The following is a 72,089-nucleotide window of genomic DNA, read 5'->3' on the forward strand; positions in this document are numbered from 1 at the left end:
ATTAATAACTATCTGCACATTCAATTCATCCACCTTGTTACGAATGCTCCTTGCATTGACACACAAAGCCTTCAGGCTTGCTTTTACAACACTCATAGCCCTTATACAATTATGTTGAAAAGTGGCCCTTTTTGATTTTTGCCCTGGATTTGTCTGCCTGCCACTTTTACTTTTCACCTTACTACTTTTTGCTTCTACCGTCATTTTACACCCCTCTGTCTCACTGCACTTGTTCCCACCCCCCTGCCACATTAATTTAAATCCTCCTGAACAACAGTAGCAAAACACTCCCCCAGGACATGGGTTCCAGCCCAGTCCAGGTGCAGACCGTCCTGTTTGTACCGGTCCCACCTCCCCCAGAGCTGGTTCCAATGCCCCAGAAATTTGAATCCCTCCCCCTTGCACCATTTTCAAGCCACGTATTCATCTGATATATCCTCCTATTTCTACTCTGACTAGCACGTGGCACTGGTAGTAATCCAGAGATTATTACCTTTGTGGTCCCACTTTTTAGTTTATCTCCTGACTCCCTAAATTCACCTTGTAGGACCCCAGCGGAGCAGGCGACGTTGTAGCGGGCAACGGAGTAGAGGGAGACAGAGTAGGAAGGCTTTGTCTCGAGAGGCTTCAACGAGCAGAGGCTGAGGATGAGCTTCACTCCAAGTGAGGTAAGCCCAGGTAAGTTCCTTTAAAGGGAGAACGGTCTGCAGCAGTATTTTATTTGAAGTAAGGAAGGTGGTGAGGCTATAGCTCATTGGTGAGCCTAGCTAAGTGAGCTAGGGCAGTAGCAATAGTTGTTTTAAGAACTCCAAGGGAAAGAGTGGCACCACTGCGCAGACACGTGATGTCAGCCGGGTGAGCGCCGAGCGTTTTGAAAAAGAGGGCCTCCCTATCCTCCTCTACTGGAAAGATAAAGCCACACTCAGGTTGGAGGAACAACACCTTATATTCCATCTGGGTAGCCTCCAATCTGAGGGCATGAAGATTGACTTCTCAAACTTCCACTAATGCCCCACCTCCCCCTCGTACCCCATCTGTTATTTATTTATATACACACATTCTTTCTCTCTCTCTCCTTTTTGTTCCTTTGCCTATACCCCTTGCCCATCCTCTGGGTTTTTTCCCTCTCCCCCTTTTCCATCTCCCCGGGCCCCCTGTCCCATGATCCTCTCATATCCCTTTTGCCAATCAACTGTCCCGCTAACACTCACAACACGCTGGAGGAACTCAGCAGGTCGGGCAGCATCCGTGGAAAAGATCAGTTCACGTTTCAGGCCGGAACTCTTCGTCAGGACTGTTTGGGGAAGGGGCAGAGGCCCTATAAAGAAGGTGGGGGGAGGGTGGGAAGGAGAAGGCTGGTAGGTTCCAGGTGAAAAACCAGTAAGGGGAAAGATAAAGGGGTGGGGGAAGGGAGGCAGGAAGGTGATAGGCAGGAAAGGTGAAGAAAGAATAGGGGAAAACACAATAGGTAGTAGAAGGAAGTGGAACCATGAGGGAGGTGGTAGGCAGCTGGGGGAGGGGGCAGAGTGACATAGGGATAGGGGAAGGGAGGGGGAGGGAACTACCGGAAGTTGGCGAATTCTATGTTCATACCAAGGGGCTGGAGACTACCTAAACAGTATATAAGGTGTTGCTCCTCCAACCTGAGTTTAGCCTCATCATGGCAGTAGAGAAGGCCATGTATGGACATATCTGAATGGGAGTGGGAAGCAGAGTTGCAGTTGGTGGCTGTTGGGAGATCCTGTCTGTTTTGTGGGAAGGAGCAGAGGTGCTCGACGAAGCGGTCCCCAAATCTGCGTTGGGTTTCACTGATGTAGAGGAGGCCGCACCGGGAGAAGCAGATGCAATAGATGACCCCAACATACTCATAAGTGAAGTGTTGTCTCACTTGGAAGTACTGTTTGGGGCCCTGAATGGTGGCAAGTGAGGAGGTGTAGGGACAGGTGTAGCACTTGCACTTACAGGTCCAGCTCTTGGCTCCACCCCTCACCCTCCTGTCTTCTCCTATCATTTTGGATCTCCCCCTCCCCCTGCCACTTTCAAATCTCCTACTAGCTCTTCCTTCAGTTAGTCCTGACAAAGGGTCTCGGCCTGAAACGTCGACTGTATCTCTTCCTAGAGATGCTGCCTGGCCTGCTGCGTTCAGCAGCAACTCTGATGTGTGTTGCTTGAATTCCAGCATCTGCAGGATTCCTCGTGTTTGCGACCTCCCTATCCAGCGGGCAGCGGAGTGAGTGATATCAGAGTGAAAGGGATTTGGCTGATGTGAGCAGACGCTGAGGAGGAGCTTGCTCCCAGTGAGGCCCATACCACTCCCGAGGCAGTCGGCAATGTTCCACGTCCACATTTCAAAAGTTGAGGCAACGTAATGGGTAGGTCATGGCAGCTGTGATCGGCCCCGTGGTTGTTAATCCTGCAGCATGTGGGAAATCAGGGATACCTCCAGTGTCCCTGATGACTATGTGTGCAGGAAATGTGTCCAGCTGCAGCTTCTGGCAAACCGCATTGAGCGGCTGGAGCTGTGATTGGATTCATACCGGAGCATCCGCGATGCTGAGACAGTCGTGAATAGCACGTTCAGTGAGCTGGCCACACCGCAGGTAAAGGCTACACAGGCAGAAAGGGAATGGGTGGCCACTAGACAGCGTAGCAGTAGGCAGGTAGTGCAGAAGTCCCCTTGGGTCATCTCCCTCCTAAACAGAAACAGTATACTGTTTTGGATATTGTTGGGGGAGATGTCTCATGACCTTCATTTCCCTTCACATCTGCTGCCTGGCCCGCCCAGTTCTTCCAGAAGTTTTGTTTTACCCAGTGACTGGAGAAGGTTGTTCTGAGCAGCTTCCCACGGGCTATTGGGAGGTTCCTGAAATTTACACTCGCCGAATTTGATGCAACACGACTGGAAGTGGTTTGGCTCCGCTCCCTCCCGCGATCTGCTGACACTCCACTCCCCCCGCAGTCCATTTCTGTCGAAGGATTTTCAGTTACTGGCTGCACCTGCACCGACTGGCCGCGTCTGTGAATCTAACTCCACCCTCAGCACTTCACTGACTAACGATCAGGGTTCAGTCGATGCGAGGAGTTGTCGCAATGGAGAGCTGGACCGGACCGGTATCGCTCCTTGTCACCGCGTTATCTCTCTGCTCTGTCGCGGGAGGCCAGGCAGGTGAGGCGAGGGTATGTGACGGCGATGGTCGGGGTTTGTGTCGGGAAATTCACCTTTAAATCTTTTGGACTTTCTGGCTGTCGCTCCATTAGACGGGAAGACGACCTCACCGCACTCCTGTGTTCTCATTTCACTCCTGTGAAATTTCTGGAGTCGATAAACTCGGGGCAAAATGATACTTGAATAGGTTTCACAGGTGGATAGGAATTGTCGCCAATTCCCAGAGGAAAGTCCCACAATCTTAACAGAGGCATCACATTAAAGCAATTAATCTGAGTTTAACTATCCTGTAACTGCCACGTTACGTCAGTCTGTTTCACAATACCAGAGAAATACTCCTGTTCTACCCATTCCTCTAGGGTCTGCACACACATAGCGGTCCGAGTGGCCTCTTTCTGTGCCTTATGTGTGAATGACTTCTCTGCTACCAAAAACTAACTTGATTTCTCTCATTCCAAGTTCTGACTCAGGCTCCCGAATCTGAAACATTCATTCTTTGTCTCTCGGCAGATGCTACCCGAACTGTTCCAAGATTTCCATCTTGGTCATTAAACATTAGCCCTGTTTCTCTGTCCTTGCATGCTATCGGAACTTTCCGTCTTTAACTTGAGACATTAACAGTTCCTCTTTTCTCCAGATACTGCCTGGCCTGTTGACTATTGTCAGAACTTTTTCTTTCTATTTTCAAAGTGCATCAAGAGTTGGCTCTAAGTTTTGGTGATTAATGTGGTAATAGACTGGCAGAACATTGATGCATGTTATGTACAAGGACTTCTGGGAGGTTTTGTAAAATCGCCAGGTTAACACCGCTCATGCCAAATGATGCAGCGGGAAGTGGAAGCAGTTGCCAGTGGACATGAGTGGCGAGTTCATCAAAGCTCTAGTGTTGGGGTGGTTGGTCAGTATGTTTACACATGGCAGACTATGGAAGAGTCTGCACTGGCTGCTTACAGAAAATACAATGAAAAAGGAAGCAGAAGAAATAGAAGCAATAAATCACAAAGAGCAATATTGCTCAGTTTCAGTTAATTTTGGTAGCCGGGAATTTAGGACGCTCAGGGAGATTTTAGGTACGTTCAGTCCAATTCATCGTTACATGCATAAGAATGTTTTTTTTTCTCTCAGTGCGATACTCTGCCAGAGCCTCGGCGACCACTTTTTCAAGTGGTTGTCTTTGGAGGAAAGATTCTATGAGTGGTCCCCCAAGTCCTTCTCACAGCGCAGTGTTTTTTTACGAGGCCGAGTTGCGTACGCGACACTCAACCCGGCACGGATGGAAAGATCGAATGGCTCCGGAGTCCGGCGCCGATGTCACTGCGCCACCAGCCGGCCGATAAGAATGGTTAGATACAGATAAAATGAAAATCTCGCTTGCAGCAGCATTACAAGCAGGCATTTTCAGGGAACACACAGAATGACAGTTACGCAAAGCTTATGCAAGTCAATGAACAAAAACAGCGGCCGATTGAGACATCAGAGCTAAAAAAAAACACACAATCAGAGATGGCCGGCTGCAAAAGTACACGGGGAAGCAACAGCGGTTGTGCCTCTGGCACTGAGTCTGGCCCTGTGGCTCAGAAGGGTAGGCAACTTAAGAGGATGGCCCCAGTAATAGGAGATTCTGTAGGCAGGGGGACAGATGGGTGATTCTGTAGAAGCAGAAAGGAAACACACGTAGGGTTCTCAGCAATACTAGATGGACTATTAATTATTAATTGCTTATTACCAAAATGGCTTCTCGTACTGTTAACTGCTGAGGCAGGGGTTCTCTGTAACCACATGTTTTGCTTAGTGAAAATGGAAATTGTATTCATTTGCTAGCCAATGGAAGTCATGTTATGTTATTTTGTATGTGTGTGCTGAGTTGAGGAGCGCGGGCTTTTTCGGGAGGCGAGCAGAGAGGACGGACGTGCGGGGAACGGACAGCGGTTCCAGGGCAGCAGATACCGGACCTTGGGGGTTCGGATGGTGGCCGGAGTCTCGGAAGGAAGTTGTGGATGGAATCGGAGGCGTGAGCTCCAACGTATTAAAATATGTGCACAAGACTGACGAGTTACTTATGTGGCGCCTTTTCTTTTAGTTGTTGCTACTAACCCACCACCAAAACTTGCTATAAAGTATAATTCGTTCCTCGCACTCGGTATATTGTTTGATATTTGTGTCGTGGCTGATCATTGGGTGCCTCACACCGCATCCGCACCAAAGCATTTGCACTGTTTGGCGGGGTCGACGCCTACTGACCCTAGGCGACGGGACTCAGTTGGGGCAAAGGCCGTTACATTGTGGGGGCTCGAGCCGCGGATTTCAATTCTGTCGGATACGGTGTAAATCGCCAGAGTTAAATAGAAGAGATGGATGCGTATAAGATTGAACCTTGGTGTGAGATCTTGGATGTCCCGGTTAATCATGCCTGGGTATTAAGTGGGGTGGATATACATTTCCCGGACGATGCGTTAATTCGATGTTTGAATACGGTCAGAGCTATCGGTAAGGTTGAGATTGTAAGCAGAAAGATTGGTAAAACGGGAGACTCCGCCTTTGTGCTGATACAGACTGGTGTTGACGTCAAGGAACTGGGACTGCCCCAGTCTATCGGTGAGGTGGGTGAGGCGGGACCGTGGGCGTGCACACTGTCACGGAGGAAGGGTTTGAAGAGACACCAGAGAAGTTGCCCGAGGCTACAGGCGGAGATTTTAGAGAGCGGGTCCATTCGTTTCTGAAGGATGAAGAAAGGGGGTGGTCGGATTTGGAGAATGTAATTAGTTCTCATCCCTCAGGGAAGGCGGAGGGCTCTGAGTTGGCCTCAGCCATTAACTCTTCGGTGAACCGGGTGGTGGGTCCGCGACCGAAGTTAAGAATTTTCTCAGGGAAGACCCCCATCCCCGACGGGGAAGAGGATTATGAATCCTGGGTAGAACATACCTCTCAGCTGCTGGGTGAGTGGCAGTGTTCTGAGGAGGAGAAGCGACAAAGATTGGGGGACAGTTTGAGAGGGGCGGCAGCTGAGGTGGTAAAAGGGGTGAGAGTTAACCAGCCCCTGGCTTCTTGGAAAGAGTGTCCAGCCGCCCTAGAGGAGGCGTTTGGGCTGACGGGAAGCACGGTGGAGCTTTTCGGGGGGGGGGGCGGAATTCAGAATTTGCTTCAGGAGAAAGGGGAAAAGCTTTCTGAGCATCTTCTCCGACTAGAGCGTAGGCTAAATTGCTTGAGGCGCCGGGGGGTCATTTGGGGAATGAGGTGGATCGGATAAGTACCGATCAGGTAGCCAAAGGCGCGCAGAGATATGATGCGATGGCTACGAGTCTCCGGCAGTCCCGTAGAGCGCGTCCCCACCTCCCCACGCCCCCCGCCCCCCGCCCCCCGCCCCGCTTTGGTTCAGTTGCTCAGAGAGGTAAGGGAGGAGGAGGACGAATTGGAAGCGGAACTGGGATCCGTTAACAAGGTACAAACCTCGGTAGCAGCTCCTTGTGGTGAAATGGCCGGGGCCAGCTCTACGCGGGAGATACAAAAGGGGGTGGCGGCAGGTGGGGTTCCTCCGCAGGAGGGGACTAGCGGAGAAGGCCCCTCCCTGAAGGGACGCACGGCGCTGAGGCCAGGCGAAGGCCGGGGTCCCGCGAGGCGAGGCGTGTGCTATAACTGCGCGGAAGAGGGGCACTTCAGGCGGGAATGTGAACGGCAGGGAGCCCCAAGGAAGGAGAGCCCCCGGGTGTCCTAGCAGGAAGAGGGGTCGGGAAACTTAGAAGAGACTCAGTGAGGGAACGGACTGGAGTCTCTGGAAAAATACGTTCCCAACAATGTGCAGCGGGACCATCGCAAGGAAAAGACCTTATCCCATAGAACATAGAATAGTACAGCACAGTACAGGCCCTTCGGCCCACAATGTTGTGCCGACCCTCAAACCCTGCCTCCCATATAAGCCCCTATCTTCAACTCCTCCATATACCTGTCTGGTAGTCTCTTAAACTTCACTAGTGTATCTGCCTCCACCACTGACTCAGGCAGTGCATTCCACGCACCAACCACTCTCTGAGTAAAAAACCTTCCTCTAATATCACCCTTGAACTTCCCACCCCTTACCTTAAAGCCATGTCCTCTTGTATTGAGCAGTGGTGCCCTAGGGAAGAGGCGCTGGCTATCCACTCTATCTATTCCTCTTATTATCTTGTACACCTCTATCATGTCTCCTCTCATCCTCCTTCTCTCCAAAGAGTAAAGCCCTAACTCCCTTAATCTCTGATCATAATGCATACTCTCTAAACCAGGCAGCATCCTGGTAAATCTCTTCTGTACCATCTCCAATGCTCCCACATCCTTCCTATAGTGAGGCAACCAGAACTGGACACAGTACTCCAAGTGTGGCCTAACTAGAGTTTTATAGAGCTGCATCATTACATTGCGACTCTTAAACTCTATCCCTCGACTTATGAAAGCTAACACCCCATAAGCTTTCTTAACTAACCTATCCACCTGTGAGGCAACTTTCAGGGATTAGTGAAACAATTAGTGAAATTTATGATGTTGTAGCAATTAGTGAAACTTGGCTACAGGAGGGGCAGGACTGGCAGCTTAATATTCCAGGGTTCCGATGTTTCAGATGTGATCGAGGCAGAGGAATGAAAGGTGGGGGAGTAGCATTGCTTGTTAGGGAAAATATTACAGCAGTGCTCAGGCAGGACAGATTAGAGGGCTTGTCTACTGATTCCTTATGGGTGGAGCTGAGAAACAGGAAAGGTACGGCCACATTAATGGGATTGTATTACAGACCACCCAATAGTCAATGAGACTTGGAAGAGCAAATCTGCAGAGAGATAGCAGGCAACTGCAGGAAACATAAAGTTGTGGTGGTAGGAGATTTTAATTTTCCATACATTGATTGGGACTCCCATACTGTTAGGGGTCTAGATGGTTTAGAGTTTGTAAAATGTGTTCAGGAAAGTTTTCTATATAGAGGGACCAACTAGAGGGGATGCAATATTGGATCTCCTGTTAGGTAACGAATTAGGGCAAGTGACGGAAGTCTGGGTAGGGGAGCACTTTGGTTCCAGTGATCATAACACCACTAGTTTCAATTTGATCATGGACAAGGATAGATCTGGTCCTAGGGTTGAGGTTCTGAACTGGAAGAAGGCCAAATTTGAAGAAATGAGAAAGGATCTAAAAAGCGTGGATTGGGACAGGTTGTTCTCTGGCAAAGATGTGATTGGTAGGTGGGAAGCCTTCAAAGGGGAAAATTTGAGAGTGCAGAGTTTGTATGTTCCTGTCAGGATTAAAGGCAAATTGAATAGGAATAAGGAACCCTGGTTCTCAAGGGATATTGCAACTCTGATAAAGAAGAAGAGGGAGTTGTATGAAATGTATAGGAAACAGGGGGTAAATCAGGTGCTTGAGGAGTATAAGAAGTGCAAGAAAATACTTTAGAAAGAAATCAGGAGGGCTAAAAGAAGACATGAGGTTGCCTTGGCAGTCAAAGTGAAGGATAATCCAAAGAGCTTTTACAAGTATATTAAGAGCAAAAGGATTGTAAGGGATAAAATTGGTCCTCTCGAAGATCAGAGTGGTCGGCTTTGTGCAGAACCAAAGGAAATGGGGGAGATCTTAAATAGGTTTTTGCATCTGTATTTACTAAGGAAGCCGGATTGAAATCTATGGAATTGAGGGAATCAAGTAGTGAGACCATGGAAAGTGTACAGATTAAAAAGGAGGAGGTGCTTGCTGTCTTGAGGAAAATTAAAGTGGATAAATCCCCAGCACCTGACAAAGTGTTCCCTCGGACCTTGAAGGAGACTAGTGTTGAAATTGCGGGGGCCCTGGCAGAAATATTTAAAATGTCGCTGTCTACGGGTGAAGTGCCGGAGGATTGGAGAGTGGCTCATGTTGTTCCGTTGTTTAAAAAAGGATCGAAAAGTAATCGGGGAAATTATAGGCCGGTGAGTTTAACGTCAGTAGTAGGTAAGTTATTGGAGGGAGTACTAAGAGACAGAATCTACAAGCATTTGGATAGACAGGGGCTTATTAGGGAGAGTCAACATGGCTTTGTGCGTGGTAGGTCATGTTTGACCAATCTGTTGGAGTTTTTCGAGGAGGTTACCAGGAAAGTGGATGAAGGGAAGGCAGTGGATATTGTCTACGTGGATTTCAGTAAGGCCTTTGACAAGGTCCCACATGGGACGTTAGCTCAGAAAATTTAGTCGCTAGGTATACATGGAGAGGTGGTAAATTGGATTTGACATTGGCTCAATGGAAGAAGCCAGAGAGTGGTGGTAGAGAACTGCTTCTCTGAGTGGAGGCCTGTGACTAGTGGTGTCACAGGGATCACAGGGATCAGTGCTGGGTCCATTGTTATTTGTCATCTATATCAATGATCTGGATGATAATGTGGTAAATTGGATCAGCAAGTTTGCTGATGATACAAAAATTGGAGGTGTAGTAGACAGTGAGGAAGGTTTTCAGAGCCTGCAGAGGGACTTGGACCAGTTGGAAAAATGGGCTGATAAATGGCAGATGGAGTTTAATACTGACAAGTGAGAGGTATTGCACGTTGGAAGGACAAACCAGCGTAGAACATATAGGGTTAATGGTAAGGCACTGAGGAGTGCAGTGGAACAGAGGGATCTGGGAATACAGATACAAAATTCCCTAAAAGTGTCATCACAGGTAGATAGGGTTGTAAAGAGAGCTTTTGGTACATTGGCCTTTATTAATCGAAGTATTGAGTATAAGAGCTGGAATGTTATGATGAGTTTGTATAAGGCATTGGTGAGGCCGAATCTGGAGTATTGTGTTCAGTTTTGGTCACCAAATTACAGGAAGGATATAAATAAGGTTGAAAGAGTGCAGAGAAGGTTTACAAGGATGTTGCCGGGACTTGAGAAACTCAGTTACAGAGAAAGGTTGAATAGGTTAGGACTGTATTCCCTGGAGCATAGAAGAATGAGGGGAGATTTGATAGAGGTATATAAAATTATGATGGGTATAGATAGAGTGAATGCAAGCAGGCTTTTTCCACTGAGGCAAGGGGAGAAAAAAACCAGAGGACATGGGTTAAGGGTGAGGGGGGAAAAGTTTAAAGGGAACATTAGTGGGGGCTTCTTCACACAGAGAGTGGTGGGAGTATGGAATGAGCTGCCAGACGAGGTGGTAAGTGCGGGTTCCTTTTTAACATTTAAGAATAAATTGGACAGATACATGGATGGGAGGTGTATGGAGGGATATGGTCCGTGTGCAGGTCAGTGGGACTAGGCAGAAAATGGATCGGCACAGCCAAGAAGGGCCAAAAGGCCTGTTTCTGTGCTGTAGTTTCTATGGTTTCTATGGATCTGTGTACATGTACCCCCAGATCCCTCTGCTCCTCCATACTACCAAGTATCCTGCCATTTACTTTGTACTTTGCCTTGGAGTTTGTCCTCCTAAATTGTACCACCTTACACTTCTCTGGGTTGAACTCCATCAGCCACTTCTCAGCCCACTTCTGTATCCTATCAATGTCTCTCTGCAATCTTTGACAATCCTCTACACTATCTACAACACCACCAACCTTAGTGTCATCTGCAAACTTGCCAACCCACCCTTCTACTTCCATATCCAGGTCGTTAATAAAAATCATGAAAAGTAGAGGCCCAGAACAGATCCTTGTGGGATACCACAAGTCACAATCCTCAAATCTGAATGTACTCCCTCCACCATGACCCTCTGCCTTCTGCAGGCAAGCCAATTCTGAATCCACCTGGCCAAACTTCCCTGGATCCCATGCCTTCTGACTTTCTGTATAAGCCTACCCTGTGGAACCTTGTCAAATGCCTTACAAAAATCGACATAGATCACATCCACTGCACTACCCTCACCTATATGCCTGGTCACCTCCTCAAAGAACTCTATCAGGCTTGTTAGACATGATCTACCCTTCACAAAGCCATGCTGACTGTCCCTGATCAGACCATGATTCTCGAAATGCCCAGAGATCCTATCTCTAAGAATCTTTTCCAACAGCTTTCCTACCACAAACATAAGGCTCACTGGTCTATAATTACCCGGACTATCCCTACTACCTTTTCTGAACAAGGGGACAACATTCGCCTCCCTCCAATCCTCCGGTACCATTCCCGTGGACAATGAGAACATAAAAATCTTAGCCAGAGGCTCAGTGATCTATTCCCTCGCCTCCTGAAGCAGCCTGGGGAATATTCCGTCAGGCCCCGGGGACTTATCCGTCCTAATGTATTTTAACAACTCCAACACCTCCTCTCCCTTAATATCAACATGCTCCAGAACATCAACCCCACTCATATTGTCCTCACCATCAAGTTCCTTCTCATTGGTGAATACCGAAGAGAAGTATTCATTGAGGACCTCGCTCAGTTCCACAGCCTCCAGGCACATCTTCCCACCTTTATCTCTAATCAGTCCTACCTTCACTCCTGTCATCCTTTTTTTCTTCACATAATTGAAGAATGCCTTGGGGTCTTTCTTTACCCTACTTGCCAAGGCCTCCTCATGCCCCCTTCTTGCTCTTCTCAACCCCTTCTTAAGCTCCTTTCTTGCTTCCCGAGATTCCTCAATAGACCCATCTGATCCCTGCTTCCTAACCCTCATGTATGCTGCCTTCTTCCACCTGACTAGATTTTCCACCTCGCCTGACACCCATGGTTCCTTCACCCTACCATTCTTTATCTTCCTCACTGAGACAAATTTATCCCTAACATCCTGCAAGAGATCTCTAAACATCGACCACATGTCCATAGTATATTTCCCTGCAAAAACATCATCCCAATTCACACCCGCAAGTTCTAGCCTTATAGCCTCATAATTTGCCCTTCCCCAATTGAAAATTTTCCTGTCCTCTCTGATTCTATCCTTTTCCATCATAATGCTAAAGGCCATGGAGTGGTGGTCACTGTCCCCCAGATGCTCACCCACTGAGAGATTTGTGAGCTGCCCCGTTTCATCACCTAGTACTAGATCTAGTGTGGCATTCCCCCTAGTCGGCTTGTCCACATACTGTGACAGGAATCTGTCCTGGACACTTTTGACAATCACTGCCCCATCTAAACCCTTGGAACTAATCAAGTGTCAATCAATATTAGGGAAGTTAAAGTCACCCACGATAACAACCCTGTTATTTTTGCATCTTTCCAAAATCTTCCTCCCAATCTGCTCCTCTGTATCTCTGCTGCTACCAGGGGGCCTATAGAATACCCCCAATAGAGTAACTGCTCCCTTCCTGTTCCTGACTTCCACCCAAACTGACTCAAAAGAGGATCCTGCTACATTACCCACCCTTTCTGTAGCTGTAATAGTATCCCGGACCAGTAATGCCACCCCTCCTCCCCTTTTTCCACACTCTCTATCCCTTTTAAAGCACTGAAATCCAGGAATATTGAGAATCCATTCCTTCCCGGAAGGTTTGGTGGGACCCCGATCCAGTGTGTCGATCCGGATAGAAGGGATAGGTGCAAAAGCCATACTCGACACCAGGTCACAGGTCACATTACTGTACCGTCGTTCTACAATCAGTATCTGGCGCATTTACCCCTGACACCTTTCAGTGCACTGGAAATTTGGGGTATCCGTAATGGTGATTACCCGTACGATGGCTATTTGTGTGTGAAATTGGAGTTCCTGGAAGCTGAGCTGGGGTGTCTGAGGCTCATGAGGCCCTGGTACTGGTTTGCCCAAACCCCAGTGAGATGCTGGGGGGGTGAGGGGGGGCTGTCAATTCTGGTGGGGACCAACAGCCCTATTGTGCGGAGACTCCTGGGAGCCTAGAAGGAGAAGGTGGGTGAAGACTTTTTGGAGACCCTGTCGATGCACCCAGTGTTCTGAGCTGCTTTTGAGGAAGTGTGGGGTCACCCTGGGTGGGACACAGCGTGTGAATGAGGCACTGTGTGGTGTGCCCAGTCGAAGACCAGGGTGGTACAGCCGGGTGAAGTAGCAAGAGTGATGGGGATCCCTCGATTCCTGGGAGTGCTTGAGGGTGAAGCCCTTTTAGTGGACACCCTGGAAGATCTCAAGGGGGAGTCGAGATTCCCTGCTGGGGTTCTGTTGAGACACGAGTTGCAGAAGCTCTCGGTGGTACAGACTAGTGTGATCATCAGGAACACTACGGCATGGGAGGTCACCTTCAAGCGAGGAATGCCTCTGGCGCATTTGTTCCAGGTTACGGTGATGCACAACGCCCCCGTGAGGCCAGTTGGGGGAGAGCTGTCGGGAAAAAGGCGCAAGTTGACCGCTGAAGCTTTGAACTTTGGGGCATCACCTGTGCTGGAGGCTTGGAAGCGGAGGCTGTTGGAGAAGATGTTGACGATGGCAGATGTTATTTCCCTTGAAGAGTTTGATGTGGGTTGATCCAGGAGCACTCGCCACACCATACGGGTGACTGAGGATAGTCCGTTTAGGGAACGATCACGGCGCCTGGCCCCTGCAGACGTGGAAGATGTGCGGCAGTATTTGGGTAAATTGAAGGAGGCTGGGATCATCACGGATTCCTGAAGCCCTTATGCATCTCCTATCGTAGTGGCCCGAAAGAAGAATGGGAAGGTTCGTGTGTGTGTGGACTATGGAACACTGAACAGGCACACGGTCCCTGATCAGTACACGGTCAATAGACAATAGACAATAGGTGCAGGTGTAGGCCATTCAGCCCTTTGAGCCAGCACCACCATTCACTGTGATCATGGCTGATCATCCAGAATCAGTACCCTTTTCCTGCCTTCTCCCCATATCCCTTCACTCCGTTATCTTTGAGAGCTCTATCTAACTCTTTTTTGAAAAAATCCAGAGAATTGGCCTCCACTGACTTCTGAGGCAAAGCATTCCACAGAACCACAACCCTCTGTGTGAAAAAGTTTTTCCTCTATTCCGTTCTAAATTGTCTGCCCCTTATTCTTAAACTGTGGCCTCTGGTTCTGGACTCCCCCAACATTGGGAACATGTTTCCTGCCTCTAACTTACAAATCTTATATGTTTCAATCAGATCCCCTCTCATCCTTCTAAATTCCAGTGTATACAACCCCATTCGCTCCAATCTTTGGTCCCACGGGCTGAAGATGCACTGGCCTGTCTGAGTGGGGCGAAGTGGTTTAGCATGTTGGACTTGAGGAGTGGGTATTTCCAGATCCTGATGAGTGAGGCCGATAAGGAGAAGACAGCCTTTATATGCCCTCTGGGATTTTACCAGTTTGAAAGGATACCCCAGGGCATATTGGGGGCCCCTGCCACTTTCCAGAAGGGTTACGGAGAAGACAGTTGGGGATATGCACTAACTCAAAGTGCTGGTATATTTGGATGACCTCATAGTATTTGGATCCACCTTGGAAGAACACGAAGCGAGACTGATGAAGGTGCTCAACTGGCTGAAGCAGGAAGGGTTAAAACTTTCCCTGGACAAGTACCAGTTCTGCCAGACATCTGTTGGCTATGTTGGACACATCGTCTCGCAGATTTGGAGTAGCTGCAGACCCGGCTAAGAGAAAAGCGGTGACCTCCTGGTCGAGGCCCCAGACCATGAGTGCTCTGTGCTCGTTCCTGAGGTTCTGTGGGTACTATCGGAGGTTCGTGAAGGGCTATGCCAAGGTAAGTTATGTCTTGAATCAACTTCTGCGTGGCTACCCGCCCCCCCCCCACCCGGGATAGAGGGGGAAAGGGAGGAAAGGACGGGAGTTTGGAGAATATTTCAACCAGTCAGATTCCTTCAGACAGAGGTGGAATGGCCAATGTGAAGCGGCTTTCCAGTCACTGAAGGAGATGCTGACTCAGGCGCCGGTACTGCCTTCTGCAGACCCACGACTGCCCTACGTGCTACACACTGACACCAGCCATGAGGGGTTAGGGGCCGTTTTATACCAGGATCAGGGAGCTGGCCTGAGGTCTGTGGCTTTTGTCGGCCGGAGTTTGTCACCCTGGGAGAGAAACTATCCCACTCATAACTTGGAGTTCCTGGCGTTGAAATGGGCCGTGGTGGATAAGCTGAGTGACTATCTCTACGCGGCCAAGTTTGAGATGAGGATAGACAACAACCCACTCACCTGCATCCTGACCTTGGCGAAACAGGATGCCACAGGCCGCCACAGGCCATCGGTGGCCGGCTGCTTTGTCTGTGGATGGTTTCAGCCTGAAGTACCGGCCGGGGAGCCGGAATGTCGCCGCAGATGCGCTGTCCCGACGGGGCCATGAGGAGCCGGGGAGGGACGAGGAGTGGGAGAGTGTCGCTGCATCCGGGGTGAAGGCAATGTACCAGTTTGCTATCACTGTGCAGGCTGAGGAGAAGGAGAGGCCGGATCGAGCAGTGGACTCATTGGGGGCATCTGATGACACCCTGCCCCAAGATTACTGTGACCTGACTGCTCTGAAGACCACGCAGCTGCCGGGGTTGAGCCCTGGGGGAGTGGCTGCTGCTCAGCGAGATGACCCGGACATTGGCCCTGTCTGGCATGCCGTGGAAGAGGGGGATGTGACACGGGCGGAGAAGGCTAAGCACGTCTCAGGGTCTCTGTTACTGAGAGAATGGCTTCCGCTGAGGTTGAAGAACCAAATGTTATACTGTACCGGGTAACGTCACCCCCAGATCGACCTCGTTGTTGGCAGCTGGTCCTGCCGGAGAAGTATCGGAAGGTTGTGTTGAAGTCATTCCATTATGACTCTGGACGTTGGGGGTGGAAAAAACCTATGGTTTGCTCAAGGATCGGTTTTACTGGCCCCAGATGAGGACGGAGGTTGAAGAGTACTGCAAGTCCTGCATTCGTTGCAAACGGCGGGAAGACGCTGCCCGGGCAGCTGCCCCTTTGTCCCACTTGCAGAGTGTGGGGCCTTTGGACCTGGTGTGTATGGATTTCCTGGCCATAGAACCCGATGCCAGCAACACGGAGAATGTCTTGGTCATCACGGGCCACTACAGCAGGTATGCTCAAGCTTTTCCTACCAAGGATCAGAGGGCGATCACAGTGGCGAAAGTGCTCTGGGAGAAGTATTTTGTGCATTATGGCCTTCCTCGGCAGATACATAGTGATCAGGGACGAGACTTTCAGAGTAAGCTCATCTATGAGTTACTGGGCATGCTGGGGGTTGAGAAATCGAGGACACGACCTATCATCTGCAGGGCGATCCCCAGCCGGAAAGATTCAATTGGCGGCTGCTAGACATGCTCGGGACTCTGGAGATCAGCAAAAAGAATCGTTGGAGTCGACATATTGGGCATCTAGTTCACTGTTACAACTGTACACGCAATGAAGCTACTGGTTACTCTCCCTATTGTCTTATGTTTGGGCGTGAGGCAAGGTTGCCCATTGACCTTTGTTTCGGGACTGATGCGGATGAGGTATCGCCGAAGCCTTACCTGAAGTTTGAGTCTGATATGAGGAAAGAGCGGGAAAGAGTTTACGAGTTGGCCAGGGAGGCGGCCGCCCGGCAGAATCGGGGAAATAAGAGGAGGTATGACCAGAAAGTAAAATTCTTTCAACTTCTACCGGGAGACCGAGTCCTCATCAGGAATCTGGGATTACCGGGAAAACACAAACTGTCTGATCACTGGGCAGCCACGCCCTATGTGGTGCAGAGTCAGATGCCAAACCTGCCGGTTGTTCGGGTGCGGCCCAAGGATGGAAAAGGGCCTGTCAGGATCCTTCATGGGAATCACCTGTTGCCCTTGGGGCAAATTTACAGGTAGAGCGAGAGCCTGACGGGGCGGCTGCACCCAATACCAGGACTCTGCATCCCCTCAGGTTGGAGGACGTGCCTACCCCGGGAGAGACGGGCCTGAGCCCAGCCCCTTTGAGGGATACCGATTCGGAGGATGATGACTGGGATGGTTGGTACATTCTGCCGTTCGCTGATGCTCCTGTGATGGAGGCAGAGACTCCTGACCTTTCCCCCACTGGGTTAGACGGGGCTAATGTGGGGCAGTCCGTGGTACCGCAGGGCGCTGAAGCAGAGACAGAGGGTTCCGAGGTGCAGAGGGGCCTGGGTGACCGCGCGGGGGAGGATTCGCCTCGTAGTTTTAAAGGGTCCCCTGTAGTGCCCGAAGCGGAAGGGTTAGAAGATGGGGTACGTAGGTCTCAGAGAAGTCGGAAACCCCCAGAGAGGTTGGCCTAGGTAGCACCCAGGGAACAAGGTGTGATCTCTACCATTTTGGGGAGTCAGATCACTGCTTTCTGCACGTGGATTGGATTGTGTGTTCTGCAGGAAGGGATGGCGAATTATCTGAGCGTCATGGGGCATGAAATAATTCGGTGGGGGGGAGAAAGTAGGGTTCTCAGTAATACTAGACGGACAGTTAACTGTTAATTGCTTACTACCAAAGTGGCTTCTCTGAAGTGTTATACTAAAATGGCTTCTCGTACTGCTAACTGCTGAGCCGGGGGTTCTGTGTAACCGCATGTTTAGGTTATACTTAGTGATAATGGAAATGGTATTCATTTGTTAGCCAATGGAAGTCATGTTATGTTATCTTGTATGTGTGTGCTGAGTTGAGGAGCGCGGGCTTTTTCGGAAGGCGAGCAGAGAGGACAGACGTGCGGGGAACGGACAGCGGTTCCAGGACGGCAGATACCGGACCTCGTGGGTTCGGATGGTGGCCGGAGTCTCGTAAGGAAGTTGTGGATGGAACCGGAGGCGTGAGCTCCAACGTATTAAAACATTATATGCACTAGACATAGAAGCATAGAAACATAGAAAATAGCTGCAGGAGTAGGCCATTCGGCCCTTCGAGCCTGCACCGCCATTTAATATGATCATGGCTGATCATCCAACTCAGAACCCTGCCCCAGCCTTCCCTCCATACCCCCTGATCCCCGTAGCCACAAGGGCCATATCTAAATCCCTCTTAAGTATAGCCAATGAACTGGCCTCAACTGTTTCCTGTGGCAGAGAATTCCACAGATTCACCACTCTGTGTGAAGAAGTTTTTCCTAATCTTGGTGCTAAAAGGCTTCCCCTTTATACTCAAACTGTGACCCCTCGTTCTGGACTCCCCCAACATCGGGAACAATCTTCCTGCATCGAGCCTGTCCAATCCCCTTAGGATTTTATACGTTTCAATCAGATCCCCCCTCAATCTTCTAAATTCCAACGAGTACAAGCCCAGTTCATCCAGTCTTTCTTCATAATAAAGTCCTGCCATTCCAGGAATCAATCTGGTGAACCTTCTTTGTACTCCCTCTATGGCAAGGATGTCTTTCCTCAGATTAGGGGGCCAAAACTGCACACAATACTACAGGTGTGGTCTCACCAAGGCCTTGTACAACTGCAGTAGTACCTCCCTGCTCCTGTACTCGAATCCTTTTGCTCTGAATGCCAGCATACCATTCGCCTTTTTCACCGCCTGCTGTACCTGCATGCCCACTTTCAATGATTGGTGTATAATGACAGCCAGGTCTCGTTGCACCTCCCCTTTTCCTAATCGGCCACCATTCAGATAATAATCTGTTTTCCTATTTTTGCCACCAAAGTGGATAACTTCACATTTATCCGCATTAAATTGCATCTGCCATGAATTTGCCCACTCACCCAACCTATCCAAGTCACTCTGCATCCTCTTAGCATCCTCCTCACAGCTAACACTGCCACCCAGCTTCGTGTCATCCGCAAACTTGGAGATGCTGCATTTAATTCCCTCATCCAAGTCATTAATATATATTGTAAACAACTGGGGTCCCAGCACTGAGCCTTGCGGTACCCCACTAGTCACCGCCTGCCATTCTGAAAGGTCCCGTTTATTCCCACTCTTTGCTTCCTGTCTGCTAACCAATTCTCTATCCACATCAATACCTTACCCCCGATACCATGTGCTTTAAGTTTGCACACTAATCTCCTGTGTGGGACCTTGTCAAAAGCCTTTTGAAAATCTAAATATACCACATCCACTGGCTCTCCCCTATCCACTCTACTAGTTACATCCTCAAAAAATTCTATGAGATTCGTCAGACATGATTTTCCTTTCACAAATCCATGCTGACTTTGTCCGATGATTTCACTGCTTTCCAAATGTGCTGTTATCACATCTTTGATAACTGACTCCAGCAGTTTCCCCACCACCGATGTTAGGCTAACCGGTCTATAAATCCCTGGTTTCTCTCTCCCTCCTTTTTTAAAAAGTGGGGTTACATTAGCTACCCTCCAATCCTCAGGAACTAGTCCAGAATCTAACGAGTTTTGAAAAATTATCACTAATGCATCCACTATTTCTTGGGCTACTTCCTTAAGCACTCTGGGATGCAGACCATCTGGCCCTGGGGATTTATCTGCCTTCAATCCCTTCAATTTACCTAACACCACTTCCCTACTAACATGTATTTCACTCAGTTCCTCCATCTCACTGGACCCTCTGTCCCCTACTATTTCCAGAAGATTATTTATGTCCTCCTTAGTGAAGACAGAACCAAAGTAATTATTCAATTGGTCTGCCTTGTCCTTGCTCCCCATAATCAATTCACCTGTTTCTGTCTGTAGGGGACCTACATTTGTCTTTACCAGTCTTTTCCTTTTTACATATCTATAAAAGCTTTTACAGTCAGTTTTTATGTTTCCTGCCAGTTTTCTCTCATAATCTTTTTTCCCCTTCCTAATTGAGCCCTTTGTCCTCCTCTGCTGAACTCTGAATTTCTCCCAGTCCTCAGGTGAGCCACTTTTTCTGGCTAATTTGTATGCTTCTTCTTTGGAATTGATACTATCCCTAATTTCTCTTGTCAGCCACGGGTGCACTACCTTCCTTGATTTATTCTTTTGCCAAACTGGGATGAACAATTGTTGTAGTTCATCCATGCAACCTTTAAATGCTTGCCATTGCATATCCACCGTCAATCCTTTAAGTGTCATTTGCCAGTCTATCTTAGCTAATTCACGTCTCATACCTTCAAAGTTACCCCCCTTTAAGTTCAGAACCTTTGTTTCTGAATTAACTATGTCACTCTCCATCTTAATGAAGAATTCCACCATATTATGGTCACTCTTACGCAAGGGGCCTCTCACGACAAGATTGCTAATTATCCCTTCCTCATTGCTCAAAACCAAGTCCAGAATACCCTGCTCTCTAGTTTGTTCCTTGACATGTTGGTTCAAAAAACCATCCTGCATACATTCCAAGAAATCCTCTTCCTCAGCACCTTTACCAACTTGGTTCACCCAATCTACACATAGATTGAAGTCACCCATTATAACTGCTGTTCCTTTATTGCACACATTTCTAATTTCCTGTTTAATACCATCTCTGACCTCACTACTACTGTTAGGTGGCCTGTACACAACTCCCACCAGCGTTTTCTGCCCCTTAGTGTTACACAGCTCTACCCATATCGATTCCACATCTTCCCGGCTTATGTCCTTCCTTTCTATTGCATTAATCTCCTCTCTAACCAGCAACGCCACCCCACCTCCTTTTCTTTCATGACTGGTGTTAGACTGATAAGTTACTTATGTGGCGCCTTTTCTTTCAGTTGTTGCTACTAACCCATCACCAAAACTTGCTATGAAGCATAGTTCTTTACTCGCACTTGATATATTGTTTGATATTTGTGTCGTGGCTGATCATTGGGTGCCTCACACCGTATCCGCACCAAAGCATTTGCACTGTATGGCGGGGTCGATGGTTATTCACCCTAGGCAACGGGAGTCAGTTGGGGCAAAGGCCGTTATACACAGATGGCTCCCAGCTGCCAGGGTCTGAGATGTTTCTGGACGCGTCCACAATATCCTGAAAAGGGAGGGTGAACAGAGAGAAGCCGTGGTACATATTGGTGTCAATGATTTAGGAAGGAAAAGGGACGAAGTCCTGAGAAAAGAATACAGGAGTTAGGAAGGAAGCTGAGGAGCAGGACCTCAGGAGTAGTAAAATCTCAGGATTGCGCCTGTTCCACGTGACAGTGAGGATGGGAATAGAATGAGGAGGGCTCCGGTGACGTCATCGTTCAGAATGGCAGCTCAGATCAACAGCTCCTCCGGAAAAACGGATATTTTGCCCCGTTAATGCATCAAATCTAAGATCTTTCGAACATATCTGAATTGATAAGCGGGCGGAGGGGGGCAAGAATGGGGAGAAAGAATGGACATTAAAGAAAGCCCCACTGTGGAGCCTATGGAAGAGAGAGGTACAGGCGAAGCGGCAAATATGATGAAGATTCTGGAAGAGATAAGTGGAGTCCAAAATGATATAAAGCAGCAACTCAATGATATGAAGTCAGAGCTCGCCAACGTCAATCTGAAAATAGCGATGACAGAGACTCGAATTGAGAAGGTGGAAGATCGCGTGCAAAACGTGGAACAGATACGAAGTAAGACGATAAAAATATTAACTCAACAGGAAAGTAAATTGCTTGACCAGCAGGGAAGATCGCGACGGAAAAATATCAGGATTTATAATGTTCCCGAAGGAGCAGAGGGATTGTTGATGATGGACTGTGTAGATAAACTGCTGCGGGAAGCGCTGGAGATTCCCCCGCATATGGAGATGAAATAGAAAGGGCGCATCGTTCTCTCGTCCAGCGGCCTGCCGGAGACAAAGCAAACCGCGATCCATTGTACTTAAATTTCTCCGAATCAAGAGCAAGGCGGAGATTCTACGAAGGGCCTGGGGTAAGAAGAGGGTTTTCTGGAACGGGAAGTTAATATACTTCGATCATGATTACCCCCCGGTGGTCCTATAGAAACGGAAGGAGTATTCCGAAGGGAAGCGAATATTAAAGGACAAAAAGATTAAGTTTCAAACCCCGTACCCTACTAAACTGAGAGTATTTTACCAAGAAGGGATACGACTGTAGCAGACGGTGGAAGAGGCGTCTACAGACGTGAACAACCGAGGACTGTCTATTAGCGTGGTCAAACCAAGGGAAAGTCTGACTGAGCAGTTGTCCCGAACTGCTTGGGAAATAGTAAGAGAACCGAGAAAGCAGGGGACAGGAACAGGACGAGAGAAGGATATTATATAGAGACTGTGAGTTCTCGGAAGACAACCCTCACCTCCTTCAGAATAGCCATAAGATTTGGCTAACATTAAAAGTGCTGATAAACTAAACAGAAGCAAAAATAGACGGTGATATACCTATCTCGAGAAATACGTGTTATGATGTGGTTTTTATATTACTCAATTTAAAAAAAAATCAGTTATTCATTCCTTTTTCCCCACCTAAATGAGAATATATACACGGGAGGAATACACAGGGAAATCATTTCTGCGTAATAGACGTAGTTTTTTTTAACTTACTTTTATAGGTACTGCAGCGGGGGCCCTCAACCCACAGGTAGGAGGGACTATACCCCACGGCTAGACTTTTCTTCTAGCCCAACCCAGGGTCATCTAGAGACCCCAGCCTTGGAATCACACCTTCGTTACCTTTTTTTTATTATTCGCGTTTCTTGGCTCTTATTTGTTCAGGGAGTAGATCGATTAAGTTATATTCTGCAAATTTCAATTATATACTAACAGATAAATACACATGGCTAAGGGCAAAGTAAAATTCATTTCTTTTAATGTCAATGGGCCGTTGAATCCAGTCAAGTGCAGTAAAATTCTATCAAAAATGAAAAAAGAACAAGCCCATGTAGTATATTTACAGGAAATTCACTTAAGTGATAATGAGCATGGAAAATTAAAGAGAATGGGCTTCACTAATTTGTTTTTTTCCTCATATAAATCAGGACATAGAATAGGAGTTGCTATTCTCATCTCAAGTAAGCTAAATTTTGAAGAAGTATTCAAAATGGGAGAAAAGGAGGGCAGATATATTCTGGGAAGGGGAATATAGGAGGAAATCCAGTTACTTTATTGAATATATACGCACCCCCAGGAAGTGATACTAGTTTCTTCCAGAAAATTACTAATATTATGGTAACGGAAACAGAAGGTTTCTTGATATGTGGGGGAGACTTAAATTTACAATTACAACCAAAGCTAGACTCTTCCAATAGGAAAACTTATGAAACAAAGTCCTTACATAAGAAAGTGAACACTCTTTTTGAGGATGTTGAACTAATTGATATATGGAAGGACCTTTTCGCCGACAGAAGGGATTACACTCATTATTCTGCCCCCCATTCCATATATACAAGAATAGACTATTTCATAACATTTGGAAAAGACAGAGACAAAATAATCACCTGTGGAATTGCGACAATAGATGTAAGTGACCATGCACCTATATATTTATCTGTTGATTTTGACCTACAACCAAAGAATACTATTTGGAAACTAAATTCAAGTCTACTCAGTGATCCCTATTTTAAGGAACAAATTAAAAAAGAAATTGGTCTTTACTTAGAATTCAATGATAATGGAGAGGTTTCACCTCCCATTCTATGGGATACTCTGAAGGCTGTCTTAAGAGGGAAAATTATAGCGATATCTTCATATAAGAAAAAAAAAGGAATAGAACATTAGAGGAATTACAAAATAAGCTGAAGGAACTAGAAAAAAACACAAACTGAGTTTGGCACAGGATATACTAGAGGCAATTAAAAATTAGGAATGAAATTAATAGTTTGGCTACACAAGAAATTAGAAAAAAATTTAATGTTTCTGAAACAGAAACACTACGAAAGTGGATCTAAATCTATGAAAATACTGGCGTGGAAACTGAAAAAATTAGGGATCCAAGAACAAAAGTGATAAAAAGAATAAGCTAAGTGAAATTCATGAAGCTTTTGAAATGTTTTACAAAACTCTATATTCCAAAGTTACAGGGGGAAACTTAACCCAAATTGACACCTTCCTGAATTCTTTAGAGTTACCCACTTTAAGCAAAGAACAAAATAGAACGATGACTGCTGACATAACTGAAGCTGAACTAAAAACTGCATTTAGTAGGCTTAAATTAAGCAAGTCACCAGGATCAGATGGATATACGGCAGAGTGGTATGAAGAGTTTAGAAGTGAGTTAATCCCTGTTTTACTCCCCACACGGAACTGGGCCCTGAGAAAAGCACAAATGCCACCCAGCTGAAAGTAGGGGATAGACTCAGCTATATGGAAAGAAGGCAAGGATAAAATGGAATGTGGGTCATTTAGACCAATACCTGTTCTTAATGTGGATTATAGAATATTTACCTCCATCACGGCCAAACGATTAGAAGAGTTTCTACCCACACTGATACAAAATGATCAGACAGGTTTCATACAACAACGCCAAACACAAGACAATATACGAAGGACACTTCACATTATGGATCATGCAAAAAAAATGAAATTGAAGCAATACTGATAAGCGTGGACGCTGAAAAGTCAATTGATTTAGTTAATTGGAATTTTCTCTATAGAGTTTCACATAGATTTGGTCTACATGACACAATTATTAAAACTATACAAGCACTATACGACAATCCTACTGCCAGGATTAAAATCGATGGATATTTATCTAATAGTCTTACCCTAGAAAAGGGCACGAGACAGGGTTGTGAATAGTCACCGCTACTCTTTGCATTATATCTGGAATCATTCGCTCAATACATCAGACAAAATGAAGATAACAGGGGAATTACTATTAAAGGGACAGAGCATAAATTGGCCTGTTACATGCGTAACCCCCCCCCCCAGACAACCTCAGGGTCGCTCAGCTCGCTGTCGTCTAGGGAAACAGCCCTCGGCCCCGCCAAACTGGGTAATTAGTTTGTGTGGATGTTGTGTGATGTACCCCACCCCACCCAAATAACAGACAAATATACCAGATACAATTAAATGATTTACAGTTTATAGATATTACCGGAACTATATAATTAATAGAGAATAAAATGTAAAAGAAAAATAAAAGGCGCCACACTTATCAAAGTTCAATCTCTTCGTACACAAACAGTTGGAGCTCAGGACCCTTCTTCTTCACCCTGCAACCCCTCGGACCACCTTGACCGGCCGCCTGGGACCAACAATGGTGGTCAACCAGATGCTCCACACGAGTCCGTCTGGGTCTCCTCTCCTCTCTGAACGCCCCACTCGGGGTCTGACCCCGTTAGCGGACATCACAGCACCTGGTCCGTCCTCTGTCTCTCTCTCTCTCTCCCGCCTTCTCCCTCCAAAACCCTGCGCATACAAATCTTACAGATACCAAAAGCCTAACAACTATCCCAATGGGTTCGTAACATCTTCTTATCACAATCTAACCCAAAACAAGCTGATAGTGCAAGAACTTGCTCAGCATTTAACATAACAAAGAAGCATTCCCAAGTATAACATAACAAAGAAGCCATTTTAATTAGCCTACACAGTAACATAAAAGATGAAACCTCCTTACACGTGGATGACATTTTGATCTATCTTGGGCAACCAACAGTCTCTTTACCTAAATTGATGCAATCCTTTGAACAATATGGCCAATTATCAGGATACAAGATCAACATAGATAAAACCGAACTACTTTCATATAACTATACTCCACCAAGAGAAATTGAAAGTAGATATACTTGGGCATGGCAAACAGAGTCCGTCAATGGAAGTGTACCAGTTCACAGAAATGGAGGGAGTTCCAGTGGAAAAACTTGATAAGATATTTTATTACACCCTCACAGAAATCCCATTATGATAACAACCCCCCTGTTTGCTGCAGAAATTGTGGAAATCAAAATGCAAACGATTATCACATTTTCTGGGAATGCCCCGTTATCAAAGACTACTGGAGTAGGATTAATAATGTCCTACAAGACATCTTTAAATGTGAAATACCCTTAGAGAGTAAGACCATATACTTTGGGTATATACCTCAAGAATGGTTGAAAAGAGATAAATATTTAATGAATGTACCAGGTGCTAATGAATTACCAGGTGGCTGGTAAAAAGACTTTTCCGGGGAAAAGATTATCACAGGACAGCCCAACTCTAAATGTATGGATGGAAATTACAATGGACATTTACAAAATAGAGAAGGTAACAGCATCTGTTAATCATAAGTTGGAGCAATTTTATTCATGCTGGAAAAATTGGTTTAACTACATAACACCTCATAGGCCTGATTTTATTCTCACAAGTCAATGAATATGTTGTAAAAAAAAAAGATCACTCCCTACTCTGTACATAGTTTTCTTCTTTCGATTATTCTTTCTTTCCTCTCTTTTCTGTAAGTGTATACCTCAGATAAATATTATGTGGAGATTTGTGACAAATATGATTATATGATATATATGTACAGTATATGAAATACAACATAGAAATGTTTGATGATGAAATTCAATAAAAAATAAATTACAAAAGAAAGGAATAGAATGAGGAGACAGGTAAAGGTGTGGCTGAAGAATTGGAGCAGGGGAGAAGGATTCAGATTTCTGGATAACTGGGCCCTCGTCTGGGGCAGGTGAGACCTGTACAAAAAGGTCATGTTGCACTTGAATCAAAGGGGGACCAATATTCTTGCGGGCAAATTTACTGGAGCTGTTGGGAGTGGTTTAAATGAATACTTTATACTTTATTGTCGCCAAACAATTGGTACTAGAACGTACAATCATCACAGCGATATTTGATTCTACGCTTCATGCTCCCTGGATTACAAATATAAAATATTATAAATCTTAAAATAGTTAAATTTAGTAAATATTAAAATTTAAATTATATATCATAAATAGAAAAATGGGAAATAAGGTAGTGCAAAAAAACTGAGAGGCAGGTCCAGATTTTTGGAGGGTACGGCCCAGATCAGTCAGGATCCGTTCAGCAATCTTATCACAGTTGGAAAGAAGCTGTTCCCAAATCTGGCCATACAAGTCTTCAAGCTCCCGAACCTTCTCCCAGAGGGAAGAGGGACGAAAAGTGTGTTGGCTGGGTGGGTCGTGTCCTTGATTATCCTGGTAGCACTGCTTCGACAGCATGCAGTGCAAAGTGAGCCCACAGACGGAAGATTGGTCTGTGTGATGTGCTGCGCTGTGTTCACAGTCCTCTGCAGCTTCTTTCGGTCTTGGACAGGACAACTTCCATACCAGGTTGTGATGCACCCTGCTTTCTAAGGTGCATCTATAAAAATTAGTGAGGGTTTTAGGGGACAGGCCAAATTTCTTTAGTTTTCTCAGGAAGTAAAGGCACTGGTGGGCCTTCTTGGCAGTGAACTCTGCTTGGTTGGACCAAGTCAAGTCATTTGTGATATTGACCCCGAGGAACTTAAAGCTTTGGACCTGTTCCACTTGCGCACCACCGATGTAAATTGGGTCGTGCGGTCTGCTACTCCTTCTGAAGTCAACAACCAATTCCTTCGACTTGCTGACGTTGAGGGATAGGTTATTGTCTTCGCACCATGTCACCAGGTTCTTAATTTCCTCTCTGTACCCAAACTCATCATTACCCGAGATATGGCCTACAATTGTTGTGTCATCAGCAAACTTATATATTGAGTTTGATGGAAACTTGGCTACACAATCATGGGTGTACAGTGAGTACAGCAGGGGGCTGAGTACACAGCCTTGTGGGGCACCGGTGCTCAGAGTGATTGTAGAGGAGAGCTTGTCCCCTATTTTTACAGCCTGGGTCCTGTTTGTGAGGAAGTTGAAAATCCAGCTGCAGATCTGAGTGCTAAGGCCCAGGTTCCGGAGATTAGGAATCAGTTTATTTGGAATGATGGTATTAAAGGCAGAGCTGTAGTCAATGAAAAGGTGCCTTACGTATGCATCTTTATTCTCCAGGTGTTCTAAGGAGGAATGTAGGGCCAGAGAGATGGCATCTGCCGTTGACCTGTTGCTTCGGTAGGCGAATTGCAAAGCGTCGAGGTTGACCGGTAGGCTGTGGTTGATGTGTGCCATAACCAATCTCTCGAAGCATTTCATAGCAATTGATGTCAGAGCCACAGGTCAATAGTCATTCAGGCATGCCACCTTGCTCTTCTTCAGCACTGGGATTATCGTTGCCTTCTTAAAACACGAGGGGATCTTAGACTGAAGCAAGGAGCAGTTGAAGATGTCAGCAAACACTCCAGCTAGCTCGCTTGCACAGGCCCGGAGAACCCGTCCTGGGACACCATCTGGGCCCGTCGCCTTCCTTGGATTTATCTTCAGGAAGGCACTTCTAACGTCCTCCTCGGTGACAATGAATCTCAATACCACCAGGTCCGGTTCATCCGGAGGGAGTGGGACGCTCCTCTTCTGTTCGAATCTTGTGTAGAATACGTTAAGTTCGTCAGGAAGAGAAGTACCACTGTTATTGATGTTCCCAGCCTTTTCTTTGCGCTCAGTGATCTCATTTAGACCCTGCCATAGTCTACCGGCACCCCTCTGGTTAGCCTTGGCTTCCAACTTGGCTCGATATTGCCTCTTGGCGCCCTTAATTGCTTTCCGGAGTTCACGCCTGGATTCCGTGTAGTGACTGGTATCCCCGGACCTAAAAGCCGCAGCTCTAGCCTTTAAAAGGGATTTGACCTCATAATTCATCCGCAGGGAGAATGGGAACCAGGATGACAGAGCTGAGGATGAGCCTGCAGGTTTACAAGAAGATGATGGGTGTAACATGGATGTAAGGAAGGACAAGCCAATGATTGAGCACAATTGCAGACAGAGCAATGAGTTAAATTGTACCACAGAGGCAAAATTCAAAACGGCGGAGAATGGAGAACTGAAGGTGCTGTATTTGGAATAAGGTGGATGAACTCATGGTGCAGTTAAAGATTGGTCTGTATGGCATTGTGGGGATCACAAAGCTGTGGCTGAAGAAAGTCCAAAGCCGGGAGCTTCACATCAAGGTTGTTGTAGATTGAATTGAATTGAATTGACTATTAGTTACATCCTTCATAATCTTTAAGTTACATCTCCATGTAAGTGTGCAATGTGTAATTTATAGTAATTTATAATAAATATTATGTACAACAGGATAGACAATATTATCATAGAAATTCAGTTGTGTCAGCATGAATTAAGCAGTCTGATGGCCGAGTGCAAGAAGCTGTCCCTCTTGGTCCTGGCTTTTATGTTATGGTACTGTTTCCCAAATGGTAGCAGCTGGAACATTTTGTGGTTGGGGTGACTCAGGTCCCTAATGATCCTTCGGGCCATTTTTACACACCTGTCTTTGTAAATGTCCTGAATAGTGGGAAGTTCACATCTACCGATATGCTTTAATAACCCAGATCTTATTAGGGAGCTGAACATAAAGGATTCCTTAGGAGTCAGTGATCAAAATATGATTGAATTCATTCTGCAATTTGAGAGGGAGAAGCATAACTCACATGTATCAGTATCACAATGGAATAAAGGGAATGACAGAGGCATGAGAGAGGAGCTTGCCCAGGTGGATTGAAGTGGGGATGACAGCAGAGCTGAAGTTTCTGGAATAGTTCACAAGGCGCAGGATAGATATGCACCAAAGAGTAAGATGTTCTCAAATGGCAGAAGTAGGCAACTGTGGCTGACAAAGAAAGTTAAGGATTGCATAAATGTCAAGGAAACAGCATATAAGGTAACAAAAGTGAGTGGGAAGTTGGATGATTGGGAAGCTTTTAAAATCCAACAAAAAGTAACTGAAAAGACTATAAGAAGGGAAAAGATGAAATATGAGGGCTGACTAGCTAATAATATGAAGCAGGACACCAAAAGTTTTTTCAGTTATATAAAGAGTAAAAGGGAAGTGAGAGTTGATATTAGACTACTAGAATATGATGCTGGTGAGGTAGTAATGCGGGACAAAGAATTGGCAAAGGACCCTAATGGGTACTTTGCATCTGTCTTCACTGTGGAAGACACTAGCAGTGTGCCAGAGGTCCGTGAGTGTCAGAGAGCAGGAGTGGGTGCTTTGCTGTTACAAAGGAAAAAGTGCTAACCAACTTCAAAGGTCTTAAAGTGGATAAGTCACCTGAGCCAGATGGACTATGTCTCAGAGTCTTGAGAGAGGTTGCTGAAGAGATAACAGATGCATTGGACATGCTCTTTGAAGAAAAGCCAGGAAATAATAATAAGACACTAATCAAGCCACACTTAAAGCATTGTGAACAGTTTTGAGCCCCATATCTCAGAAAGGACGTGTTATCATCGGAGATAGTACAGAGGAGGTTCAGGAGGATGATTCTGGGAATGAAGGGGTTAATGTATGAGGAGTGTTTGGCAACTTAGAACCTGTAACTATATAACCATATAACAATTATAGCACGGAAACAGGCTATCTCGGCCCTTCTAGTCCGTGCCGAACTCCGACACTCACCTAGTCCCACCGACCTGCACTCGGTCCATAACCCTCCATTTCCTTCCTGTCCATATATCTATCCAATTTAACTTTAAACATCAACATCGTACCTGCCTCAACCACTTCTGCTGGAAGCTCATTCCACACAGCTACCACTCTCTGAGTAAAGAAGTTCCCCCTCATGTTACCCCTAAACTTTTGCCCTTTAACTCTCAACTCATGTCCTCTTGTTTGAATCTCCCCCACTCTCAATGGAAAAACCCTATCCACATCAACTCTATCAATCCCCCTCATAATTTTAAACACCTCTATCAAGTCCCCTCTCAGCCTTCTATGCTCCAAAGAATAAAGACCTAACTTGTTCAACCTTTCTCTGTAACTTAGGAGATGAAACCCAGGCAACATTTCAGTAAACCTCCTCTGTACTCTCTCAGTTTTATGGACAACTTTCCTATAATTCGGTGACAGAACTGCACACAATACTCCAAATTTGGCCTTACTAATGCCTTATACAATTTTAACATTACATCCCAACTCCTATACTGAATGCTCTGATTAATAAAGGCCAGCATACAAAAAGCTTTCTTCACCACCCTATCCACATGAGATCCCACCTTCAGGGAACTATGCACCATTATTCCTAGATCCCTCTGTTCTACAGCATTCTTCAATGCCCTACCATTTACCATATATGTCCTATTTTGATTAGTCCTACCAAAATGTAGCACCTCACATTTTTCAGTATTAAACTCCATCTGCCATCTTTCAGTCCACTCTTCTAACTGGCCTAAATCTCTCTGCAAGCTTTGAAAACCTACTTCATTATCCACAACGCCACCTATCTTAGTATCATCTGCATACTTACTAATTCAATTTACCACCCCATCATCCAGATCATTAGTATAAGTATATATGACAAACAACACTGGACGCAGTACAGATCCCTGATGCACACCACTACACACTGTCCTCCAATCTGACACACAGTTATCCACCACTACTCTCTGGCGTCTCCCATCTAGCCACTGCTGAATCCATTTTACTACTTCGATATTAATTCCTAACGATTGAACCTTCCTAACTAACCTTCCGTGTGGATCCTTATCAAATGCCTTACTGAAGTCCATATAGACAACATCCACCGCCTTACCCTCGTCAACTTTCCTAGTAACGTCATCAGAAAATTCAATAAGATTTGTCAAACATGACTTTCCACACGCAAATCCATTTTGACTGTTCTTAATCAGACCCTGTCTGTCCAGATAATTATATATACCATCTCTAAGAATGCTTTCCATCAATTTACCCACCACTGATGTCAAACTCACAGGCCGATAATTGCTAGGTTTACTCTTAGAACCCTTTTTAAACAATGGAGCCACATGAGCAATACGCCAATCCTCCGGCACCATCCCTGTTTCTAATGACATTTGAAATATTTCTGTCAGAGCCCCTGCTATTTCCACACTAACTTCCCTCAAGGTCCTACGGAATATCCTGTCAGGACCCAGAGACTTATCCACTTTTATATTCCTTAAAAGCACCAGTACTTCCCCTTCTTTAATCATCATACTTTCCATAACTACCTTTCTTGTTTCGTTTACCTTACACAATTCAATATCCTTCTCCTTAGTGAATACCGAAGAAAAGAAATTGTTCAAAATCTCCCCCATCTCTTTTGACTCCGTACATAGCTATCCACTCTGATTCTCTAAGGGAATTTTATCCCTCACTATCCTTTTGCTATTTATATAACTGTAGAAACCCTTAGGATTTATTCTCACCTTACTTGCTAAAGCTGCCTCATATCTTCTTTTAGCTTTTCTAATTTCTTTCTTAAGATTCTTTTTACAATCTTTATATTCCTCGAGCACCTCATTAACTCCAAGCTGCCTATATTTATTGTAAATCCCTCTCTTTTTCCATACCAAGTTTCCTATATCCCTTGAAAACCATGGCTCTCTCAAACTTTTAACCTTTCCTTTCATCCTAACAGGAGCATAAAGATCCTGTACCCTCAAAGTTTCACCTTTAAATGACCTCCATTCCTCTATTACATACTTCCCATAAAACAAATTGTCCCAATCCACTCCTTCTAAATCCCTTCACATCTCCTCAAAGTAGCCTTTCTCCAATCAAAAATCTCAACTCTGGGTCAGGAACTATCCTTCTCCATAATTATATTGAAACTAATGGTATTGTGATCACTGGACCCGAAGTGCTCCCCAACACATACCTCCGTCACCTGCCCTATCTCATTCCCTAACAGGACATCCAACACTGCCCCTTCTCTAGTTGGTACCTCTATGTATTGCTGCAAAAAACTATCTTGCACACATTTGACAAACTCCAAACCATCCAGCCCTTTTACAGAATGGGCTTCCCAGTCTACGTGTGGAAAATTAAAATCTCCCACAATCACAACCTTGTGCTTACTACAAATATCTGCTATCTCCTTACAAATTTGCTCCTCCAGTTCTCGGACCCCATTAGGTGGTCTCTAATACACCCCTATAAGCATCACTACACCTTTCCCATTCCTCAATTCCACCCAAATAGCCTCCCTGGATGAGTCCACTAATCTATCCTGCCAGAGGACCGCTGTTATATTTTCTCTGACAAGCAATGCAACACCTCCCCCTCTTGCCCCTCCTATTCTATCACACCTGAAGCAACGAAATCCTGGAATATTTAGTTGCCAATCACACCCCTCCTGCAACCACGTTTCACTAATAGCTACAACATCGTATTTCCAGGTATCAATCCATGCTCTACGCTCACCCACCTTTCTTACAATACTCCAAGCATTAAAATAGATGCATTTAAGAAACTCTCCACCTCCTACTCTCTTTTTACGCTTAATGGAGCAAACAAATTTGTTTTCTTTTTCTTCCCTGTCCCCTACATCTTTGGTCTGAGTGCTCCTGATCTCTGTCCCCTGCCTATCCTCCCTCACACACTGTCTACTAGGTTTCTCTATTTGTGAACTAACCTCCTCTCTCCTAGTCTCTTTAATTTGATTCCTACCCCCCGCCCATTCTAGTTTAAAGTCAACTCATAGCCCTCGCAAATCTCCCCGCCAGGATATTGGTCCCCCTAGGATTCAGGTGTAACCCGTCCTTTTTGTACAGGTCGCACCTGCGCCAAAAGAGGTCCCAATGATCCAAAAACTTGAATCCCTGCCCCTTGCTCCAATCCCTCAGCCACACATTTATCCTCCACCTCTTTGCATTCCTACTCTCACTGTCGTATAGCAGAGGCAGTAATCCCGAGATTACTCTCTTTGTGGTCCTTTTTCTCAACTCCCTATATTCTCCTTTCAGGACCTCTCCCCTTTTCCTACCTATATCATTGGTACCTATATGTACCACGACCTCTGGCTCACTGGAGTTTAAAAAAATGTGGAGTGATCTCATTAAAACCTACTGAATGTTGAAAGGACTTGTTGGGGTGGATGTGGAGAGGATGTTTCCAATGGTGGAATATCCAGAACTAGAGAGCACAGCCTCAAAATTGAGCGGTGGCCCTTCAGAACAGAGGTAAGGAGGAATTTTTTTTAGCCAGAGAGCATTAAATCTGTAGAATGCTCTGCCACAGACTGCCAAGTCTGTGCATATATTTAACGCTGAAGTTGGTCATTTCCTGATTGGTCAGATATGACAAGAATGCAGGTGTATGGGGTTGAGTGGGATCTGGATTCAGCCATGATGGAATGTGGAAAGGACTTGACAGGCTGAATAGCCTAAAACTGCCCCTATGTCTTATGGTCTGAAAGGTGCAAGAGGCAGTCTGTAGTGTTTCATTGCTGTTGCAGGGTTAGGATTGTGCAGGTTGGTTCAAGAACTGATGTCTGTAGGAAAGTAGCTGTTGCTGAACCTGATGTTGTGGGATGTCAGTTTTCTGTGCCTCCTGCCCGACAGTAGCAGCAAGAAGACTACATGATGCGAATGATGGGAATTCTTGATGGTAGATGCTGCCTTCCTGAGGCAGTACCTCCTGTAGATACTGCTAGTGTTGGAGTAGGGTGTGCCCATGGTGGATCAGGCTGTGTCCACCATTCTCTGAGCTCTTGTATTCCTGTCTATTGTAGATTCTGTCCCAGGTTTTGATGCAGCTAGTCAGTAATGTCAAGATTTTAAAGAAAGTGATTCTCCTGCAGAGTCAGTACTGTCCTCCTGGGTCCGTCAACTACCCATTTACACTCATCTAATCTTATTCTTCCCTCATTCACATCAACACCTTCCCAGATACCACCACTCACACACACCTCAGGGGTGATTTACAGCAGCCAATTAGCCCACTAATCCACCCAACTCTGGGGTGTGTGAGGAAATCAGAGCAACCAGGGGAATCCTATGATATCTTTCTCTGAGATGACAACACCAGGCAGTGCAGAACTGGGATATGCCCTTCAGCCCAAGATGTGTCAAATTAATTAAACCGGTAACTAAATGCCTAACTAATCTAAACCCTTCTGCCAATGTCCATATCCTTCCATTCTCTGCAATTCATGAGCGTTTCTAAGTGTTTCGTAAGTACCTCTATTGTATTTGCCTCCACCACCAGCCCTCACAGCGGATTCCAGACACTGACCACTCTGCAGAATAAACATTGGCCGACAAATATCCTCTGAACTTATTCCCTTTCACTTGAAATATATGCCCTCTACTGTTAGTTATTTTGACCCTGGGATGCTCTTGTAATCTTATAAACGTCTATCAGATCTTCCCTCAGTCTCTGTCACTCCAGAGAACAACTCCTCCTCTGCATACACATCACCAAGGATCTCAAATGGTCTGAACATACCAGCTGTGTGGTGAAAAAGGCACAACAGCATCTCCTTCACCTCAGACGGTTGAAGAAGATTGGTATGGCCCCCCTCCAAATTCTAAGAACTTTCTACAGGGGCACGAATGAGAGCATCATGACTGGCTGTATCACTGCCTGGTACAGGAACCGTACCTCCCTTAATCACAGGACTCGGCAGAGAGTGATGACAACAGCCCTGCTCATCTGGAGATGTGATCATCCCACTATTCAGGATATTTACAAGGACAGGTGTGTAAAAAGGGTCTGAAGGATCATTGGAGACCCGAGTCAACCCAGCCACAAACTGTTCCAGCTGCTGTCATCTGGGAAATGGTACCGTAGCATGAGAGCCAGGACCAACAGGCTCCAGGACTGCTTCTTCCATCAGAGTGCTTAGTTCATGCTAATGCAATTGTATTTCTATGTTATATTGACTATCCTGTTGTACATAATATTTATTATAAATTACTACAATTCTATATTGCACACTTAAACAGAGACATAACGTAAAGATTTTTACTCCTCTTGTATATGAACGATGTAAGTAATAAAGTCAATTCAACTCAATTCAGTTCAATTCTTATGTTCTCTAATCCAGGAAGCATTCTGGAAAATCTCTTCTGCACTTGGATACCTGGAACAGTCTTGTTACCATAAGACCATAAGATATAGGAGCAGAATTAGGCCATTTGGCCTATCAAGTCTGCTCTGCCATTTCATCCAATTTTACTCTCAGCTCCAATCTGTTGCCTTTTCCCTGTATCCCTCCATGTCCTGACCAGTCAAGAATCTCTCAACCTCTGCCGTAAATATACATAACGGCTTGACCTCCACTGCTGCTAAGTTGCCTGTGGCAAAGGATCCCACAGATTCACCATTCTCTGGCTAAAAAAAAATTCCTCCTCATCTCTGTTCTAAAAGGACACCCCTCTATTCTGAAACTGTGTCCTCTGGTCTTCGACTCTCCCACCATAGAAAACATCCTCTCCACATTCACTCTATAAAGGGCTTTCACAATTTGACAGGTTTCAAATAGGTCTTCTGAATTCTAGTAAATACAGACCCAGAATCAACAAATGCTCTTTATGTGACAAGCCTTTCAATCCAGGAATCATTTCCATGAACCTTCTTTGAATCCTGTCCAGTTTCAGCACATCTTTCCTAAGGGGCCCAGAATTGCTCACAATACTCCACATGAGGCCTCACCAGTGCTTCATGAAATCTGAACATTACACATTTGCTTTTATATTCTAGTCCTCTTGAAGTGACTGCTAACTTTCAATCCCACTTGGGCTACATCACTCAGCTTCTTTCCTTTGACATTGATCACTGCATTGGTGCTGCTCCCCACATTCAGACAGAACTGGAAATTATTATTTTCCTTGCTCCCAATTCTTAGCCTATTCTCCTCCTCACACAAGGCATATCTAAGTCTTCCCTACCCTCACTACATTCACAAATGTCCTTTCAACCAACAGACTCCAACAACTATCTTTACTTTTCATCCTCCCACTCTGCCTCTTGTGGGACTCCACTACCTCTTTTCTGTGCTCTTTCTCTGTCACCTTTGCTGCGATGATGAGAATTTCTACACTGGTGCCCCGGAAATGTCTTCTGCTTCTCCTTGAACCTTGGTTTCCTCTCTATCATGGTGGACTTATGTTCCAGTATGTTTGCCTCTGACTTAGAAGCAACTCTATAGTGGGAGTTGGTGCTCCTGTTTCCCTGCTGCCCTTGACCTCCTTTGTGCTGGGGTTTGGGTTGTTTTGTTGGATTGGCTTCAGTGAGTATCTGCTTAGGATTTTGTAAATGGCCAGAGCAGTGAAGCAAGTTTTCATAGTGTTGGTTGCTCGTGTTTGGGGAGCTAATAAAGGGGGGTGGGAGTGCTGCCTGATCCAGTAGGATGTCTGTTTGGATGTGTATTAATCCATTCAAGTGGCGAGTATACCATCAAACTCCCGAGTTGTGCGTTATAAATTGTGAGCATCCTTTGTTGTGTTCTGACACTCCTCTCTCTCTGTCCTTTTACTCAGACTCACACAGCTTGATGTATTACTACTTCCAATCCATCAACATTCCTGAAATGCCAGCTTTCTTCAGGATTGGGATGCTCGATGACTTGCAGATAGACTACTACGACAGCACACTCCGTGAAGTAGAAGTCAAGCACCAGTTGATCGCAGATGGCTTATCGACCAACTACCGGAAAGAACAGAAAGAAATAACCGACCAGTTTTATAATTTCATCTTGACAAATCTGAAGCAATTTGCCTTATTCATTAGTGAGTGTCTTTGATCTCCACTACCCTTTGAGTATCACAGTGACTTGCATATTGCCAATACTTTGATGTTCTATTAGATCTGATTATGTTGTATCCAGTTTGAAGTCCTTCACTCTTTCAAATCTCTCAAATCTCCATTCTGCTCTCTACCTTTCTTAACTCCAATTACAAGAATTCTATCCTAATCATCTGGGTAAGTTCTGACCCTTCAAAATAAACTGATTATCCAGTCCTCATTCCCCACGGACCTCTTCAGAGAAACAGTGAAAATCAAACCCACTGTCCATACAGGGTTTGCCTGGCTCAAACCCTAATCCTAAGCCTACTCCCCAACTCCAGACTTGGGGATGCTTCAGTCCAGGATGGTTGGAACTAAGTCGTCTATGGTTCTTATCTAGTCACCTGCCACAATGACGCTTTCCAGATCGAATTCGGTGCGGGGACTCCGTGCATTAGAACATAGAATGCTACAACACAGGAACAGGCCCTTTGGCCCAAAATGTTCTGCTGAACTAATTATATTAATAATCAAATGTCAAACTAATCTCATCCTTTCTGCCTACACAATGTCCATGTCCTGCTCGCCTAAGCTTCTTGAACACCCTCTTTGTATCTGCTACTACCACAACCCCTGGAAGCACAACTTAGGAACATGCCATTCTGTAATAGTCTTACCCTGCACATCTCCATTGAACATACCCCCTTTTCCATGCCCTCTTGTATTAGACATTTCAACTGAGGGAAAAATAATACCAGCTGTCAACTTTAAAACAGAGAAAACAGCCCAAATTGGTCAAATCACTTGTTATAGCATATGCCATCCAATCCAGGCAGCATCTGGTAAGCATCTTCTGCACCTACTCCAAAGCCTCACCGTCACAGAGTGACCAGAACTGCTGTGTGGCACACTCTGTGCTTATTGACACTGAATACAAACATGTTGCTTTCACAATTCTCCGCTGTAACTCTCTGCAGTGGACATGGTTCAGCGCAGACTGTACAGTGCAGTCTCTCACTGTGAGCCCCTGCTCTGACCCACATGTTGACAGAGTCCTTCAATGTTCCCCCTGCTTTGTATGTACAGTACTATGCACTGCACAGTGTTTCAACGTGATCTCTGTACTGTGCACTCTGCATAATTCAAGCTCGAGTTTATTTCTGATCGTAGGCTGACATACACAGGGTACAAATGCCATAAAATCACTGTTTTACAGCAGCATCATGGTATATTACAGGACATGTTAGCATGGAGTCAATTTTAAATAAATATGCACAACCAGCACATGTGCAAAGTAGTAGTAGTCGTAGTTGTAGTAGTAGTAATCATACTTTATTGATCCTGGGGGAAATTGGTTAATTGGAAATTGGAAAAAGGTATACAACAAAATTAATTTAACAATATTTGTGCAAGATTAAGAGCCAAGAATATAATCTAGGGTCTCGTTAAGGCTTTTCTGGTTGGTTAAAGAACCTGGTGGTATTGGGCATGGAGCTCTTGTTGGAGCCTGAGGTGTTAGTCCTTTGGCCTCTGTCCCTCCTTCCTAGTGGTAGCATCAAGAAGAGAGTATGTCCTGGATGATAGGGAGGGTGTGGCTCCTGATGATGGATGTTGTCTTCCTGGGACATTGTCTTTCGCAGATGTCCTCAACGATGGGGAGAGCTGTGCCTGTGATGGGCCTGGTTGAGCCCAGCACCCCCAGAGCCTTTTGTCTTTCAGGGCTTTGGAGTTTACCTACCTCCAAAGCTGTGATGTAACCAATCCAAATGCTTTTCACTGCACGTTTGAAAACATTGCCATTCGTTAATGACAAATTGAATCTCTTTAAACTTTCCCCTCCCACCTTGCCGTGTAGACAGTTGCTCACATTGATTACTGATTCCACCAGACCCCGGTGATCTGTGCCACACCCTGACAAATGTTCTATATAGGACACTTCACCCCATGCTCTCGGCCTTAACTGTACACAGTCGCTGACCGTGACCCACTACTTGGTGCACCTCTTAGTCACGTAGCATTTACGTATTTAGCAGACCATTATCTAGTATTGGAAGCTTCAGCCATTAATGTTAATTAATCTGTTGATAATTTACAGGCTTCAGCTACATACAGGCACTCTGGGGCTGCACACAATCTGGAGATACGGTCAACGCGATTCTAAAAATCAACTTCCTGGATATCGGAGAGGTCAGCTGTGATATCAACACAGGGAAATGCACTGGCACCGGTTTCCTAGCAATGTTCAATGATCAATTGAGCCAATTCAGTTTCACTGACATGACTGCATTGAAGAGTAACTGCACTTGGTATTTGCAAAGGGCTGTTCAGCTTGGAAGAGAAGCATTGGAAAGGCAAGGCAAGTGGAACATCCTGCGATGGTGAGGGAACTCCCAATTCAGCAACATAAAGGATACCTCAGTCTGAGACGATTATGGGGCTCTGAGACCGAGATGGTGTGGGCTGTTATGATTCAGGATACTGAAGGATTTGATGATCTAACAAATTGATGGTGTTCCCAATCTGGGACAGAGAGGGATCTCCTGATCTGGACAGTAAGGAAGCTTCCAATCAGAGATGCAGAGGGATCTCCTCATACGGGAAAGAGAGGGAGCTCCCAAAACAAAATGGTTAGGGGGTTTCTCAATCTGCAGTAATGAGGGATCTCCTAATTTGAAACAGTGAGTTGGTTGGAGTGTATGGGCTGCAGGCCTGGAGGTGGACTGTAAGCCCACGATTGGCTCCATTGCTTCTCTCTGACTGAGGCGTTGAGCAAGTTTGAAGTGGATGAGGCCAAGTGCGGAGGCCAGGCTGGTGTTTGGCGCCATCTGCTGTGTTTGGCTGGTATTCCTCTCCCTTTTACTAGCTGCTGTTGGAGGAAAGTGCAGGAGGCTTGGGTTCCACATTGCAGGGATTGATCGGTGAGGCTCGTGGTTGTGACTCTTTTTGGGGGACTTTAGGGTTCATGTATTTCTGGATTCTGGTTACCCTTTGTTTCCTGTTTCTAAGTGGTTTGATCAGGGTGCATCAGTGCGCACTGGGCGCTTCAGCGAAGACTGAACCTGCGGCCTGCATTTGGCTAGTGGCAAAGCACTGAACTAAACTGAGTACACCTAGACTTGATAAAACCGTAAGATATAGAAGCAGAATGGGGCCATTTGGCGCATCGAGTCTGCTCTGCCATTTCATCATGCTGGTCCATTATCCCTCACAGCTCCAATGTCCTGCCTTCTCCCCATATCGCTTCATGTCGTGACTATAAAGAATCTATCAATCTCTGCTTTAAATATACTAAAGATGTGGCCTCCACAGTTGCCAAGTTGCCTGTAACAACGAATTCCACAGATGTACTGCTCTCCGGCTAAAGAAATATTTCCTGATCTCCATTTTAAAAGGATGCCCCTCTACTCTGAGTGTCACAGAAATTTACTATTGCTGATTAAACAAGGGCACAGACCCCAGTATTCAGTTTAATTACTTACTTACATGACCATGGAGAGCCCACTAAAAGACTCTGCTAAAGTGAGCACAAGCATGGTCTTTTATTCCTTAAAATACATGCAATTCAGCAGTTCTCAGGAGTCAAGAGTTCCTGCATAGACCTTATTGACAAGATTCAGGATGCTTCCATACCTTACACAAACTTAGATACACTACACTCAGCCCCCTTCTTCCAGATCGTTAATGTATATCGTAAACAGTTGCAGGCCCAGCACAGACCCCAGCGATACACCACTCACCACTGACTGCCAACCGGAGAAACACCCAGGCATCCCAACTCTCTTCTTGCTATTAGTCAACCAATCTTCTATCCATGCTAATACATTAGCCCCAACTCTATTGTTCTATTTTGGTAAATTATCACCAAAACCTCTACTATAACTTCTGCCATTTCTTTCAGTACCCTAGGACTTATCTATCTTCCAGTCCACACGATTGCTCAGCACTACCTCTTTAGTGATAGCTAACTCCATCCATTTATGCTATGCCACCATCCCTTTTTTTAAAATTTTTTATTTTTATTTGGATAAGGAATTCACAAGTATCATGTACTTTTTTCACATGTATAACCTTTTCCATTTTTTTATATGTATAAAACTATAATTATTTATACATTCCTAAGTACACATTAAGATGATATAAAAAGAAATTGGACACTTAAATAGATAATTATGTGCAGTTGAAATTCTAATCTATTAGGCTAAGTAATGGTATTAGTTGTTAAGAAAAATAGTAATAATAGTGGATTAATAATAGTTTCCATATATCTCTTCTGGACCACTTCTTCTGGTCCAAAATGTTGTATGTAAGTCTATGTAACAACCATTGTAGGTGTTTATATCCTAACTTGTTCATGCTTGCTCCTGCCCCCAAACATAATTATCCAATCCCTATGTACTTACTTACTTAATTTTATCATTTTTTATCCCTTTCCCAAATCTTTTCCTTTACTTGTGTTAATTCTCTATTTTCCAAAAAAAAAACAAAAACAGTAAACATTTAGACTAGGGGTGCTTACGTTAGCAATATTACTGTGTTGATGAGAAGAGCAGTATAAATCATTAGGAGAGTCATCTAAAGTCTGCTTGCTTTGGGGTTATATATTCCAGATTTGATAAAATTTTTCTTTTTGAATTCTCAGGGAGTAAGTCATCTTTTCCATTTTAAATATTTCCAAGATAATTTCATGCCAATCTTCTAATGTAAGTGGTATCGGATTTAGCCACTTTCTAGTGATTGATTTCTTACTTGCCGCTAAAAGGGCCTGCGGCAACTTTATATCTTTCTTCTGTTCAAGAAACAATACATACCCCAAATACTGCGTCTCAAAATTCAGAGGTATCTGGGTCCTAAGTACCTTAACTAATGTTCTGTGAATACCTTTCCAATATAAACTTAAGTTAGGGCAATCCCAGAAAATATGGAAATGATTTGCCTCCTTGGAGCTGCACCTTCTCCAACACGTCACGTTTGTGTCTTTATATTTTTCCTGGTATGGCGTCTTGAAGTATCTTATAATATTTTTACAACAATGTTCTCTCCAAGTCAAAGAATTAGTCGAAGATCACTGAAAGCTGCATATTTTCCCCCAAGCCTCCTCTGAAAGTACCAACCCGCTTCTTTCTGCCACTTCTCTTTAATATACAATGTGTTTACATTTTTAGCATGGGAGAGTGCATTATATAATCGAGAAACTGATTTACTAGGTATTGAACTGCAAGTCGAATTCAGAATCTTGAAAAATTCTAATTCCACTGTTGATAGGTTTGTATATCTACAACTCTGGTTAACATAGTGTCGTACTTGAAGGTACCTAAAAAAGTCGTTGTCTTCTAGGCCATGTTTGTCCTGCAGGATTTGGAAACTTTGTAATACTCTTTTATGTATAAATGAGAGGTAGGTTGTAAGACCTTCCTTTATCCATAGTTCAAATCTTTTATCTCCTCTGTTGGGAAGGAATTCGGTATCATATGCACACCATCTGAAAAGTTTTAACATGTTATTGATTCCACATGAATTAACCACCTTCTGCCATACGTTTACTGTAAGATTTATCCAACTGTTTTTAAACTTTTCCAATTGGGCCATCAATCCTTTGTCAGCTATTGAGGCCTGTAGAGGAAAACTGTCAACCAGTCCAAATTCTATTTCTTTCCATCTAGCCTTGTATTTCCCATTACACCAATGGAACAGAGGGGTTATCTGTGAGGCATAAAAATAATTTCTCAAGCAAGGAAGAACCATACCTCCTCCTTCCTTTCCTAACTGTAAGGTGTTATATCGAATTCTAGGTTTCTTTCCTTGCCAAATAAAGCAGGAAATCCATTTGTCCCATTCCCTAAATTGATTATCATCCACCTCCACAGGTAAAGGATGGAAAAGATACAGTAACCGACGGAGAATATTCATTTTTATAGTATTTATCCTTGAATTTAAACTTAAAAAGGGGATACGATTCCATCTATGCATATCTGCTATTATCTCTGAGATTAATGGCCCATAATTTACCTGTGACAGCTTTGAAAGATCCTTCGGCAGGGTTATTCCTAAATATTTTAATGATTTGACTTCCCACTTAAGATCATATGTATCCTGCAATTTTTTGGATGGTGTATAATTTAGGGACATAACCTGCGTTTTCTTTACATTTATTTTATAACCTGATATTTTCCCAAAGTCATCCAACAGTGTAAACAATCCTATAAATGATTTTTCTGGTTCACTCAGATAGACTAAAACATCATTTGCGAATAACGCCACTTTCTGTTCAATCCCTGCCACCTTGATACCTTTTACGATTTCGCTCTGTCTTATTAGTTGGGCAAGTGGTTCAATATACAGCACAAAAAGGAGAGGAGAAATTGGACATCCCTGTCTAGTGCTTCTCTCTAAAATAAAGGAGTCAGAGAGGTCCCCATTTATCTTAATTCAAGCTGTAGGGCTGTCATATAGAGTCTGAATTACTTTAATAAACTTTTCTTGAAAGCCGAATCTTCCTAACACTCTGTATAGGAATGCCCAACTAACCGAATCAAAAGCTTTCTCAGCGTCTAGTCCTACTACCATTGTCTCTGTCTCGTTCTTATTAACTTGTTCTAATATGTGTAGAGTTCTCCTTACGTTGTCCTGTGTTTGTCTTTGTCGAATAAATCCAGTCTGGTCTAAATGGATTAGGCCAGGTAAAAGCTTTTCCAATCTGCGCGCTAATATAGATGTAAATAGTTTGTAATCTAAATTAAGAACACTAATTGGCCAATAATTGCCACATTCTAGTTTATCTTTACCCCCTTTAGGAATAACTGAAATAATTGCTTCTCTCCAGGAAGGTGGAGTTTCTCCTCTCTGCAAGATCCAATTAAAGGTGTTAAGTAGTAATGGGGCTAACTGTGACTTCAGCGATTTGTACCACTCTGAGGTAAACCCATCAGGACCTGGAGACTTTCCAGCCTTTAATCTAGAGATGGCCACATTCAGTTCTTTGGCAGTTACTGGTTCTAATAGGCTTTCATTTTGTAAATCTGTAAGTTTAGGTAGATCTAAAGAATTCAATACCCTGTCTATATAGGGCTCATTGGAGGCCCGGGTTTGGGAGTACAGCTCTCGATAATATGTTTCAAAACTCTCTTGAATTTTCCCTATTGTATTCTCCACAAGCTTTGTCTTTGGATTCTTTATTTTATGAATTGTATTGTCTGCTTGTTGTTTTTGTAATTTATATGCTAATAATCTAGCTGATTTACCTCCTACTTCATAATTCTTTTGTCTCAGGTAAAGAAAATTTCTTTGAGTTTCCAATGTATAAATATCATCAATTTCACTTTGCAATTTTCTAATTTCCTGTTTTAAATTAGAATTACTTTTGTTGCTATCTACAACTTGAGTTGTTTTAGTTTTCCTTGAAGGTCTGCTACTTTTTGTGCATTGATTTTTTTCATGTGAGTGGTAATGGAAATAATTTTCCCTCTCAGTATAGCTTTCAGTGTATCCCATAAGATCACTGGTGATGTTTCTCCCGTGTCATTAAGGTCTAGGTATTCTTTGATTTCTCCCATTAATCTCTCCATTACTTTCAGGTTATTGAGTATATGTGAATTTAACCTCCACAGTGTTTTCCTCATTTTCCTTTCCAGGATTAGAGACATAGAGACTGGGCTATGATCCGACAGATCAATTGTTGCAATATTACAGTTTTTTATCCTGAGTCTATCTGTATTAAAGATAAAGAAATAGTCTGTCCTTGAATAGGCTGAATGAGGGAAAGAGTAATGTGTATAATCTTTACTAGTGGGGTGTAATTCCCTCCACACATCTATAATTCCCAACTCCTCCATCAATAAATTCATTTTCCGAGTCAGAGGTTTATTCTGAGTAACTATTCTTGAAGAATCTAATGCAGGATTTAACCTAATATTAAAGTCCCCTCCAGAGATTACTACCCCTTGATAACTGACCATTAGGTCAAAAATGTGTCTATAAAATGACCATTCACAACCTGGTGGAATATAAACATTCAGCACTGTTATTTCTGTACCTTCTATTCTTCCTGTAATTTTTACAAATCGTCCATCTTTGTCTTTAATCTCTGAAATATGTTCATAATTAAGAGTACTTGATACTAAAGTAGCTACCCCTCTTTTGTGGCTCAATTTATATGATGAATAAAATACATGCTTAAAGCCCATTCTTTTCAATTTTCCATGTTCGGATTGGCTCATATGTGTTTCCTGGAGTAAAGCTATTTGTGCCCTCTCTTTTTTCAATTTAGACATAATCTTATTTCTTTTAATTGGATTCAAAACCCCATTAACATTATAGGAAATTATTTTTACCAATTCAATTTGCATTTTTCTCTAGTAGAAAAAAAACACTCTCCTTTTCTAACGAAACAGTAAGCAATCCCTTCTCAACAGTAAACCAAAATATATAACCACACCCTAGACATTTTTGAATGTATAACATTTGAAAAATTTTCCCGACTTTGCACAGTGAGGCCTGAGCACCGACCCGCCTCAGTTCAGAGGGATAACCTCTATCTTCACCCTGTGTTAGAGGGCCCTCAGCAGTTTGAATAATCATAGAGAATTTTCTCCTATTTATGTCTCGACCATATTGCTATCATTCAAGTTATTCCGTCTAGTTTATTTTCAGTTATCAGCTTTCATTTTACCTTTAAGTCTGATTTACTCTTTTCAGTCATTTCTCTTAATTAATCTGTATTCTCTGTACATTCGCGTCTGAATATTTGCAGCTTTTCCTTGTAGTTTGACACTCTGGTTCGTGTGGAGCATCCTCGCCACACTGGCTGCCTTGACTTCTGCGGAATCCCCTCCAGTAGCGACTCCGGTTGGGTGATAACTTTAATAGGTAGTCCCCAGTCCGCCAAGTCCAACATTGCCTCCTCCGCTGTAGCGTAAGTTTTTGTCCCTTCGTCGTAAAAGAGTCTCAGCCGAGCTGGATACAGGGTCTGAGATCTGATGTTGTTTTCCTTCAGGACCCTCCGTGTTTCCGCATATTCTTTCCGTCTGGCAAGGATCCCCGGTGCGTAATCGTGGTCTAAACTGATTTTACAGTTGCTCCACATGAAACCTTTCTTTTGCCATGCACCTCTTCCTTCGTTCTGTAACTGAGAAATCTGACCAGAATCGATCTGGGCTGGGCGCCTGCTGGAGGCTGTGGTGCCAACGCACAGTGAGCCCTTTCTATCTGTAGGTCTTTTGTGTCCGGTATATCAAGGTTCTCTCTAAGCAGCTTCTCCACGAAGGGAATCATCAATCCGGGTTTACCTTCAGTTCCTTCGGGAACTCCGTAGATCCTCACATTTTCCCTTCTCGAGCGGCCTTCTTGGTCTCTTAGCTTCCACTGGAGCTGCTCTTGTAACTTTAGCATTTCTGCTATCGCTTCCTCTGCGTTTCGTAGCTTCTCCTCAATTCCTACAATCCTCACTTCGGCTTCATCTATCCTCGAATTACTTTTTACTATTTCACCTTTAATATCTTCCAGCTGTTTGTTGTTATCTTGTCGGAACTCGCGAATCTCTTCGAGAATCAAAGACAGATTCACCGATTCCTCCTCATTATCTCCATCCTGGCTAGCGGTGGGGGAACTAGGCCCGTCGCCTTGCTGCGTCTCTTTATATTTATCAGCCTTCGGAGCGGACTTTTTAATCTTGTTATTAGACATCATCCTTGCCCCTTTTATTAATATAGTTATACAATATTAAGAATTTGTCTAATTTCAATTTTGGGGCAGTTTACCCTCTTTTTTGTCGAGAGACCTTTTCCTTACGCCGCCATTCCCTTGATGACCCCGCTACCATCCCTTTCAGTGTTATTTTAAATCAATTTTGGCCAGCTCCTCTCTCATGCCTCTGTAATTCTCTTTACTCCACTGTAATCCTGATACATCTGACTTTAGCTCTCCTTCTCAAATTGCACGGTGAATTCTATTATATTATGATCACTTACCCCTAAGAGTACCTTTACCTTAAGCTCTCTAAACAATTCTGGTTCATTGCACAACACTCAATCCAGAATAGCTGATACCCCAGTGGACTCAACCATGAGCTGCTTTAAAAAGCCATCCGGCAAGCATTCTAGAAATTCCACTTCTTGGGATCCAGCACAAAACTGATTTTCCCAATCTACCTGCATATTGAAATTCCCCATGACTATTGTAACATTGCCCATTTGGCATGCATTTTCTATCTCCCATTGTAATTTGTAGACCATATCCTTACTACAGTTTAGGGGTCTGTATATATCTCTCATCAGGGTCTTTTTACCCTTGAAGTTCCTTAGCTCTACCCACAATGATTCAATATCTTCTGACCCTACATCACCTTTCTAATGATTTGATTTTATTTTTTACCAACAGAGCAATGCCTCCACATCTGCCTACCCTTTTGATACAATGTGTATCCTTGAATGCTATTGCACACAAAATCATACATGCCAATCTGTAACTGTGCTACAAGTTCATCAACCTTATTCCAGAAGAGAACCCCTGCCCTCTCCACTAATTCCTTGGCCACACATACACCTGCCAAATCATACTATTCTTACCCTCACTGGCACGTGGCATGGGCAGAAATCCAGTGAGTACTACCCTGGAGGTCCTGTTTTACAGCTTTCTACACAGCTCCCTCAAATCTCTCTTCAGAACCTCCTCAACTTATCGACCCATGTCATTGGTGCCAAGATGCACCAAGATTTCTGGCTGCTCACCCTCCCTCCTGAAAATGCAATGGACCTGATCCGAGACATCCATGATCCAGGCAACTGGGAGGCAACATACCACCTGGGTGTCACCATCGTGCCCACAGAATCTTGTCTCTGTTCTTCTGCCTGTGGAATTTCCCATCAACACTGCAGTCTTCTTCACCTCTCTGCTCTTCTGAGCCACAGCACCAGATTCAGTGCCAGAGAGGAGGTCACTATGGTTACACCCAGTAGGTTGTCCCCTTCAACAGTATCTAAAGTGGTACATTTATATTGAGGGGTATGACCACAGGTGTACTCTGCACTGGCTGAGCATTTCCCCTCCTTCTCCTGACAGTCACTTGTCTACCAATCTCCTACAACCAAGGGTGATTACCTCCCTGTAGCTCCTATCTATCACTTCCTCTTTCTCCCATATGAAGCTAAGGTCAGTGAGCTGCAGCTCCAGTTCCTTAACACATTCTCCGAGGAGCCGCAGCTTGACGCACCTGGTGCAGATGTGTTTATCCGAGAGACTGGATGTCTCCCAGAATACTCACATCTCACACACAGTATGAGACACTGCCCCTGGAGTCATTCTCACTACACTATGATGCCCTAACAGATAAGGAATGGACAATTAAGAACAAAAATACCCCTAATTGGATGTTTGATATCCTCTGTGTTGCTAGCTCACTTTTTGCTGTTTGTGCAATCTGTTCTCTCTCTGCATGTTGGGTGTTTGATGTTTTCTTTGAACGGGTTCCTTGGTGCCTCTTTGTTCCTTTGCTGCATCAGAGGATAAACCTCAGAGTTGTATTCTGTATAAACACTTTGGTAATTAATCTACTTTGAATCTTTGAGTGAGGGCACTCCCAAAGGAGACATTGACTGATCTCCCGGTCTGGGGCAGTGAGGGACCTTCTGATCAATACTGCTGTGCTGAGGGCATTCTCCATCTTGCAGTTTGAGGATGATCTGAATTTGGGATATTGCACGACAGCTGGACTGGGAACAGTGCCTGTGACCTTGATCTGGACCTATCCGATGAATGAACATAATCTCTGTCTGTAGTCTGCATGAGCTTGAGCTGGGGAGGCTGATTTCAGATTAGATGGTGAGTGTAATAGTGAGGCAGATCAGGTTCTGAGGCCGTGAAGGATGTGAGAGTAATCCCAACATTGAACACTGTAACTTCAGTCTGTAACGGTAAGGTAACATCAGCCTGTGTTGAGGTGGTGACATAATTTTTGATTCTTCCCCAGTTGCTCCAAAGACTCAGGTGTTGACAAGGAGGCCGACAGCTACTGAAGGCGAGAGTCTGTCGTGCATCATCACTCCCTTCTACCCCCGTGCTATCAATGCCACTTGGCTGAAGAATGGGCAGGTTGTCTCTGAGGGCTACAACGTGACTGTGCTACCAAACTACAATGATACATACTGGATGGAACTAGTCATTGAGCTGCAGGGCAACGACCCGAACATCTATACTTGTCATGTCGTGCACAGCAGCCTGCCAAAGGCCCTGATGGTGAAGGGAGGTAGGTCATTGTATGGTACAGAATTTGCTTCATTCTGCCTGTGGTGGCTCATGGACTCATGCAGCAGAGAAGGAGGCTCTTCAGCCTATCTGATTCATGCAAACCCGATTCATGCAAACCCTCTAGTTCTCAAAAACGCTTGGCCCGTCCCCTTCTTTAACTTGATGATTCAACTGCTCATCTAGATACGTCTTGAAAATTATGAAGGTCTCTGCCTCCACCATCTCCTCAGGCAGTCCATTCCCAAATCCAACACCCCCTTGATGAAAGTATTCTTCTGTAAATTCCCTATAAACCTCTTAGTCATTATCTTAAACCTACCTCGAGTTATAGGCACCTTTACTACGGGGAAGGGTTTACTACTGTTCAAGTAAACACATGAAGTGGAAGCATAAACTGCAGCAAGTTAAACCTGTAGCATTCTTCAGAATCAGAATCAGGTTTATTGTTGCTGGCATCTGTTGTGAAATTTGTTAACTTAGCAGCAGCAGAACAATGCAATGCATGATAATGTAGAAAAAATATAAAACAAGTAAATCAACTACAGTAATTATATATATGTATATTGAGCAGATCTTAAAATAGTGCAAAAACAGAAATAATATATATTTTAAAAAATTCTTCCAACATTTTCTATGTATTTCCTATCTACACCCCTAATAATTCTGTATAACTCCATCAAGTCCACCCTCAGTCTCCTCCCATCTAAGGAAAACAAAACCAGCATATCTATTCTCTCTTCCCATTCCATCTGAGCCACATTCCGGTGAATCTCCTCCGCACTCTGTCCAATGCAATCACATCTCTCCTCTGCTCTGGTGACCAGAACTGTAAACAATACTCAGAATGTAGCCTCACCGGTGTTTTATAAAGCTGTACCATAATTCCCATGCCCTTGTATTCTATGCACTGATAACTGGTATCTCATACACTTCCTTCACCACCCTATTTACCTCTTTAAAAGACCTAATCAAGCATCTCCACCATAAAGCTGCACCATAAGTTCCCTTCTCTTGAATTCTATGCCCTGATCAGTGAAATCCAGCATCCTGTAGGCTATCTTCACAACCTTGTCCTCGACTTTGAACGACTTGCTCAAGTAGCCCCACTCCTTCTCTGAAAATTTCTTAATTCCAAGAACGTATCCCATTTCAATTTTGGAAGTTATTATTTACTGTGCTCTTTTATCACTCAAATTAAATCTGTTCCTTCTGCTCACCAGATGTTACAGAAGCAGTTGAGCTGTTGGTCAAAGAAATATAATAAGAACTCAACAGAAATAACAACTAAGAAGCAATTGGGACTGTGGGCAGACCTGACTGTCAAGTCGTCACTGCCTGGCTGTTGGGTGTTTGATTGTCATAGATTCATAGAATTCTGCAGCAGAGAAACAGACCCTTCAGTCCAACACGCCTTTGTCAATCAAGATTTCCATTCAAAGAAGTCCCATTTATCCTGGCCCATATCTCCCTAAACCCTTTAGATTCATGTACTGGTGGATGTATCTTGTAAAAGATGTTAACTTGTCTGCCTCAACCACTTCTTCTGGCACCCATAAATTGACCATCATGTTGCCACTCAGGTTCCTGTTACATCTTTTCTCTCTTAACTTAAACCTATACCATCAGGAGCCCTGAAAAATTATTGTGCACTCTCTCTATGCCCCTCAAAATTTTATATACTTCTCTCTATAGCTCAGCCCCCTACACTCCAGGGAAAATAATCCCAGCCTATCTTGTCTCTCATTATTTCTCAAGCATTCCATTCCTGGCACCATCCTTGTGAATCTCCTCTGCATCCTTTCCATCCTAATGACATCCTTCCTTCCTCAAAGCACCTTCCATTCTCCTATCCTCCAATGTATAAGATACTACCCACCCAGGACTACCCTCCCCCACACACACCCCCGCCCCCGCTTCTCCCAGCTCCCATCAGGCACAGATACAAAAGCCTGACAGAATGTACTACTATGATCAATGAACACTTCTGTCTTTCTCCTGTGAGAAAATTGAGTGGACCCAAACATAGTAAGATAGGCATCTGACCTCACAATCTAACTTTTAATGGTCTTGCATCCTATTGCCAGCTAGCACCACATATCCTCTGTAAAAGTAATACATTACTCTGCATTCTGTTATTGTTTTCCCTTGTACAACCTTAATATCCTGATGTAATGATCTGTATGGACAGAATGCAAACCATGTATTTCCACTGTACCTGGTAACTGGTGACAATAATAAAATAATTTATACATTTACCGATCTTTACTTGGTGGACAGGAGTTGGTGAGCCCCATGCTGCAGGTCCTATGTTGGGGCTGATGACTGTGTTTGCGATCATCTTTGGAGTGATGTAGAGGTGCAGCAAGGAGAGAACCAAGACATCACTGGAGGTGGGTAAACGTACAGATGCCTTTGTTAAACCTGCTTGCTGTGACAGTATTAGACTGTACATTCAATCTCCTCTCTTTTCTGCTTTGCAGATCAGCATTTGGCTCTAACTCAAGCACAGTTCTGAACACAGGGTGCAGCTTCAAACAGGTTTTTTTGATGAGTGACCGCACACCTCAGCAAGCTTAGTCAGAATAAGGATCAGATTTAATATCACTGGCATAGATCGTGAGATTTGTTAACTTTACGGCAGCAGTACAATGAAATTGACAATAAATAAAAAACTGAGTTACACAAAGTATATATATGGCTGTTAAGTTAAAATAAGTAGTGCAAGATAACAGAAATAAAAAAAGTAGGAAGTAGTGTTCATGGGTTCAATGTCCATTGATAAATCGGCTGGCAGAGGGGAAGAAGCTGTGCCTTCAGGCTTCTGCGCCTCCTTCCTGATGGCTCCAGTGGGAAGAGGGCATGTCCTGGGTGGTGGTGGATGTAGCCTTCCTAAGGCATCGCTCCTTGAAGATATTTTGGATACTATGGAGGCTGGTACCCCGATAGATCTGACTAATTTTACAAGTTTCTGCAATTTATTTCAATCTTGTCTAGTTGTCCCTCATAACAGATGGTGATGCAGCGAGTCAGAATGCTCTCCATCGTATATTTGTAGAAGTTCTCGAGTGTTTTAGTTGACCTACAAAATCACCTCAACCTCCCAATGAAATACAGCTGCTGTCTTGGCTTCTTTATAACTGCATCCTCAGAGATGTTGACACCTAGGAACTTGAAATTGCTCATTCTCTCCACTTCTGATCCCTCTATGAAGATAGGTTTAGCGTTACAACCACTGTGGGAACTTGCTGGCTGAATCTTCTGCTGCTTTGACCAACTCCCGTTTAGCTATGTTTTAAATTTTTTCTTACATCTGAGAAAGATTTCAAGTTTCAGTCTTGCAGTGCACTGATGTTTGACACTCATTTGTAAGGTCCCTCTCCAGTCCTAATTCCACCACAAACGCCATATGTCAAATCATTGCTCTGAAGTATGAATGCCTGTTTTGAACACTGGACAGCCAAGAGTAATTCTTTTCTTCACTGGAGATTGGCAGGGTCCAACATTTAGTTTATAATATGGGCAGAAACTCTGGGTTGCTGTGGCAATTTGGTGAATGAGAGAGTACAAAATTTGAGGATTATACAATGGAATAAATATTGTTACTTTCCCTGTTGTATGGTTGGGCAAACTCGTATTGTTTTCTCTGGAGCATTAGAGGTTGAGGGCAGACCTGATAGAGATTTATATAATCCTGAGAGACATATAGAGATGGGATAGTCAGTTTCTTCCACAGATTAGAAATGTCAAATATTAAATGCACCAATCACACTGTAAAAAAAACTTACTCCTGACATCCCTCTATAGTTTCTTCTAATTATCTTCAAATTATTCCCCCTCGTATTAGCCATTTCCACCATGGGAAAACTCTGACTATCCACTCAATCTATTTTTCTTATGCCTCTTTATATCTCTGTCAAGTCACATCTCGTCTTTCTTTGCTCCAAAGAGAAAAGCCCTAGCTCACTGAACCTATCTTCATAAGACATACTCACTAATCCAGGCAGCATCCTGGTAAATCTCCACTGCACCCTATCTAAAGCTTCTGCATCCTTCCTGTAATGAAGTGGCCATAAATGAACACAATAATGAAATTATAATCCATGATCAGCACAGCCCCTCCAAAGATGTAGACATGCAATACCGTAACGTTTTCCCAAGACTGAGTCTCTAAACATGCGCTCTCCAGGGGCACAATGCTCCCATGCATTGCACCTTCGACACTATAGCAGCCCCTCAGCAATGGTCCTTCTTCAGATAATCCACTTCTTAAAGTGAATCAGAACCTTAGTTACAACAGTGGAGACTGGCACAAACTCTCCAGTTGCACAGTGCTGCCTTTGCACTGTCTCTCAACAGAACAGTTCTCCCTCAATATCTCTCTTTCAGTCCTTCCTTAAAATTAATCTTTCTGGTAGCAGAGTATCTCAGTATCTCCCTTTAACTGTCTCAGTGCACACCTCTGCTGTTACAGCACTTCCTTGGAATGTCCTGTTACAGTGGAGCATTTGCTTAGCATTACTCTTTCAAATGGTACAATGTTTCCTCAGTCCTGTCCCCCTGACAGGGTAATATTGCCAGCTGACAATGCAACACTCCCTCAACACTGGCCTCCGTGTGCAGCATTCTTAGAACTGAGCCCAGCAGTGCAGCACTCCGGCTGTTCCCCTCTGTCCATACATTGATGACTCAGCACAGAAGGTGCTGCGTTCCATACTATTGTTCCTCCTATGTTGCACAGCTTCACGACAAAGATACCACACGGATCATGAATGAATTCCATTCCTGAGAAGTGCACGTGAAGAGGGTCACAGACCTGCTGTGACAGCATTCATCAGGAAGTTGACCCTCAAGAGAGCATCCAGCCCCAATGGGGCACCTGGCCGAGTACTGAAAACCTCTGGTGATCATGTCACTGGAGTGTTCACTTAAAGCTTTATCCTCTCACTTCAGCAGTCTGAGGTACCCATCTGCTTCAAGCAGGCTTCAGTCACACCGGTGCCAAAGGAGAATGTGGTAACCTGCCCCAGTGACCATCATCCTGCAGCACCTACATCCACTGTGATGATGTATTTTGAGAGGTTACTGATGAAACATATCAACTCATGTCAGAGAAACATCTTGGATCCAGTCCAATTTGCACACCTTTACAACAGGTCCACAGCAGATGCCATTTCATTGGCTCTTCACTCAACCCTGGAACTTCAGGATGGCAAAGGTGCATACATCACAATACTCTTTATAGGCATTTAATAGTATCAACCCCTCTAAAGTAATCAATAAGCTTCAAGAACTTGGCCTTAATATCTCCGTGTGCAATTGGATCCTCAGTTTCCTGGCATGTAAACACCAGTCAGTTCAGATTGCCAGCAACATGTCCATCAGCACAGATACACCACAAGGATATGTGCAGGGCACCCTGCTGTACTTGCTTTATAATTTTGACTGTGCGGCTATGTACAGCTCCAATGCCATATGCAAGTTTGATGGTGACACACTTGTTGGCTGAATCAAAGGTGGTGATGAATTAGCATGTAGGAGGCAGATTGAAAATCTAGCAGAGTGGCACCACAACAACAATTTCTTACTCAATGTCAGCAAGATCAAGGGGCTGATTATTGACTTCGGGAGGAAGAAACCAGAGGTCTATGAGCAGGTCCTCATTGGGGGATAAGATGTAGAGAGGGTTAGAGACTTTAAATTCCTCGGTGCTATTATTTCAGATGATCTGTCCTGGGCCTAGCAGTAAATGCCATTATGAAGAAAGCACAGCAGTGCTTCTACTTCCTTAATTTTGTGAAGATTTGGCATAAAATCTAAAACCTTGATGAACATTTACAGATGGATGGTGGAGAGTACATTGACTGGCTGCATCGCAGCCTATTATGGAAACACTAATGCCCTTGAGTGGAAAATCCTACAAACAAATAGTGGATGCAGCGTAGTCCATCTTGGTTAAAGCCCTCTGTACCAGTGAGCACAACTACATGGTGAGCTGCTGCAGGAAAGCAGCATCCATCATCAAGGATGCCCACCACCCAGGCCTTGCTCTCTGCTCTCTGCTGCCATCAGCAAGAAGGTACAGGAGCCTCAGGGTTTTCACCACCAGGTTCAGAAACAGTCATTACCCCTCAACTATTTTGCTTTTGAACCAGAAGGGATATCTTCACTCACTCCATGACTGAACTGTTCACACAACCTATGAACTCACTTTCAAGGTCTCTTCATCTCATGTTCTCAACACTGTATTTGTTGATCGCGTATTTATTTATTTAGTTACTTATTTAGTATTTTGCACAGTTTTTTTGTTTTTCCCTCCTGTTGAGTGCAGACTTTTGATGATTCTATTGTGTTTCTTGGATTTGCTGTGTACGTCCAATAGAAAACCAATCTCAGGGTTGTATATGGTAACATATACATACTTTGATAATAACATTACTTGGAACAGAAGTGGGAAAGTGAGCACATTCTTGAAGAGCCTGCAAGCATGGTCAGGCTCTGACCACACTGGCTAAAGCCAGATCACTAGAGTTGGCTCACAAACTCAACTGTGAAGCTCAGCTCTAAAGTGAGGGAAGTTCGAAAATTGCTTTAAAATTGTTTTAAAATTATAGGAAACTTCCAGTCAAGTTGAAATTTCGTTAATAAGTTCATTTATGTTTGTCGAAAAATTGGGTGTTCATACTCCAGGGAGGAGATATACAAGGTCGGAATTTGATTAATCTGATGTTTCAGCATCTGGGTCGCAGATAAGACTTCCCTTTCTCCCCGAACCTCACCGTTGCCTCAATTCCCATAGTTCGAGGTGACTCACTTGGGTCTCTACTTATGTGTTCCCTTCAAACTCTCTCCGTTATTCTCTACTGAAATTGACAGGGTCCCCGGAACAGTACCGGAGTTCCCGTTCTCGGCCTCCCCAGAAACTTGTTAGTTTCCCGGATGCCAGGCTCCCTGGAAATTGACCAGGCTCTTAATCCCGTGCACTCTTCCGGGGTCACGGGAACATTTATCATAACATTGCGTAAGATCTTTAAAAGAGTTGAATACGCATTGGGATATTACATTGGGTTACATTCAGTACTCGTGAAATTCTGATAGTCTGGTTCCTCTAAAGTCTTGAGCGCACTGGGATATCGGAGCTTCACAGGACTTAAATGCGGTCGAGATTCACCTGGGTCCCGGCCTGTGGAGTTCCTTCAGCACATTGCTTGTGCTGAGGCTGGAATTATTGGGGGTTCTTTCTTACGTTCGCGGAACAGGCACTCCCCAGTTACAAACGCCCGACTTATGGACACTTATAAACACTCATGGAATCGTGCATTTGCCAGACCAAGGTGGATGGGAGCTTATACGGAGCTGCAGGCACCTTCTGAGGGGAGGGTACGGGGCATCTACCGTACCTGCTCTCTCCCCACCCAAAGTCACACTAATTGGGCTCTGTGTAGAGCTGAGCAGACTCGCTCCATCTCTCACTGAGTCAACAAGGCCTGCTGGTGGGCGCACTTTATTGTTAAACGCAAACAACAGGAATTCTGCAGATTCTGGAAATTCAAGCAACACACATCAAAGTTGCTGGTGAACGCAGCAGGCCATGCAGCATGTCTAGGAAGAGGTGCAGTCGACGTTTCAGGCCAAGACCCTTCGTCAGGACTAACCGAAGGAAGAGTTAGTAAGAGATTTGAAAGTTGGAGGGGGAGGGGGAGATCCAAAATGATAGAAGAAGACAGGAGGGGGAGGGATGGAGCCAAGAGCTGGACAGGTGATAGGCAAAAGGGATACGAGAAGATCATGGGACAGGAGGTCCGGCAAGAAAGACAAGGAGGGGGGGACCCAGAGGATGGGCAAGGGACAGAGGGAGAAAAAGGAGAGTGAGAGAAAGAATGTGTGTATAAAAATAAGTAACAGATGGGGTACGAGGGGGAGGTGGGGCATTAGCAGAAGTTAGAGAAGTCGATGTTCATGCCATCAGGTTGGAGGCTACCCAGACGGAATATAAGGTGTAGTTCCTCCAACTTGAGTGTGGCTTCATCTTTACAGTAGAGGAGGCCGTGGATAGACATGTCAAAATGGGAATGGGATGTGGAATTAAAATGTGTGGCCACTGGGAGATTCTGCTTTCTCTGGCGGACAGAGCGTAGGTGTTCAGCAAAGCGGTCTCCCAGTCTGCGTCGGGTCTCGCCAATGTATAAAAGGCCACATCGAGAGCACCGGACGCAGTATATCACCCCAGCCGACTCACAGGTGAAGTGTTGCCTTACCTGGAAGGACTGTTTGGGGCCCTGAATGGTGGTAAGGGAGGAAGTGTAAGGGCATGTGTAGCACTTGTTCCGCTTACACGGATAATGCCAGGAGGGAGATCAGTGTGGAGGGATGGGGGGGAGGGACGAATAGATAAGGGAGTCTCGTAGGGAGCGATCCCTGCGGAATGCAGAGAGGGGGGGGGGAGGGAAAGATGTGCTTAGTGGTGGGATCCCGTTGAATGTGGCGGAAATTGCGGAGAATAATATGTTGGACCCGGAGGCTGGTGGGGTGGTAGGTGAGGACCAGGGGAACCCTATTCCTAGTGGGGTGGCGGGAGAATGGAGTGAGAGCAGATGTACGTGAAATGGGGGAGATGCGTTTAAGAGCAGAGTTGGTAGTGGAGGAAGGGAAGCCCCTTTCTTTAAAAAAGGAAGACATCTCCCTCGTCCTAGAATGAAAAGCCTCATCCTGAGAGCAGATGCGGCGGAGACGGAGGAATTGCGAGAAGGGATGGAGTTTTTGCAAGAGACAGGGTGAGAAGAGGAATAGTCCAGATAGCTGTGAGAGTCAGTAGGCTTATAGTAGACATCAGTGGATAAGCTGTCTCCAGAGACAGAAAGATCTAGAAAGGGGAGGGAGGTGTCGGAAATGGACCAGGTAAACTTGAGGGCAGGGTGAAAGTTGGAGGTAAAGTTAATAAAGTCAACGAGCTCAGCATGCGTGCAGGAAGCAGCGCCAATGCAGTCGTCGATGTAGCGAAGGAAAAGTGGGGAACAGATACCAGAATAGGCACGGAACATAGATTGTTCCACAAAGCCAACAAAAAGGCAGCATAGCTAGGACCCATACGGGTGCCAATAGCTACACCTTTAGTTTGGAGGAAGTGGGAGGAGCCAAAGGAGAAATTATTAAGAACTAATTCTGCTGGACGGAGCAGAGTGTTGGTAGAGGGGAACTGATTAGGTCTGGAATCCAAAAAGAAGCGTAGAGCTTTACTTTTAAACCAAGGTTTATTCGTATGTCTACAATCAATATTATACATTTTACAGGACATACACACTATTTACAGTTTCATATTATAATACGGTCATGACTGACTAAAACACACTTGAGCCCCTGAGGTGCCCACCGGTCCCTGAAAAAGCAATGGTCGTGTATACATGTATACACCTTCTCCAGGGACACCGAGGCATGGATGTAACCGTCGGGCGGCCGCTGTTCCCGTGTCTGCATCGTTCTCTTGTCTCTCCTGTTCCCACAATCCTTTCCCACACACAAAGGAACCCGGGTGATGCCTAGTTCTCAGGACCCGGATTATTTGTATTGGTACCTCACCAGCCTCCTATTTCGTTCTAAAGAAATATTACATAATCTGACAATACATTTTGTCATGAACCAGGCAAGTGGAAAGGGTGCGCAGGAAACGGGCTTCAGTGAATGGGCCGGAGGAAGCAGGGTTTCAGTGAGTGAGAGGGAACCCGGCAAATATTACCTGGTGAGCTGGATACGGAACCTTTGTGATCTCTGAAAAGCCAGTTAGGTGATTATTGGAGTGTTACTTTATTGTCCTTCTAACAATGCAGAAGTCCATCACTTAGTTCCTTCACGTTGGTATCGCTGGGGTGGTAATGTGGATAAGCTGCCCCTATCTATTAAATTCTCCCAATGGGATGCGACTTAAATAGCCTGACAACCAAGTCCAGTTCCTGATCTTCATGTGTGGCTACCAAGCCCAGCGGAACTGTTTCTACTGCCAGGAGAAGGTCCAAAACTGGGTTACTGGCGCTTTAAAACCAGTCCCGTCAGGAAGATGCGGCTCGTCAGCCGTGGTTTGCAATTGTCTAGGAGAAGAAAAACTCTGATCTGAATCCTCTGCTGCCTTCCAGCTATACCCACTCATGGGGAAGGCTTTGGGAGTAAACACTGAGGGAAAAATCTGCACCTGCAGTCCCTACGTTGAGTTTATCGCTGACTGGCAAATCCCGCGACGCAGCTGGTGCAAAAATACATCGGTCTCCGTTGTTCCGTTCGGTTCTGCAGATGCCTGGAGAGAGGGAGCTTGCTACATGGCCAACAGCTCGTTCTCCATATTATACTGCACAGGCTTGCGTATCTAGAGAGCTAGGATGCGACATCCACGGTCAACGCTGACCGACAGAGACCTCAACAAGCCCATCAGCGCCGTTCGCTTCACTCTGCAGTGCTCTCTCAGTATTGTCTCCGATCACTGCTGAAGTCACTAAATACCGCTGCTCTGACAGTGTAGAGCTCCCGCAGCACTTCTCTTCAGTATTCTGCACCAGGCAGGATGATCTCTGACAGACTCGAGCTACCCGGGGATATCGTCGAGTACGTGCAGAAGAGAGGGCTGGATGTCTGCCATGTCAGGTTGGACCAGGAAAAGGCCTTCGCCATGATATGCCACACAGACATTATGGGGTGACTCTAAAACTGGGGTTTGGTGAGTTTGCAATATGGTGCCGGTGAATCACGGTGACATTTTGTGGGCTATGTACAATACTTCTAAATATACCTCTTTTGAATTATTCTCACTGCGATTGGCAGCGTGTAATTTCCCTTTAAGCAATATACTTTTAAACTGAAGTTGGGTGGGACCCAAGCGTCTGTTAAGGTTTCCTTCTTGTTTTTTTGTTTCCTCTTTTACTGTACTATTTAAATGGCTGTGATGCGCTCTTCGTGCCAGATGTTGGAGAACTGGGAGACCCAGAATCTCCTGGAGATCTACATCTGCATGAAATGCATCTGCCTGCAGCTCCTTGAAGACCGTGTTAGGGATCTGGAGCAGCAACTGGATGACCTTTGGCTTGTACGGGAGAGTGAGGACATAACTGATCAAAGTTACAGGAAAGTAGTTACCCTGAAATTGCAGGTGAATAGCTGGGTGACTGTTAGTAGAAACGGAAATAGGCAGTTAGAGCAGAGCACCCCTGCGGCCATTCCCCTCAAAGGGTGGTGAATTTGTGGAATTTGTTGCCACATGCAGCTGTGGAGACCAGGTCGTTGGGTGTACTTAAGGCACAGATTGATAGGATGTTGATTGGACATGGCATCAAAGATTACAGGGAGAAAGCCAGGAACTGGGGTTGAGGAGGAGAAGAAAAAGTGATCAACCATGATTGAATGTCAGAGAAGACTTGATGGACCAAATGGCCGAATTCTGCTCCTGTGTCTTACGGTCTTATGGATACTGGATCTGCTGTTCGGGAATGATACAGGGCAGGTGACGTAAGTTTGTATAGGGGAACATTTTGTATCCAATGCCCATAATGCCATTACTTTCAAGGTAAATATGCAAAAAGGAAGGTCTAGTCCACGGGCTGAGATTCTAAATTGGAGAAAGGCTAATTTTGATGGTATAAGAAAGAATCTGGTAAGTGTGGATTGTGAATTGCTGTTTTCTGACAAAGGTGTACTTGGAAAGTGAGAGGCCTTCAAAAACAAATTTTGAGAGTACAAAGCTTGTATGTACTTGTCATATAAATGGTAAAGATAACAAGTGCAGGGAACCTTGATTTTCAAGAAATATTGAGGCCCTGGTTAAGAGAAAAAAGGAGGTGTCTAGCAGGCACAGGCAGGGAGGAACAAATGAGGTGCTTATGGAGTACAAGAAATGCAAGAGAACACTCAAGAAAGAAATCGGGAAGGCTAACAGAAGACATGAAGTTGCTCAAGCAGAGAAGGTGAAGGAGAATCCCGAAGGATTCTATAGATATGTTAAGAGCAAAAGGATTGCAAGGGACAACATTGGTCCTCTGGAAGACCAGAACAGTAATCCATGTGTGGAGCTGAAACAGATGAGGGAGATCTTCAATACATTGTTTGCATCTGTATTTACTCGGGAGACAGACATCGAGTCAATAGAAGTTAGGCAAAGCAGCATCAACTTCATGGACCCTTTGCAGATTATAGAGGAAGAGGTGTTTGTTACCCTGAGGGAAATCAGTGTGTATATAATCCCAGGGCCTTACAAGGTATTCGCTCAGACCCTATAGGAGGGAAGTGCAGAACTTGCCAGGGCCCCAGCTGAGATATTTTAACAACAGGAGAGGTACTAGAGGACTGGAGGATAGCCAATGTTTTTTCTGCTGTTTAAAAAAAGGCTATAAAGAGAAACAAGGAAGAGCTGAGAGTCCTCCTCGACCCAACCAGTGATATTGACAAGGCAATAGCAAAGGCTGACACTTCTGTCATAATAGCAAACAGTACACATGATCCAGGGAAATAACCGCATTAGACCTTAGAACAGAAAACATTACATCACTGCAATAAGCCCTTCAGCCTATAATGACTGTGCTATTCATGATACCTAATTAAACTAAATATCTGTCTGAGCATGGTCCCTATCCCTTCATTCCCACAGGTCCATGTGTCTGTCTCAATGCCTTTTAATGACCAGTATGATGTCTGTTTGCACCATCACGCCTGGTAATGCATTCCAGGCACTTATCAGACTTAGCATATTAAAAAAGAACAACTCCTTTAAACTAAAGTGATGCCCTCTAATATTTGACATTTCTAGGCTGGGAAAAAGACTGACTACCCTCTCTCTGGTGTTGCTGAGGATTATATAAATGCCCTTCAGGCTTACCATGCCTCCAACACTCCAGAGGAAAGAACACGGATCTGTCCAAACCACCAGCAGGGATAGTGGGCATACTTACACCACTCTATGAACCTCAGATTAATTTTTAACTCTACGTCAACCCAAATTGCACCAATATACAGGGGTTTCTGTTCCTATTTTTAAAAAAATGTTGGACACTCCCAATCTCATATTAAGGGAAGAATTCTTCTTAGGTATCCGGAGTTCACAACAGGAATTCACTCTTCCAGTCAGGTCTTTCCAAATGCCCAGTAAAACTTTCACTGCTTTATCCCACCAACTTGCCTTGGCAGTAGTTCCTCACACCAATGGTCTGATATACAGTATTGCATTGGCGTTAGGGTTGGGAAGAGTAACTCAGGTCAAGTAGGGCTTTACAAATGAGAAGTTGAAACTTCAACACACCACAACACTGAAACCTGATCCCTGAGTAAGATGTAAGAAAAAGTTATAACATTGCAAAACAGACGAGCTGTAAAGTGGCAGAAGATTCAGCTAAGCATTTCTCGCACTGGAGCCAACACTAAGCTTGCTTAGGTGTTGAACCATTAATCACAAAACCAGGCAGAGGATCCAGCTTGTGTTCAGAGCTGAGCTTGAGATTTGGGCCAAACACCCACCTGCAAAAGAAAAGTGAGAAGAGATTGGTTGAGCAATACTGTGACAGCAAGCAGGATTAGTGAAAGGACCTGCGTGTTTACCCACCTGTACTAAAGTCTTGACTCTCTCCTTGCTGCTCCTCTACACCACTTTAACCATCATCGTAAGTGTCGCCATCAGCCCCAGCAAAGGACCTGCACCACGAGGCTCCCCAGCTCCTACTAACCAAGTAAAGATTGGTAAATTGGTAATATTTTAAATTGTTGTCACATGTACTGAGGTACACTGAAAAATCTTTGTACTGCATGCCATCCACAGATAATTGCATTACAATTGCACATTGAGATAATACAAGGGGCAAAAATAGCAGAATGGAAAGCAACTTGTAACAGTTACAGAGGAAGTAGAGAGCAGGCACACAGTAAGGAGCAAGGGCCACAGTATGGTTGATCGTGACATCAAAGGTTAAACGTGCCGTACTATGGAACTCTACAATACTGTTATAACAGCAAAATAGAAGCTGTCCTTGCTCATCAGCATGTGCTTTCAGGCTTTCGTACCTTCTGCTCAGCAGAAGGTGGGGGAAGAAGAAAGAATTTATGGTGCAGGCGATGTCTTATTCACTGGAGCTTAGGAGAATGGGGTGATCTTATGCATATTAAGGAAGGAAGGAAGTCATTAAACTGGAAAAGGTGTACAAAATATTTGCAAGAACGTTGCCAAGAAAGATACACTTGAATTAGAAGCGGTGGGGGGGGGGGGGGTAGCATAGCTTGGCATTATTTTCCCTTGAATGTAAGAGGTTGAGATATATAGAATAACGCATAAAATCATACGGAGCATAGACAGGATGAATGCACAATCTTTTTCCCAGGATTTGGGCATCAGGAACTTTAGGACAAAGGTTTAAGGTGATTAGGGAAAAATATAATAGGAACCTGAGGGCCAGCATTCTCAAGCAGAAGTTGTCAGCACAGGGAAGGAGATGCAAGAGAAAGTGGTTTTGGCAGCTACATTAACAACATTTTTTAAAAAAATCCCTGGAACCAGTAGATAGACAGGAAATGTTTGGTAGTATATGGGCCATGGTAGGAATCTTGGTTGGCATAGACCAGTTGTGCCGATGGCCTGTTTTTGTTCCGTAAGGGTCTATGACTTCTCTGAATATCAGTCATTTCTCAGCCAGGCAGTGGCCATTGGACAGTCAGGCCTTGACCCACAGGCCCAATCACTTCTCAGCTGTTTCTTTCCTTGAGCGTCTATTATGTTTCTTTGGCCCACAACTCATAATTGCTTCCTACGACTGAACACAAACAAGAGAAAATCTGAAGATACTGTAATCTTTCAAATAATAACTTTCAGCAAGGACATGGGACATGTTTTTTGAAGAAAGAAACTTTCAGAGGCATGTAAGAGAAGAATGGAGCTACTTGATCGGCTCTTTCAAAGTGATAGACAGGGTGGTAAAGAAAGCCTACAGGATTTATTAATCAGGGCATAAAATATAATTTGTTTCATTTAGAGATACTGTACAGACCAGCCCCTGCTAGACCAATGCACTACACCATCCAACAACCCACCTATTTAACACCAGCCTCATCATAGAACAATTTACAATGACAAATTAACCCACTAGCTGGTACGTCTGTGGACTATGGGAGGAAACCGGAGGCACACAGAGGATATCCAGTCAGTTCATGGAGAGAACGTACGAACTCTTACAGACGGCATTGGAACTGAACTCTGAACTACACTACCATGGTGTTCTGTGAAGCTCTGGTACAGTTTTACTGAGGAGATGCATCATCGGGTCATTCAAAGAGGTAGGTATAGTGATGAACAAAGTGTACAGGATACGAGTGTTCATTAATATGGGCACAGAATACAAGACCAAGAAAATTATGGTACAGCTTTACAAAACATTACCGAGGCTACATCCCAAGTATTTGATACATTTTTAGTCACCAGCCCAGAGGAACAATTTGATTGCATGGGACAGAGTACACAGGAGATTCACCAGGATTTTATTGGGATGCAATGTTTCAGTGAAGAGGCCAGGTTTGATTTCCCTGAACGGGAGGAGGCTGAGAGAGGAGCTGATGGCATTATACAAAATTGTTAGGGGCATTGAAAGGAAAAATGTACAAAATGCTGAAAGAACAAAGCTTTTTTTTACTGCAGTAGTTTGTATACTGCTCCCACTTAATTTCTTTTATAAAACAGCAGCAAACTTTTCCCCACAGCAGAGGTGCTTATTACTGTAGAGGTAGGTTTAAAGCAAGGATTAAGAGATTTAGAGAGAATAGAGAGAAGTTTTTTTTTTAATTAATGGGTTAGCGGGAGATGGGAATGCTCTGCCTAAGGGGCTGGTATAGGCAGACACTCTCACAGCGTTTAAAAATTATTTTGATATCTACGAAGTATAAGAAGCTGCAGAGAATTGTTGACACAGTCAGCTCCATCATGGGCAGAACCCACCCCACCACCAAAGACATCTTCAAGCGGTCGTGCTTCAAGAAGGTGGCATCCATTACTCAGGACCCTTGCCATCTGGGACATGCCCTCTTCTCCTTTAATGCAATCAGGGAAAAGGTACAGGACTCACAAAGAAGACACTAATCAGAAACATCTTCTTTTCTTCTACCATTCACGAATGGTCATGAACCCATGAACACAACCTCATTATTCCAATTTTTGCACTAATTACTTCATTTTATAATTTATGTTATCTCTCAGTCATGGAGCACTACAGCACAGAAGCAGTCCATTTGGCCCATCTAGTCCGTCAAAATGCCATTCTGCTTATTCCCTTCAATCCACACCTGGCTCCAGACCTACATACTCTTCTCATCCACGCTCCTTGGGCTGGCAGTCTTCCCTCCAGCTAGCAAATCTCACTAATAACTATAGTATCATAATTTCATGAGTTGGTCCATGTTCTAAGCTCATACGCCTTTTATGTCTTTGCACTGTACTGCTGTTGCAAAAGATCAATTTTCATATCATAATTCTGACAAGCACTTGAATCATCGAGGAAGAGAAGGCCGAAGTACAGACCAAGTACTGGTTGGAGCAGACTGGCACCAGAGGGTCAGCATGTATGTGGTGAGCCAAATGGCCTCCTTCAGTACTGTATGAATTTATGAACCACCACAACAGAATGAAGCAAATTCTGTACCGTACAATGACCTACCTCCCTGCATCATCAGTGCCCCAGCAGGCTGCTGTGCTTGACATGACAGGTATAAATGTTCGTATCATTATCCTGCAGCTCAATGACTAATTCTATCCAGTATGTATCATTGTAGTTTGGTAGCACGGTCACCTCGTAGCCCTTGGAGACAACCTGTCCATTCTTCAGCCAAGTGGCGTTGATAGCACGGGGGTAGAAGGGAGTGATGATGTATGCGAGACTCTCACTCTCAGTAGCTCTTGGCCTCTTTTTCAACAACTGAACCTCTGGAGCAACTGGGGAAGAATGAAGAATTAACATCACTAACTCAACACAAACTTATGTTATCTTACCATTACAAATGAAAATCACAGTATCCAAGAGTGGGATTCTTACTCTTTACTGCCTCAGACCAGGACCTACCTCACCATTAATCACTATCCTGCCCGAAATCATCTCCTCAGCTCAAGTCCATGCAGACCATAGCCAGCATTAATTTTCATTCATCTGACAGGCCTAGATCAAGGTTACAGCCACCATTACCAATCTTTATGTCACCCATAGTCCCAAGTCAATATTACCTCGTATTCCAAGATTGATCATGCCGTCATCACCCCAAATTAAGTTTAGTTTACCAGTCTTAATTGGGAGATCCTTTAAAATTCCTGATCAAGAGATGCCCTCAATGTCCCGGATTGGGAGATCTGTTACTGTGTCTAAATAGAAGTTCCAACACAATCCCTGACTTGGACATCATTAGTCACCTTCAGTTGAGGTATCCTTCACCCCAGATAAGGAGATCGCTCACCATTCAGAATTGGGAGATCCCCCAGTGTCGCAGATTGGGACCTCTCTCATCTTCTTAGACCAGAACACTGCTCACCAAATTTGGTCATGGCACTTTGATTGTGAGTCCCCTCATTGTGCTGAATCAAAGGCTCCCTCACAAACTCAGAATCAGGCTGCTCCCGTCCATTTGTGTCAAGACACCCCTGAACATCTCGGATCAGGAGTCCATCAATTCTCTGAAGCAGGAGTTCCCTCACAGAGCTTACGTTATGTAATCAGATGTTCCACTTGCCTTGCCTTTGAAGCTCCTCTCTGCCAAGCCAAAGACCTTTCTGCAAATACTGAATGCAGCTACTGTTCAGCATATAAATTTCAGGAATATCAGCAATATTAACTTGCTGAAGATAATCATTGACCAACATCAGGACACCAGTGGTAATACACTTCCCGGTGATGAAGTCACAAATGAGCTCTCCCAAATCTCGGCAGCCAATCTTGAGGAAGGTTTTGAATGTATTTGCAGACTGCGTGCAGCCCAGAAGCCCCTGGATGTATCTGATGCCTGGAAAGGACCAACAGGTTAATCTGTGTTAGTGGCTGAATATTCGAATTCTTCAACCATTCCCACCTGCATAATGTCCTGCTAAACATGTAAATACCATGTGCACTGTCTTGTGCAACACTTTCTCAGTAGGGCGAAGTATTTGACATGTCCTCTTTGACCCTCAGTCATGCTTATTGATGTACAATATAGGCATCACAGCTTGGTATGGCATCAGGTCTGCTCATGATCACAAGAAGAAGAAGAAGAAAGCCCGAGTGGAGTCATTGGGACGCTGTCATGATGGTGTTTTTTTAGCCGGCTTTCTTATTTTTAAAGAGGCCGAGTTGCTAGCTCGACGCTCAACCCAGCATGAATGGAAAGCGTGCAAGGGAGACGGCTGGATTCGAACTTGGGAGCCTTTGCTCAGAAGTTCAGTGCTGATGCCACGAGGCCACCAGCTAGCTCATGATCACAAGAAACTGCAAAAAGTTATGGATACAGATCAGCACACACAGTCTCCCCGCCTCCATACATTCTACCTACATTTCTCGCTGCTTCAGTAAATCAGACAACAAAATCAAAGACCCCATCCATCCACCAGCTTTAAATTGGGGTAGGGCAAATTATAAGCGCATTAGGCAGGTACTAAGCAGCATTAATTGAGACACTTTTTCTCTGGCAAATCTACAATAGACATGTGGAGTGTGTTTAAATATCAATTTCTAGAGTACAGGAAAAGTATGTTCCTGGTTAGAAAGAAGGACGGGGATGAAAAGATAAGACAACCTTCCATGTCCGGAAAGGTAATGAACTTAGACAGGAAGAAAAAGAGAAGTTATATAAAGTTTTGGAAGTCAGAATCAAACAAAGCATATGAGGAGTATAAACAAGCCAGAAAAGAATGAAAGAAGGGAATTAGGGAAGCCAGGAGGGGCCATGAAAAATCCTTGACAAGTAGGATTAAGGTGAATCCCAAGGCATTCTACACATACATCATAGGATAAAAGGATAAGTAGCGAGAGAGTGGGACTACTCAAGGATGAAGTGGGAAATACTTACTTGGATGCTAAGAATGTGAATGAAGTACTTAATAAGCACAGTGCCTCAGTATTTACCGGAGAAAAGGATATGGAGGACTTGGAGATCAGCACTGAGTGCAAAATACATTAGGGCATTTAGAGGTTAAGGAGAAAGCGGTGTTGGGTGTCCTAAATAGGAGTTCCCACACTATCTGTGATTTGGACATCATTAGGAGCATTAAGGTGGATAAGGCCCCGGGGTTTGATGCGATTTAGCCCAGATTCTTGTAGGAGACGAGGTGAGATTTCTGGGCCCTTGACCAGTATCTTTGTGTCCTATCTAGCCACAGGCAAGGTTGTAGAGACTGGTGAGTAGTTAATGTTGTACCGCTATTTAAGATGGGAACAAGGGAAAATCCTGGGAACTATAGACTGGTGAGTCTCACATCAGTTGTAGGGAACTTGCTGAAGAGAATTCTTAGGGAAGGGATACATCAGCATTTGGAAACTTATGGCTTAATTAGGGAGAGTCATCGTGGCTTTGTGTGTGGCAAGTTGTGTCTTACCAATCTAACTGAGTTTTCTTTGATAAGGTGACAGAGAGATTGATGAAGGTAGGGCAGTGGAGGATTTCAGTAAGGCATTTAACAAAGTCCCTCATGGGAGGATAATCTGGAAGATTAAGGTCTATGGTTTCCATGGCAAATTGGCTGTTTGGATTTGGAACTGGCTTGCACGTAGAAGACAGAGGGTGGTGGTTTAAGGGACCTATTCGAGTTTGAGGTCTGTGATTAGTAGAGTTGCACAGGAATTTGTGCAAGGACATCTGCTGCTTGTGACATATATAAACGACCAGGCTGAAAATGTAGATGGATGGGTTGGTAAATTTGCGGTTGATACCAAGATTGGTCGAATTGTGGATAGTGTAGACAACTGGCAAAGGTTACAGCATAATATAGGTCAGTTGCAGAAAAAATAGTTGGAGTTTAACCCAGATAAATGTGAGGTGTTGCACCTTGTAGGGCAAATGCAAGGATACAGTAATGTTAAGGGCAATGTCCTTAACAGTGTTGCTGAGCAGAGAGCTCTTGGGTGGGACCAAGTTCATAGCTCCTTGAAAGTGGCTACGTAGGTCAAAAAAGTGGTTAAAATGAAATGCTTGCTTTTATTAGTTGAGGCAATGAGTTCAAAAGTTAGGAGGTTATGTTACAATTTAATAAAACTCTGGTTCGGTCACATCTGGATCCGGCCAACCCACTTGAGGAAGGATGTTGAGGCTTTGGAGAGGATGATGAAGAGGTTCACCAGGATGCTGCCTGGTTCAGAGGGCACGTGCTATCACAAGAGGCTGGATTAACATGGGTTTCCTTGGAGCATCGAAGGCCAAGGGGTGATCTGATAGAGGTTAAACAGGGACGTGATTAGAGACCATCCAATTCCCAGGGTTGAAATGCCTAACACCAGAGGGCATGTATAAAAGGTGAGAGGTGTTGGTTCAAGAGGGATGTGAGGGGTAAGTCTTTTCTTTACTCAGAGTCATGGATGCCTAGTATAGTGGTAGAGGCAAATACATTAAAGGACTTTAAGAGACATTTGAATAGGCACATTGATATAAGGAGGATGGATGTATATGGATGTGGTGTAGGTCGGACGGATTAACGTTTGGGTGTTTTTGATTAGTTTTTTAGCCGGTTCAGCACAACACTGTTGTGCTCTTCTGTGTTTGATGACATTCTCTCTTCTTCCCCATCCCATAGGGCAGAAGATACAAAAGCCTGAAAACCTATATCACCGGGGTCAAGGGCAGCTTTTATCCTGCTGTTATCAGTCTATATATAGACCCCTGCTACAATAATATGAAATCCTGACCTCACAAGCATCCGTATTATGGCTTTACACCTTATGGTCTGCTTTCATTGCACTTTCTCTATGACTGTAACAATTCACTCTGCATTCTGTTATTGCTTCCTCTTGCACCTCAATGTACTGTGTTAACGAAATGACATGTACAGATGGTGTGCAAAACGAAGTTTTTCACTGGACCTTAGCAGATACGACAATAACAAATCAATTTACCAATTTACCATGAAGCACACAAAGCAATGGCAAAGAGCATGGGATCACAGTGTTCTGCATGCAGTGTGTGGTACACATGACAGGATCAGTAATGAACATGAGCATGAGAGTGTGACACAGTGGAATATTGATGGTGGAGGGGGTGATCTGTACAGAGTGTACATCATTGCATGATGTAATGCAGGGGTCATGTTGAAGGACTGTGTACTGCACATCAGTGTGTGAAGGTAGCACACCAACATCTTTGCTTAGAAGTCTAAGGAGATTCAGCATGTCATTGAAAACTCTGACAAATTTATAGAAATCACATCCTAGTATTGAAACTCTCTCCCATTGAGGACATTTACCAGTGAAGGTGACATTCTTCAACAGGGACAACCACCATCAGGGCCGTGTCCTCTTCCCCATGCTGCCATCAAGCATGAGTTCCAGTAGCCAGAAAACCCACACCTCAAGGTTTAGCACCTTTCCCTCCACTGCCATCAGGTTCTTGAACCAAGCTGAAAAACCACAACATTACTTCTCATGATTTTTCTCCCAATTTGCATAAGTATCATTATGTTTTTGTACACATGCAAATTACACGTAATATATTTGAATTTTACTTTATATTAACTTATGTTTGCTTGACCCGTGCGAAGCCAGAGAGGCAGTGGGTCTGATTCTCATTATTTCTCGGAGGAGATCAGTGTGGAATGAGAACTGGGTTCTCCGAAATAGATTCTCAGTTTTTTTTGAAGGGCAAAATTTCTCTTGCAAATGTGGGCTACAGATGGAATGCTTTTAATTGAAGGTAAATATTTGTTAGAGGATGTCGGGAGGGCATATAACCCTTGAAAGATTTGAAACCAAGGATAGGAATTTTAAAACTGATACAACCTAATTGGCTCCATTGAAAGGTCAACGTGTTTTTAGTGTGCAAGTCACTGTGAGCCTCGAAGAACAGTGGAGATCAAAGACACGTACAAAGCATTGAGGCGAATGGAGTCAGATTAGGAGGAAGTAACTTTTTAATTGAGTCCGGGATCTCTTTCTGGTTTTTCCAGTCGTTAGCTGAAAAGCCGTCCATGATCCACTGTTGCTTGGCTTCTACCCTCTGGATGGTGCTGTCATAGTAGCATATCTGCAGGTCATCCAACATCCCAACCATGAAGATGTATGGCAGCTCAGGAATGTTTATCGAATGGAGGTAGAAATATGTCAAGCTGTGGGAGACTGAAAAAAAAGAAGAGAGTGAGAGAGGAGTGTGAGAAAATAACTAAGGATGCCCTCCATTTATAAGGCACAACTCTGGTGGAAAACTCTCCACTTGCCCAAATTAATGCACAGGCACACAAATTAGACACCCACCTCACCCCTGTGATTGGCTCCCCATCCACGTGGAACCACCAACACTAAAACAGGCCTCATTGCATCAGCCAGGTATAAATCCCAAGCAGCTCTGGATAGAAGAACCCAACTGCAGTGGGGACAGAAAATGAAGGGTCCC

The 72,089-nt window shown here is 44.4% G+C and overlaps 2 protein-coding genes across 4 annotated transcripts in view; one reads left to right on the top strand and one right to left on the bottom strand.

Moving 5' to 3' along the window:
• The first annotated feature begins 2,353 nt into the window (after positions 1-2,353).
• On the top strand, positions 2,354-52,239 carry LOC134346170 (major histocompatibility complex class I-related gene protein-like). 3 transcript variants are annotated; one of them, XM_063047484.1, is made up of 6 exons: positions 2,354-2,372; positions 37,055-37,303; positions 39,397-39,657; positions 49,261-49,536; positions 51,816-51,928; positions 52,019-52,239. In XM_063047484.1, the coding sequence occupies exons 1-5, from the start codon at positions 2,369-2,371 to the stop codon at positions 51,890-51,892; spliced, it is 867 nt and encodes a 288-aa protein (XP_062903554.1). In that variant the 5' UTR covers positions 2,354-2,368; the 3' UTR covers positions 51,893-51,928; positions 52,019-52,239. The 3 variants fall into 3 exon arrangements, with proteins under 3 accessions (XP_062903554.1, XP_062903553.1, XP_062903555.1); XM_063047483.1 differs by lacking the exon at positions 2,354-2,372 and adding an exon at positions 2,805-3,166; XM_063047485.1 differs by lacking the exon at positions 2,354-2,372 and adding an exon at positions 3,160-3,177.
• Positions 52,240-66,205: 13,966 nt separating this feature from the next.
• Positions 66,206-72,089, bottom strand: part of LOC134347298 (major histocompatibility complex class I-related gene protein-like) — a 19,392-nt gene continuing 13,508 nt past the window's right edge. The window contains exons 2-4 of the mRNA XM_063049697.1: positions 71,567-71,815; positions 67,254-67,523; positions 66,206-66,468 (exon numbers count right to left, since the gene is read on the bottom strand). Of these exons, the coding sequence (XP_062905767.1) occupies positions 66,206-66,468; positions 67,254-67,523; positions 71,567-71,815 (782 nt within the window). The remainder of the gene's footprint in view (positions 66,469-67,253; positions 67,524-71,566; positions 71,816-72,089) is intronic.

The sequence above is a fragment of the Mobula hypostoma genome, chromosome 5 (genome assembly GCF_963921235.1).
Source record: "Mobula hypostoma chromosome 5, sMobHyp1.1, whole genome shotgun sequence".
NCBI classification, from domain to species: Eukaryota; Metazoa; Chordata; class Chondrichthyes; order Myliobatiformes; family Myliobatidae; genus Mobula; species Mobula hypostoma.

What these genes read in the sequence shown, in the direction of transcription:
- LOC134346170 (XM_063047483.1), top strand. Translation starts at nt 3,073, where the DNA reads ATGCGAGGAGTTGTCGCAATGGAGAGCTGGACCGGACCGGTATCGCTC. An exon ending in TGTCGCGGGAGGCCAGGCAG is followed by an intron (nt 3,167 to 37,054) that starts GTGAGGCGAGGG and finishes CCTTTTACTCAG; the next exon opens with ACTCACACAGCTTGATGTAT. An exon ending in AGAAGCATTGGAAAGGCAAG is followed by an intron (nt 39,658 to 49,260) that starts GCAAGTGGAACA and finishes ATTCTTCCCCAG; the next exon opens with TTGCTCCAAAGACTCAGGTG.